The sequence below is a fragment of the Lineus longissimus genome, chromosome 2 (genome assembly GCF_910592395.1).
Source record: "Lineus longissimus chromosome 2, tnLinLong1.2, whole genome shotgun sequence".
Classification (NCBI taxonomy): domain Eukaryota; kingdom Metazoa; phylum Nemertea; class Pilidiophora; order Heteronemertea; family Lineidae; genus Lineus; species Lineus longissimus.
The window spans coordinates 14,698,622-14,770,710 of NC_088309.1; the positions used below are offsets into that span (position 1 = coordinate 14,698,622).

The 72,089-nt window shown below is 40.5% G+C and overlaps 1 protein-coding gene and 1 long non-coding RNA gene across 6 annotated transcripts; one reads left to right on the top strand and one right to left on the bottom strand.

Annotated features, from left to right (window-relative positions):
* The first annotated feature begins 9,403 nt into the window (after positions 1-9,403).
* LOC135482672 (uncharacterized) lies at positions 9,404-12,832 on the top strand. 4 transcript variants are annotated; one of them, XR_010446260.1, is made up of 5 exons: positions 9,404-9,633; positions 10,522-10,585; positions 10,937-11,012; positions 11,216-11,286; positions 11,507-12,832. It is a non-coding gene; the product is annotated as an uncharacterized LOC135482672 (long non-coding RNA). The 4 variants fall into 4 exon arrangements; XR_010446257.1 differs by lacking the exon at positions 9,404-9,633 and having other exon boundaries at positions 10,307-10,585; XR_010446259.1 differs by lacking the exon at positions 9,404-9,633 and having other exon boundaries at positions 10,307-10,585; positions 11,683-12,832.
* A 19,310-nt stretch (positions 12,833-32,142) lies between these two features.
* LOC135482670 (uncharacterized) lies at positions 32,143-51,918 on the bottom strand. Of its 2 annotated transcripts, XR_010446255.1 has the most exons (11): positions 51,846-51,901; positions 51,767-51,815; positions 50,087-50,215; positions 45,540-45,660; positions 44,873-45,123; positions 44,382-44,469; positions 43,857-44,028; positions 43,286-43,495; positions 42,766-42,943; positions 41,493-41,572; positions 32,143-41,092 (listed from the first exon to the last, which is right to left on the bottom strand). XR_010446255.1 is itself a non-coding variant. In XM_064762921.1 (10 exons), the coding sequence occupies exons 6-10, from the start codon at positions 43,962-43,964 to the stop codon at positions 40,676-40,678; spliced, it is 993 nt and encodes a 330-aa protein (XP_064618991.1). In that variant the 5' UTR covers positions 43,965-44,028; positions 44,382-44,469; positions 44,873-45,123; positions 45,540-45,660; positions 50,087-50,215; positions 51,767-51,918; the 3' UTR covers positions 32,143-40,675. The 2 variants fall into 2 exon arrangements, 1 of the variants encoding a protein (XP_064618991.1); XM_064762921.1 differs by having other exon boundaries at positions 51,767-51,918.
* Positions 51,919-72,089: the final 20,171 nt, after the last annotated feature.

Below are 72,089 nucleotides of genomic sequence, written 5' to 3' on the forward strand. Positions count from 1 at the left end.
GAACTAAGGTTAATGTTATTTTCAATCCACGATTGCATGTCACCTGATGTTCGAGATTTCGCGGGGAAAGAAATTGTAAACAAACGCATGTGTGCAGTTCAAATGTAAACAAAAATGTATTTTTGGTACTTTCGGTTGCTGGACTTGGGTTTTCCCGCAGTAAGGAGCTGGGGTCAAATTGGTGGTCTATTGTTTATGGGTGCTGTGTTAGCCAGAGCTAGCCCTTGATTATGAAGGGATTTTCAAATGAAGGTTACCATGGTCTGTTTATGTGCTCACCACAGCTTTCAATACTTGATCTGAAGAGGCGCGCTGAACCTGAAATGGCCTTATCAAGGAGCTGCTCACGGTGCTGAACGTCTAGCTTGCCTGTCGAGTAAGTGCCTTGGCCGAGACCTGGCGCATATTGCTGACTATTAAAGGAACGAGGCATTGCCTCATCATCACTATCGGACCAACTGATATACTTTTATATGCACGCATACAGCACGCCACAGCTAGGTCCGAGTCTGTGGACAAATGGTTGGTTTAATTTGTCTCTTCGGTATGGCTCCTTTGATATTGCATTAGATTTTCATTGCAATTCAATCTATTCAAGGTATAGCCCATTTGAGCCCCCATTTGAACCTGCCTGCGCCACGGGTACAATGCTAGTGAGTATATATCCCTGAAGATGACGACAGCCACTTGAGCTCAAAGTAGATGGTTTATCAACACTCCAAAGACCATTAGGACTAATACACCACGTGTATTCTAGTATACTCAGTCTGCTAAATTGGAGCTCATTGAACAGCTCATGCAATGATTATTCCGTCGTCCCCGATGTCAAAATTGTATTGCAAATATCGCACCCGACTCCGACTACGAACGACTCCGACTGGCGCACCACTCGTAAGCGGAGTCAAGAATGAGTTCTTATTCTTTAGCGCTAGATAGCGCAACGATTTTGTAAATATAGCAGACGTAAACAGTTACTTCCGGGTTCAGTTCTCAGCAACAAGACGAAAAACTGGAAAATGGGGGGAGATTTGGCTGCATTGGGTTTACTAATAGACGAGAGTTCAGAGGATGAGGAGGAAATAATACTCCTTGCATTAGCTGTCGGGATGGACCGACATCTCATTAACCACCATCTTTTTCAACAGGTGTCAGCAATGCAGAGTGAAAAGCCTTCTTCAGGTATTTCCATCTGCAAACTTGACGCACTTGTTCTACCGAACCATTATAAAGAGTTAAAACCGATTTAATGATGATACTTCATTTAGAAATATTGTTTTTTTTAAAGTCGACTCATGCAGGCGTAAGTCGTTTTCACGAGCGAGTATCATTATCTCTTTTTATTTTTATGACTAAATATTTGTTCTGGCACTTAGGAGCCACCGTAGGGTAGAGAAACTAACGCGGGGATCCCTGTTCTTATTGATGATTACCCGAAGTCGGAGTGGGAGTCAGGGCCGATCTTAACCTCCCTATTTCGACTGTAAACTATAACACCTAAAGAAACTGAGTTATACAGCGATACACCGGCATCCTATCCATAAGAGCGATGACACTCTGACTCCTACTATAATCTTACAGCCCACTTAAATAACCCCTACAGAAACACCCATTATTATATGATTCATCAACCCCCTACCATACCCTTTTTGAAAATCAATTAACCCACCCCACTCGACAACTTCAACAAGGGAATAAGCCCTAGAGCTAACGTCACAGGATATTTATTTCATTCTTACTCTCAGGAGACATATCCTTTTAAAGAGACCAAACCCCACAGGCACATGGGGTCATCCATCTAAAAAAACTACTATCTAAAAAGCTGGTATCCTCCGGGCCCCCGGCCAACATCGATCATTATCGCCGAAGTCGACGTGCGCGCACATTCGCTTTTCCCGCGAATTCGCCGAGGATGGTCACATGACAGACAAAAATAGATTCATTCGGGAAACTTGCATAAAATAACCGCCCCCCCCCCCCCCCCCGCTTAGTGTTTTGAACCATAGTAAACTTACGTTTTAGCAAAGTCGCAGAAATTTTTTCAAAAACGGAGAATCTAAATCCTGACCTCGGGGCAATTTGTGCAAGTCCAGATTCCGAATCATCTGGTATTTTTGAGTTCTGAGTCCCTCGGTATATTCCTAGCAAAAATGGCTCTCTCATTGCATACCTAAATACAGTAGTATTTAACTGATGCCTACATTCAGATCTAGAGATACTTGGCCTGCTATGGACTGATTTCAAGTACCTTCTTATCTCTGCTAAGACGGCGTGACGAAGCAAACGATCAATAAGCAAGCAAGAAAAACAAAAGCTTTTCCCTTATTGCAGCCTAACAGATGCAACCTATATGAAACTTCAACTATCGTGTTTCCCAAGATCCCAAGATCCGAATTCACAAGTTGAATTAGAAGGGAGCGCTGTTTTCCAAGACTCCAAGACGACCAGTCGTGGGACTCGGAACTCAGGAATACCAGATGACTCGGAATCTGGACTTGGCACGAATTGCCCGGAGTTAAGGATTTTTATTCTCCGGGATGAAATAACAAAACAACTTTTTTCATAAAATAATTTCTCTGCATCTGTAGACTTGCCACACCACCCACATCTAAATTGTAGGTTTGGATCCTCCAACCTTTGATTGCTTAGTGTTCGATGGTCGTCTTGTCTCAATGAAGGTAGACATTTTAGGGGATTGAGATTTTGAGAATTTGTTAAAACTTGATTTACATAATGTACATGTACAAGTCATTCAATAAATCTCCTACAAAGGATAGTGATATATGGACATTAATTACTGTATCCACTCACCAATAAGATCCCAAGCCCCACAATACCCGATTTCTACTCCCGCCTCGATGGGTAGAGTCGAACACAATAGTAGGCCTTTCGCAGCCATAAAAGGACTTGGATAATCTATTCAATGGTTAACAACGTAATCGTCATGAATAGTCATGACTCTACAGCGGAACTTTTCATGTTACAATTAAGACCAATTTGACGAAACGAAGACAAAATATCCCACTCCTGTTATGGCTGCGAAAGGCCTACCATTATGCCCGTTTGTTTAGGCAAAGCCCATCGAGGCGGTAGTAGAAATCGGGTATTGTCGGGCTTGGGATCTTATTGGTGAGTGGTTCCAGTATTAATACTTATTGGGCTACTGATTTGGGGCCTGCAACTCAAACAAAGAACATCGAATTTCACGGGTTCAAATGCTGGAGGAAAAGAAAAAAATAAATTGCATTACTATTTATATTCACAACACAGTTTACAAAAAACAACAATACAAATCATAAAGCGCAGAAACAAAATCAACAAGCCTACCGGCGTCAAGTTCACTAGGAATTTGTCAGGCATGGGGGCAGCGGTAGCGCAGTGGAAGAGAGTCGGCCTCATGATCAGGAGGTCGTGGGTTCGACTCCCGGCCGAGTCACTGCTTAGTTCCCCTACTGGTCGAGTTCAAGTGAGCACCTTCTGGTTGCTCCTTGAAACCCCTGATTGATTTCTGTGGAGACCGGGGTAATAATATGATATCCCAAAGCGCTTTGAGCGAGAACTATAGTGTCACGGAATTGCGCTATATAAAAAGACTCATTATTATTATTATCATTATTATTATCAAATTATTATTATTATTATTAGTATTATTATTATTCACATGGTCATTCCACAGCCAGTTCCGTGTAGGAAATCATTCCATTGTTTTAGTGTCAACGCAAGTAAGTATTCAGCAGCCTCAGAGCCGCAATAAAATGGTATAAAATAACTACAATACAATTATTGTAAGAAAGTCTATTCCATTTGCTTCCTTGTCTGCCTATTTTCATTATGTAATATTATTAACATGTCGTTGATTGAGTCTCCAGGCTAAACTTGATAATAATTATGTCGCTAAACTGAATATTACTTTCAACATTGTGCTGTGGCAATTACAGCACTCTGTCTGCGGTCATCAAATTTATGAAATTCCGTACTGGTCATTCTAGTTTTATTGTCCTGTCCAAGATCAGGGACCTGTAGTAGTATATGGGCTACTTGGGGAAAATTATGAACTTTTGACCTAGTGACCTACTGACCTACTGACCTACTTTGTGTATGAGAAGTTTGAAAGTTGACCTGACCTAGTGACCTAGTTTGGATATGGTGTAAAATCTCCAGAGTGGGTCATGGCTTAGTAACCTACTTTGGATATAGTGAAATATCCAAAGTGGGTTATGACCATGGCCCATATTGGAGTAACGTTAAAATATCCAAAATAGGGTATGTAGAGGTCATGGTCACATCATCAAAGTAGAGTTTGAAGATCAGTGTTGCAACTAGTTCAATCGTTCACAATTCTTCCCCAAGTAGCCCATGCTACTGTTTTTTATTTTTTGTTAAAGCATTGTACATGATATAAAATAATAAAAATGGCATTAGTAAAAACAAATAACCATAGCACAGCATGCATATTTGAAACATATTATACAAACCAAAAAGAGGAAAAGTATATTCCAACTTGCTTCTCTTTTCCTATCATGCACAAAAGTGATATTAATAATATTCCGATACTAGTCCATATATGATCAAGAGCTAAATAGTCTGCCAAATGCATTGTGTAGGCATTGTCCACAGGTAAATATTTACATGATAGTCTAAGTAATCCCATGCAAGTCTGTATGAAGTGCTAACAAATTTCACTCTGCAATCCTTTATGTTGAAAAAACAGTACTGTACACCTTTTTGAATGTTTCATACGCACATATCCATATATAGTCTTACTGAATGTGGTCCGTTTTAAATCCTCCCGATGCAACAATGGCATTCTCTTTGTCTTCTTCTCCTTCCTCCTCCTCCTCATCAGCAACAATACCATCATCGTCATCGTCAGCCTTTTCAATCGACTTAATTTCAGCGATAAGTTCATCAGTCCAATCGTTAAAAGCTCTATTCAACAGATATCTTGGCGTGCGGTTTATTTCAATGCCCAACCCCAGTGCGGTTTCTGCCAGGCGAAGGGTGAAATAAAGAATACTGGTGCTCTTTTTCAGGTTGTCTAGATGATTCCTTCGAATCTGTTTCTGACATTCAGCAAAGTCTTCCTGCATGCAGCAAACATGATCTGTTTGACTAGGCCAATCATTCAGGCATCCATCACACTCAAGATCCACGAAACCTTGACCGATCTTTGAAAGGTACAGCCCTAGTACCTGAATAGTGAGTTGACCGAGTGGAGTTATGTTCAATGAATCCTCACATGTGTGTTCTTTAAACTTGCTCGACATTTCCCTCCATTGAGGGACGCTCAGGAACACACCACATTTAGTCGGCCTGAAAAGAGTTGCTTGCGATTTTTCGGTATCTTTCTCAGGTTCGTTGTCATTGCTGATGAAAAAACGGCGAATGTCAACATTCATTTTATTGTTAAAGAATCTCGTTTGAACAAATATGTGGTCCTCCAGAGTCCAACGTTCCTCATGACTTTCGACGATCCTTTTATCGATGGTATCCACGAGATTCTTCAGATCCAGGAAACCCGTTTTACTGAGACGGATCCATTTTGTACCAGGAGAATGTAACACCTCTTTCATCGGATCGGATCCGAAATTCAGTCTCTTGTTCTGCACGACTCGAGCATTGTGGCAGCATTTCTTTTTCCCTCTCATTGAACGGAGTACGCGCTGCAGCTTTCCTTGCCTTCTTTGGTGCACTAGGAGCGTTTGAGAGATCGAGGACTGTAGACCGTACCCCTCTTCGCCTGGTTACTTTCGGAGTTTCCATGATTGTTTCATTCTTCGCAGGTGACTTGGTCTGGGTGGAGGTTACTTTATCCATTTCAGCGTTGTTTTTGTGGTTTTTGTTGGTAGTTTCGTTCTCCATTCTCTTGCACTTGCAGGTTTTGAAGTGAATGTGAGCACTCATGGCGTTTTGTCCTTATATATTGCACGTGACTGATGAAAGAGTGATTGTGATTGGTCGACGTCATTCGGGTAACGAATTGTGATTGGTTGCTGTTAATGAGGTCAGTAGAACAAAGATTGACCTCATTCATATATGTCCTTGACCTTGAAACTATTTCACACTAGTTGCAATCGATAACTGATTCCTAAGTTCTGAGGAGATTTTATGATCAGGGTTTTGTCCTTGTTGACATGTCCTGTAATACGAATCATAATATTCAGCAATTCCACCTTGTCCTTCTACAAAACTTAGAAGCAATGTTATGGCTTCTGCCGATAAATGAAGAATCCTCCAAACTTCAGGTGGTGTGTTTATCTTTTTTTCACCATCATCGATCTGAATCCTTATTTGCTCCTTTTCCTTCCAAATTGCGAGGATGATCTTCGGTGTTAAGTACAAAACCATACTTGCGGACTTCTGTTTAGACCTGGCCTCAGCTTTCTGTTTCTTTTTCCCATCATTATGTTGTTCTTCCTCCATCATCACTTCAACTGAGCGTTTATCGTTCCAAGTTAACTGAGCTTGTGCCATGACCTAGTGCCTAATATCCAACTATCAACAGACATATTCATTTTATATAATTTTCATAAGCATTTCTTTGCTTTGATTGGTTGTTGATAACAGAATTATGCAAATGTTCTCTTTAGAAACCTTACAACCTTTTTATCATTAATTTCAAGATCATTTCGAAATCCGGATAAGATGTTCTTTAGAGAGTAACCTAGTGATTTTTTCACCAAGAAGTACAGACAGTATTGACCGCAAAGCAATGAGAAAGGATATTGTAAAACTTTGCTGGAGTATGTCCACCAGGAAGTATTTCTCTTTAAAAATTTAACGATGAGTTTACTTCTTGGCGGTAAACCATACGAATCAAAGAATGTTGCCTTGCACTTACCATCGAACCATATAGCTAACCAGTGTTCACCTTCTTTTCTCATTGGATGTGTATTAATTATGTATGCTGAAGGATAACTATCAACAAATGTAGGTATCTGATCTAGGGCATACACACCTTTGAAATATTTTCGCAATTTCGGGTGTAATTTTGCTACTTTAATCAATTCTAAAGTATTCATTGGAAATCCTTGATGATATTTCTTGCACGATCAATTTCTATTACGTTATCGAATTCGGCATAGACATAAACGGATGTAGTTTCTGTCAAAGCCTCCTCAAATTTCAGATCTAGTCGAAGGTTTCCCTCTTTTACTAGATGAACATGATCACCATCCTCTTTATCTGGTGACAAGTCAAAAACCCAAAGACTGTACCCTTTTCTGAAACTTTCTCTTGTAATATCGTTGCCAATATCGTCGTGAACCTTTCCAGTATCTGTAAACAATGTCATGTATGATCTGATGTATCTATTATTTGTTCCAAAAGATGGTGTCAATGGTTGTGCAGGATATGTGCGACTATTTGCTTCAACGCTTATGAAATTAAGATTATTGTGTTTAAGATTGAATGGATTTTTATTCTTTGCACCCACCAATGCAGCATTATCTGTCATGAAAACAATTACTCGCCTTGGTACTTGACCTAAATATACGTTATCTCGAGTCACAGTTTGCGTGCCTGCATTAACTGAGAATGTTTTCACCTCAACTCTTCTAATGGGGTACTTAGCATTACTGGTATTAAGAGCTTTTGCATGGGCGGTTAATACAGCAGGGTTAGGCTTGACTTGTTGAACAAGAAGAACAGCTTTCTTTATTTTTGTCACTTCAGTGCCTACATCAGACATGAGGTTGAAATTATTCTTTGTACGATTCAATCTTAATTTCAAATCCACACCATTCAGCAAGTAACGACTCTGATGACATAAATCAAGGTGTAACCTTCCAAACATGTCTAACTGTCTGCTTTTCGCTATAAATTTTGCTCTTGTTTTGAAACCGCCATTAGTGTCTGCTCCGGCTGGGTCGTTTTTCTCAAATTTGCCAGGGTCATCGGCAAACCAAAGTGCCGATTGTAGCTGACTCCTCTTTGCCTCTAGACCGTACGATAATAAGGTTTCTATGTAGGCTCTGTATGGGTAAGTGTTGTTAGAGGACGTGACTAATTGACCATTTAATGACAGGTCAATCTGACTAAATAAGGAATGAAAAAAATAGTTGACTGGTCCAACCTTTTCATTTTCATCCAAGTTAGTGCCATCGCTTTTGGTGACTTTCACCTCCAGATAAAGGTACGTTTTAGCCAAATCGATGTACTCATCACCACGATTAGAGATGAAAAATTCTATTGGCGTATCATCATCTAATGACCCCAAAGGTAGATATTCAACATGCTGCGCTTTTTCAATGCTAGTCAGCGTTGGTGGGAGGGAAAATAGTTCCAGTTCGGATTTTGTGCACTCACAGGATCCAACACTGATCATTTTGACAGTCTTATTCAAATATGTCTGCCGACGATTTTGTTGATCTTCTCCGTCGCTTCGCCTGTCTCAGACTGGATGCAGAAGTCTTTGCTTTCATCTTTTTATTAGAAGCCTTTGTATTACCCTGAGACATTTCCTGAACCGAGGAAAGTACATTTCGACCTATATTCTTCCCAGCTTCAATTGCTCTCTGTTTTGCAGCCTGTTTTAGGTTTCGACCCTTTAGCAGATCTCCGGCAAACTGTGCACCTGACTGAAGGAGAGATTTTCCTGCCGATTTGGCAGCTGATTTAAGCATTGGTATGGCCATTTTTGCCAGACCTGAGAATAAACCCCCTATGCCATGTCCTCGCTGTACAGGGGCACCCATAAACACAGGGAATCCACCACTACCTTTTTGGGTGTAATGTGCATCATAACAATGAGGGTCACAAATATAAACCTTTCTCATATTTTTTGTTTGCGCCTGAAGTGAAGTAGAACATCAACTCTGCCTTTCTCAAATGGTATGGAGTCACCTGTGTCACTCCTTATATCTATTTCGATTGTCTCAAATGTAGACTTGCTGACAGAGAAATAATGAATATTATTCACAATGTGATCTTATTTCTGTTCCTGAAAAGTTGTTTTCAGTGTATTTTCTCCTTGAAATCGATCACTTCAGGTACTATTACTGTGCATACCTAGCTAAATTAGTGTCTAGTTTCGTCTCTGATGACATTTATTTCGTAAAAATCGCTGTTTTTTTCTAAAAAGGTGTTTTTGTGGTCATTTTGGCTGTTTATTTCGAGGGTACGGTAGGAGGTCATCGTTCACTCGATAACTCTTTTTAAAATGAAATAAAAGCGTTTTAAGATACATGATATGAATTGATATTAATATTCGTTAAGCGGGATTGTCGGTGGACGTTCATTGGTGAACAGTTGTGCTGGAATTACGAAAATATATCGATATCGTTGAGAGTTCATTCATTAGGGGCCTGCTCTCAATTTTCCTTACAACACCTCTAGCACTGGGCAATTGCCACCATCTTGAAAAGCAGTGCCGCGGATGGCTATCGCATGAGAACACGATGGCTGCCCTGCGCTGCATTGATAGTTCGTAATAAATTCACATAAAAACACACCAGAAGATCTCCGATTTTATTTACAAAGATCATATTTTGTTATTTATTGATAAAACAAGCCATTTTACCACAGCAGGTGACACATATTAGGCCTGAATAAGACTTTAGAATTTGAAGTGGTGGTGACGATGCCGATATCCAAGATGGCGGAATTATACCAGTGGTCAAATCTCATCTATTTTGGGTAATTGCATCATTATTTCTTTTTGTGATTGGTGATTTGTAAAATTGAGAATGATTGAAAAATCAGTATTTTTTCACCCAAAGGCATGAGTGAACATTTGATAAGTTTATTGTGATTTAATTGGTAATTTGGTCGACATTTTGACAATTATATTTAGCAATATTTCGATAAATGCGGACCTGCTTCTTCCTCTTTTCGCAGTGACGGTGTTTCGATAACCCAGGTCAGTTTCACGGCAAAAATAAGTGGTAGTTTTGAAATTCGAATGTGCATTTATTGATGTAACGATAAAGTACATTTCCGAGAATAATTAGTGAAAGTTTCAGTAGGTGTCGATTTTTGTAAAGTAGTGTATAGGCGATGGATTGGCTCAGCCATGTGCTCGTCGTGTCAGCGGGGCGCAAGCCGTCATGGGATGGGGGATGTACACTACTACAATGCACGTGATTGATGGTTGAACATTCATTCTCGTTGACAGTGTATTATTGAAATATTTGATTGTGATGATGGTGTATTGTACTAGGCCTTGCATGCTCCCAACGTGTGGCATATTTCACATTGATACTACCAGTATCAATTACAAAAAAATAGATTGTGAGTAACAATAGGCCTACAAACAATGCTACATGTCATGAGGGTGGGAACGGGGAAGGGGGGGTAACTGTCTCGACGTCCCGTTAGGAAAAAAGGCTTATCCCGTTTCCCAATACGCAATTTTAGCCGAATCGTGACGCAAAACACGGCTTGTCTCGAATCCCGCTAAAATAAGGGTGTCTATCCCGAATCCCGACAGTTATTTTCGGCCCATCCCAGTGTCCCGAAAATACCCGTTCTCCCCCTCATACATAGTAGACCATATTGTCACATTGATGTTTTCTTTCATTACAGTTAGACTTCGAGATCTACATTTTCGACAAAGGCCTGGTGTAATATTATTACGTACTTGATGAAGGTAATATTAATATCTTCAAATTTGAAGCATGACGTTAATGGAGTACCAGCACAACTTCATTGACTGCTACGTGGCGCTGGTGGAAACTAAGGTATTGCATCGCTCATATCACTTGAAAAAAACATTTACCCTAGTTACGACCAAAGCTGCTTAGCAGAGGGCGATACCTCATCAGGAGCGCCACAATCATATCATTGGTGTGAAAGCATTTGTATGAAGTTTTTCAGTTCTCAATGTGTTCGAAACCTTAATTGTGAATTTGTGCACTTCGAATTCAAATTTACGTCACTACGTTAGTTTGACATCCATTGATGTCACGGTAATTTCACTGTTATGCTGTGCTGCTTTCAGGTTTAATGACACGAATGAGTACAAGTACATTACATTTTTCGACGAAGGCCTTCTGTAATTTCATACGCTTCTTACGGTTAGTATTGATTCATAATTTCTAGTAAAAAAGTTAATTTTGAAAGTGAAAAATATGTTACAATACAATAGACCTGCAAATACCATATACGCAAGTTTTGAACAAATATCACACATATTCCCCAGTTGACTTGTGATGATATTGATAATGGTGGTGGTGGTGTTATCATGTACATGGCTTCTAACGTAGTGTTTTCTTTTCAGCAACATTCAATAGATTTATTTACTGTATTATCATTTCGACCAAGGCGAATTCGACACTTCAATTACACAAGGTTAGTAACTTTTGTTCACAAAATCCAAATGGAGGCAAATACAGAACAATCAAACTTAGTCATTCCAGTCAGTTACTGAAGCACAGTGAAAACTGTCGGGAGCAGTGCAACTGATGGCATGTCAAACTTCCAGTGACTGTCCCTGTCCATATATTTCAAGACAGTACAAATCTTGTAATCATTTTGTTTATGCAATGTACGTTATTATGTATCATTTCAGCACAATCAAACTTAGTCATTCCAGTCAGTTACTGAAGCACAGTGAAAACTGTCGGGAGCAGTGCAACTGATGGCATGTCAAACTTCCAGTGACTGTCCCTGTCCATATATTTCAAGACAGTACAAATCTTGTAATCATTTTGTTTATGCAATGTACGTTATTATGTATCATTTCAGCACAATCAAACTTAGTCATTCCAGTCAGTTACTGAAGCACAGCGAAAACTGTCTGAATTAGTGCTGCTGATGGCATGTAATTACTCTACTACCACTACCAGTGGCAGTCAATGTCCAAATATTTTCAAGTGTGCGAAATTAGTACTCGTCTACTTCTTAGTGTTATTTGAATGCAATGTATGTTATAAAAATATTTTTTCAACACTATATCAACATTCTCATTCCTGTCAGTTTCTGAAAATCAGCTAAAGCAATCGCTACCAATGCAGCTGATAACAGCAATTCTTTTTGTTCCCAATGCCCATCCATGACAATATATTTCACGCATGTGACAATCATGTAATCATCCTGTTTTTTGTGTTCTATTCATGCAATAAATAAATTCAGTATTTTCAAATCATTGGTGCTACAAAACTATTCTCATTATAGATTATTCATATTTTATAAAATGCTGTCATGTCAAATTTTGTGTCCTATAAATCATAATGAAGTCGGCATTTTATATACAACTTTTGTACTCCTCCTAAATAAACATACAAATCTTGTTTTATGTAAACTTTGTATATGTGACCCGTCACAGCAAAACCAGGCGCATGTCGCTCTGAGCTTGGCAGGTTGAGACGGACTGTTCTAATCTTTCATTAGCGACACCATTTCTTACCAGAGTGCCTCCTTCATTCATACATCTTGTACTCTAACTCAAGATACCCATCTTTGAATATTTTTAGTATACCAAGTACTACAATGTCAATGTATTGAAGTCATGTTCTTGTAGTGTTATTGGCTTTCCATTATCTTGTCAAAATACCACTTGGTTCTCGCAAAATCTCAATAAAAACAAATGCTATTGCATGTATTGCATATTCTAACAGCTATCCACTGTATCGATTTATCCATCATCTGTACTATTTGTCACAAAAATGTTATATTATGTAAATCATATTTCATTACATAATGCACACTGCCAATTACTGCTGAACCATTCATATGTCATTTAAATAAATAATTTTCAACTTTTTAAAACCGTCTTATAGTACTGTTCTTGTCACTTAGCTGAACCAATTGCTCTATAGCATGAAATTTCCAGAAATGCCCCAGGGACTGAAAAGTGCTGTTTTAACAGAGAGGTGTCCTAAACTGAGAAGTCGAGTTGAATGGAAACAACCTATTTGGAACCAAAAACTACTGTCCTTATTAAAGAGGTTGTCCTCAATAGAAAGGTGTCCACAAAAAGTAGGTCCACTGTATATGAAAGTACAAACCCTGGTACATGTAGTGACATCATCTACTCCTCGATGTGGACACCTGCAAATGCAGCGACAATGTCACATCAGTTATTTAATTCATCATCCTTTGTGCAGATGGCACCACCCATCAAACATGTTGGTGACGAATAGTGTCGCAGCATTTCGTCACCGAGCTTTCACGAAAGTGCACTGTCATTCATTCAGCCATAAGTGTAAGACTGTAGGGTTGTTTCCAACCAAAACATGTTCGAAATGTGTCAAGCATTCGGAACACCCAAAGACTGATTAGAGAAGTCAAAATTGAATGGAAACAACCAATTTGGAACCAAAACTAGTGTCCTTATTGGAAAGGTTGTCTTTAATAGAGAGGTGTCTACTAACGGAGGTTCCACTGTATATAATGTAGGAACCCTGGTTGTGACATTGTCCACTCCTCCAGCTGCACACCACCAAATCCACAACAATGTCACACCAGTTATTTAGTTCATCATGCTTATGGTCATTGTACTTTCATCTTACACGGTTTCAATAAACGATTTGTAATTAGTACAGATGATGGATAAATCGATACAGTGGATAGCTGTTAGAATATGCAATACATGCAATAGCATTTGTACTGTTGACGACTATGACACTCCTCACAAACCACATTGTGAATCAGACGCCGATAGGCTTGTTTTTATATGACTTGCGAATACTCTCATCCTCTTTACCTTCAGCACATAGAGTTCTGAGTAAAGGTGTCAATACATCTCCCACCAGTTGATATTGTAATACATCGCTATACACGTACATATCATGAAAATGTCTGAGTATATCTGCTTGATAGGGAGCGGTTGTGTTCTCGTTAAGGGCAATATTGTCTTGATGAAAGCCTAACATATGAGACAGTGGTGATGGTAATAGTATCAGTCTACCTTCTTGGAGTACAAAACTAACTTTTTTTGCAACCCTGTCATAGTTGAGAAAAAAATGTGTATCTTGTTGAACGCTAGTGAGTGCACTTTGAATTTTGAGATTCATTTCCATTACCAATTTGTTGATGTCATTATAGTATTTGATTGGAACTGTAAATGTTTTCCATGTCATGGGTATTTTTCCAGTCTTGGGGTCAGGATCGTCACTGGAAGGGATGTAAATACGAAAATTGTTGTTGGAAAGGTTGATATTACTCCACGTGTGTGGATATTGAAACTCGGCTAATCCTACTTCCCAATTTTCAGTTGAATCTAATCGTATAGCAGTGCTCAGCTTTGTAGTGTAGTGTCCAATTGTATTATCAGGGAAATACTTTAACGAACTATTGCAGGGTAATGAAACATAGAAGTGGTCATTCGTAAAAGCTGCCATGTTATTTCAATTGGAAAAGGTATTCCTTTGCAGAGGATGATGATTATTTTCAGTAGGAAACGACGGGTTTGGTAACAGATAGCCTAGACAGCTGCATAGAAGAGATATCCACAGGTTACTCTCACCATTTGTAAATGCAATGTTAAAAAGAGCTGTGATGACAACGATATAAATGATCACAACTTGAGTAAAGAATATTATTTCTGGTTTTGGAACATTATGCCCAAAAATAATCCAGTTTTTGTGCCGTGAAGTCACCGATTGTCGATCTTCACCCTTGTCTACTTCGTCTTCTCTTTCTACTTCAGACAGAGGTGTATTTCTTTCTATATTTCCATCGGAAAGTTCAATTGACATTTTTTTAGGCAAGATATCTTCATCGACGTTCAACGTCCGAGTGACTAACCCAACTGTTGAATTTTGATGGATAACCCTCCCATTTAACAAAGTATTCCTTTCTCTTACCACGTCCTCTTTCTGCAAGTATTCTTTCTATTTTATAGGTTTTATCAGGGCTTATGCGTACTTTCTGTAATTCTGTTTCATAGAAACTCCCTTGAATGGTGTCTCCGTCATCATCTTCAATCACGTACAAAGGGGGCCTACTTTTTATTTGTTTTTTTACGGTGAATATTTCCATGGTCCAGTTGGGTAGATAAGATTTCTCAAATGTCATCTTGACTTTGCTTATTCTCACTTTTTCACCAATTTGAAATTTGAATTTGATGTTCTTCAGAGACAGGTTTTCTTTTGAGTAGAGAGTGTGCCAAACATCTGAAGCATTGTCTTCGTTCACTTCACTTGGTTTCATCTTAATACTCCGATGCCATGTGTTGTTATACGAGTGCACAAGTTTTTGGAGAACAGGCACGTATGAGAGAGTATTTCTCTCTGTGAAATATTTCCACATTTTACTTTTAAGGGTCCTATTAAATCGTTCAACTATTGCCGCTTTAACTTCATTATTCGAGGTAAAGAAGTGAATATTTTCTTTTTTCAGATAGGCTTGAAATTTTTTGTTCACAAACTCACCCCCTTTATCAGTTCTCAGATTCTTAGGCTTTCTCTTAGAGGAAGAAATTATCTTTTTAAATGCAGTCACCTGTTCGTCACCTTTTTTTGATTTTAGACCCACAACCGAGGCATATTTTGACAGGGTATCAATTACAGTGAGAAGATATTTAAAGGGTTTATTATACCTGACAATTTTCGATAAATCAACAAGATCGGCCTCCCATTGTTCGTCAATATCAGAAACCACGATACGTCTTCGTATAAAGTGGTGTCTAACTGGTTTGTGAAGTGTGTATGTGTCTTGAGACTGGAGCCATTTTTTTATGTTAGAAGTTGATATCCTCTTACCAACTGCTCTCTTTAAAGCATTTATCCCGCCAAAACTAGCACTATGATTTGGTTCATAATATATTCTTTCCAATAACTCATTCGATTTCTTACTACCAGTCTTCCCACTCGTCATTGCTTTTACCATGTCTCCTTGGTGTGGTAAAACCCGGAGAAGAGACAGGTGAATTCGAATTCCAGAAGGCCAATGGACTTCTGGTTCTTGCCCTGGGCGTTTTATTCACTGATTTTGGCATTTCACCCACCCCGAGTTCTTTTTTCCATTGCCTATTCGTTACCATATCAGCCGATATGCCACCTGTTTTGTTCAAATAGGACAGGACAGGTTCTATTCCAACCGGTGCAAAGGACTGCTTCTTGTTGGATGAGGCATTCTGGACAATAGTTCTTATATTGCTCCCTTTGATGGGCTCACCGTTTATTGAAATTTCACCTTTTCCATCCCACTGGAATTTAGGATCATTCATTAATGCATTGACTAGTTTTTTTGCCTTTGCTTTGGAGTAGTTCGGTATATTGTTGACTATTGTTTTCTGATTAAGTGGAGAGGTTGCAGGTGGTGTGGTTCCACTTGCAACAACCGCTTCTGGCTCTCTTTCTTGTACAACAGGTTGGTTTGCAGCTGTGGCTGTTGTCGCGCGAACACTAGTGGGAATAGGTTTAGTTAAATCTGAGCCTTCTGAGTGAATTGCTCCTAAATACTTTCGAAGTAACTGTGAATATGCTAAAGCTTTGTCATACTCATTCATATCCTTCCTCGATAGCACTTCCTGCATTTCTCTGTCAATACTCATTGCATGGGTTGCCACTGGTTTTGTGTCCTCTTTGTATCGTTGTTGAGACAAATATTTGTCCACCATTTCATGAGGAATTAGAGACATTTTCCTTATTTGACTCATCTTTAGAATAAGACTGTCTGTCTGCTTTTGAATATCAAACACCGAATATACTCCCTATGGCTTTTATGACTGGACCTAGCAGTGCACCAAGAAATCCACCTCGCTGTATGATTCTTTTACGTTCCTTAAACGATGTTTTCTTGTTGGCCAGCTTGCGAATAGAGTGTCTGTGTTTCCTCAAACAGCTGAACTGTTTCTTATTCAGGGCGACATTGCCTTTTAAACAGTTCTTTGCAGACTCACCAACTGCTTTGAACAGGCCATTATCAGCTGATTCTAAAATCTTTCTCCTATTTTTAGCTCGAGCAGTTTTCAGCTTTTTAAGCTGGTGGACATAATTTTTTATGTGATATTTTGCCATTTCTATGTGATGTGGCTGTGTCTGTGAATATTCAACAACTGATGTCATATTCGTATTTCATTTGTTTAAGTATACATTTGGTTTTCATCTGGAAAGATATTAGTCCTCAATCGTAAATCTTCCGAAGTTGAAGGTTTAAAATCTAAAAATAAGTAACCAAAAGGAGGCTTTGTCGCATCTTTAAATGCCTCATTTAGGGCTTTGGTGTTGCCGGGAGAAATTTGCTTTGCCAAATGTGCTATCTGAGAAACATCTCTTGGATTTTTAAGATAACAAGATAATTCGAGTTCAAGCTAATGGTGCGTTGTTCTCTGCCTTGGTGAAATAAATTCTGGATTATATAGACTACACTCATATTTTGATTATGACAACCCCTTGTGAATATTTTGGTAACCTTTTCATCTGTTTCACACATTAAGTCATCTATAATGAGTAGGGTACGTGCACCTGATGAATTATCTGTGAACTGTAGTCCAGAGATAAATTCAACATTTTGAAAATTTGCAAATGACTCCTGCCATTCGCCTCCATAACACCACACAACTCTTTGAGGGGGTGGATGGATAATATCTCTTGCATAGGAAATAAGTTTTTGTACAAAGAAAGACTTTCCACACATCGTTGGACCAGCCACAAGACATGTGAATGGATGCTTCAAAAGAAGGTCATCGCTTGAAATATCCATGTTGAAACATCAGAACACAATGATTGACACAAGAACAAAATGAGATTTTATACCGAGTTTAATAAATATCATAATGGTGATCCTTGCAATTAATTAACCAATTGATTAATCGAATATTTACAAACATATACATCAATACTCACAAACATAAACAGCAATCCTTTGAATGAATTAATTGAAAATTTACAAAATATATACATCATCTATACGCGTACACAGATTAATATACATTTATATGCAAAAATATTTAAATATCATACAATTTTTCTTTGAGAGAGCAGGTGGGATGGAATTTCTTGAGATTCGATTAGAGAAAGAAAAAGCTATTTGTCAATCAGGATGATGATGATGATGATGATGATGATGATGATGATGATGATGATGATGCTGATGATGTAATGACGAAGATTAAACTCATAAAATATCAACATCATTACAGTTGTTAATGTTATTATTCATATTCATATTCATATTCATATTCATATTCATATTATTATTATTATTATTATTATCATCAATATATTTACAGTTTCAATGCACAGAATGAAATAAATATCACATTGTTTTATCACCATAAAATATGCCAGTATAAACATTTTATCACAGATATATGCCCTTGCAAATTTTAATTCAAATCAATCTATGGTTGATATCAGTGTCGTTTTCAAGAATATAGGTACAACAAAATTTATCTTATTATTATAACAAAGAGGTGAAGAATCAATATCCAAATGGGAGGGTGTAAAAATCATCAACGAGGTAACGTTTGTCATAAACCAAGCCATATTTCTTTTCCTCTTGTACCGTTACAATTTTGAAGTCCTTTCGCCTTTTGATTTTGAAAGGATTTGTGATCGTAATCTTGTCCGAAAAGTTCAATGCTTCCACAAGTTTCTTCATGGAGTCAAAATTTATGTTTTGACTATTTGCATAGTTCAAGGTAAATCCCCGGACTTTACAGACAGTCTCTCCGCTACCTTTAATTCTGTAACCGTAGTTTTTGGGACCGCCGGATATGAATTCTTCTATAGTTTTACCCTCTAATTCATCTTTAAAGTCACCAAGGTAGTCACCCAAGGGTGGATTGTAATGTTGTTCGTTTGTTTCATCAACGACATATATAATGCTATCCGTATCAAAATATAATACCTGTCGCTCCAGCTTCTCTAATTCAGAGTACAGTTTTAAGCGTGCATGAGCGGTGGTATATGCAGCAATAACACAATTCGTGTATGGACATGGTTCGATGAAGTCATCCTTCTCTCTGAATTTCATCAGAACAAACTCTTCGTTCACAAGTTGAACATCAGTTACTTCAACACTGTCGTCAGTCAACTTTTTGACATACTCTTCTGGATTATCTGTATATAATGTCTTTGTGAAGTTAGATCTCTGCCCAAATTTTCCCCAGAGCGAATTCAAACAGATTTTAGCGATACTTCGTAGTCCTGGATTAACACCAATTAACCCCCTGTCCAATTGGATTCCCTCGTTTTTCTCATAATCGTCAATGTATTTGTTTTTATCCTCCTCTGTACGACACCATTCTGGCCACCCGCTTGCCTCCTGCTTTTGCTTCAAGAAATGATTGATGTAACCCGCAAATATACACCCCTCCTTCTCAACCTTATCATACTTGGTTGTTTTTTTCGAAATGCCAAATTTCAAAAGTCTCTAGAAGTTTATAGCCTTTTTCAATGGCCTTTTTTACTTCAAAAATAACCCAAGTATCCACAAGTGCTCGGTCTTCATCAGAATGGTTGCATATTTTGGAGGATTCAAGAACGCATTTGGCACAAAGAGAGAATTTCAATTTCTTGTCTCTACGCATAGGCAATACAGGGAAATAGAGTTTCTTTGGCGGTAATATTTTGCACTTTATGAGGCCTTCGCATTTCATTGGGTCTATTTTCCGAATATTTTCACCTCTAAAAACTTTGGGGTGATCTAGTGGATAGTGTTGGTATTTGTTGACCCAAGGATAAAGAGATGTGAAATCTACATATTTTATACTTTCGTTTTCTGTACATTTGTGATGAAGTTTGACAGCATTTGTGCGACCGCCAAAAAAAGCTTCTCTGGGATTCAAGGGCTCGCTGATGATGATGTCTTTTGTAAATTGAGCAAGTTGGGGTCGTTTTTAATGTCTTCTCTAAAAGAGCATTCACACTTCGTAATGACTGTGAAACCACAACCTTTCAGGAAATTTCGCCGAAACGTTGTGGTTTCACGAAGTTCTCCCATAGTTGTACCAATGCGGGGGTTCATAGTGTCCTTGTGCGGAAAGCATTTTTCACATCCATGCCAGAAACAACCATCAAATTCATAAATGACATTATTCTGTTCGTCGAAACCATCCACTTTGTAATTGGCAATGGATTTTTCACCCCCATTGCCGGCATGACATATGTTGATATCTTTATCTTTGAACATCAACCATTCCAACCATTTTATTCCAATGTTGGACTGCTTGTCAAATGTGTAACCATGAGGTGGCAGAACAGCAATCGAAGAGGGGGTCATGAAGTTTTGTCGAAACACTCTACTACAAGCTGATGCTATAGTTACGCTTTCTTTAAAAGGATTCACCTTTAGCAAGCATTCGAATGAGTCCACAAAGCGAACACAACACCTTCTTAAAATGGTGACGTCACTCTGACAATAGGATTCCAGTTCCTCTTGTAAATCATAGGGTTTTCCAAGTTGGCCATTATACCACAGAAGAAACTTTTTTCTCCCTTCCACGGTCATACTGTCGGGGTCGAAATATTTAATGTCGGGGATTTCTCCGATATATTTTTCATTTGCTTTTGTATTGAAATGGTGTGGAAAGTAGCCTTTTTTCATCTCATTGAAATTAAAGGTTTTGGGAAAGTTGCTAAGAGGCATGTTCAGAAAACTAAGAGAATCGAGAAATTTCACTCCAGCTGCTTCGAATGAAAGAATTTTCTGGCCAACTTGAATAACATCTGTTGGTTTGATCCCTACACTATGAAGGTATTGAATAATGAAAAAGGCATCGTAACCCCTGTTGTTGTGTGCCACTCTACCTATATTTGAACCGTTGAATAGCCACTCGCAAAAATCTACGACAGTATTTTCCCCACGGAATACTTTCTCTTCTCGTTCATCACCACACAAAATACATTTTAATTCATCATCATTCTTAGCACTTTCCTCTATTCCACAAAAGAGGCAGCAACGATGTGCAATACACAAGTTTGGAATGTGCTCTCGTTCACCATTTTCTAGAATTTTTTCTTGGGTGGATTCAAAGTCGTAAAATACAAATTTCATAAAATCTCTCATTGCACCCTTCTTCTTCTGCTTTGGTTTTTTGATGAAACATCTGTGGTCATGTGGTTTATTCATACCACAAATATGGCAATACGTTGTAAAACATTGGTGTTTGTTTCGTTTATCATATGATTTATCACATTTCAAGCATTTTATGAAAAGTTCACAAACGGAATGAGCGGCATCATTTTTTACAAGGTGTCTTTCATAGCACGCTTGACTTTTGAAAAGACGTCTACATTTGGGACAGTTTGTCCATTTAACTATATCACAACCGGTGTCTGTTTTACAACATGCACACGTAGCTTTGCAGACATGGGTTTTATCGTTTTGGTAACCTTTGAGAGGCGGACAATAATAAGACCTCTCAAAGAACCCTGTCATAGACATGATTGGAGCAAAATGCTCATCATAGTGGTACAGATTTATGCGGTGCGGTGCAGGGGGTCCTCTGTAACACATGCAGTTGAAATATAAACTAGAATATACCACGAGCTGATAATCGGGTGAAAGGTGTGCTTGAAATTTAGCGACGTCTTTGAGGGTGCATTTGGATTTTGGAACACCCGCATTTTCATGAAGCTCGGCCGCCATTTCACCTTGTTTTTTACTATTGGGATGTCTGATTGACTGGTGTTGTGGATGGTTATCTATACGAGTTTTACTAACGATGATGGCTCTGGCTAAACATAATTCGTCATCTTTGTTTTGAATTTCGATGAAGCATGACTTTTCGTGGACTTTTTGATGAAGAGAGGCAATCCCTCTTGCATACAAACCGCCAATGGGAAGAGGGGCGTGTATGAAATTGACGAAAAACTCACCCTCGAAAAGCCATGAGTCATTTGATTGAGTAACTCTCTCGATTTCACTCATGATCTTTTCGACTGTGAGTTGATCTGGTGAAATGAATGGAATACTGATATGTCTAAGTCCTTGACCAAATATGACGAAGTCGGACTCTGTCTTGGGGCTGCACATCCTGAAGGAGACGATTCAAAAGTTCTCCGAAAACATTTGATATGTGAAATAAGATATCATTGAAAGAGGTACCTCGCTCCATTCCAGTTACTTTGATTTTCAAATCTTGACCCATCGTGCCATATTTTCTTATTTTAATGTCCTTGAGCGAGATAATTTGAAAAACAGGCTGTGCATGAGGATGGTTATGTGCTTGCCCATGCATCTCATTGTCCGACTCGTCAACATTTTCATCATCATCATCATCATCATCATCATCGGAAGGAGAAGAAGAAGAAAAAGAAGAAGGGCCATTTTGGTTGATGACCTGGTGACCACCAATCTGAGTATTGGCTACGTTTTTTTTGTCGTCTTTTGACGAAGCCCTAAAAAAGACGTCGCCATCTTGGTATCATGGAAAGGGTGTACCACAGAATGTGTGCCACTTAAAATTGCCCGGATGTTGGGATTGTCTTTCTGGGGTACACCATTTCCAACATTACCACCCGGTAGAACACCAATTGCATGAGGAGGTCTCCTTTCATTGGGACTTTTCAAAAGTGATCTCAAGACAGGGTCCCTGTCCTGCCTCCTCTGTCGCTTCTTTGAATTCCCCCCATCGAGGTCAAGCTTCCGCTTAGTAGGATCAGACCTGATATAAGCGGAGGATGTCGATGCAACTTGAGAAGTATGAGGTTCATTCACCTCTTGCAACTTGTTAGTTGTAAGTGATAAACGCTCCTCAGCCTTGGTGAGGATGTTCGACTCCAGAAACTGCTGGAGTTGGACACCCTGCCCAAGTTGTGATGATTGCAACCCCTCAAGTTGCACTTTCCCATTCGTAATCTCATCAAAGAGATTATGAACTATTTGACCTCGAAGAGGAGAATCAGAATCCACGTTTACAATTGGTGTACAGAGTGGTGATTCTGATTGGTTGCCTGTTACATTTGATTCATTATCTGGAAACGATCCTGAAAGATATTTCAGGACGTCCCCATCTGACGAATTTTCTGTCATAGGCAATCCGTTTGGTAATTTGTCTCTTTTTGAATGGCACTTCCTATTTTCTTCATAATATAGCAAGTCCGAGAAGTCTAGCAAAGCAAGATCCTCTGGTGTGCATGGCACCCCCTCCAATTCTCTGTTTAGGGGAGGTATTTTTTCTTTGCTATCTTCCCGGACAGGCATCTGTTTCACTAGATCAGGAGAGTCTGGAACAAGAACAACATCCTCATCAGATGGTTGAGGCATTTCAGTTGTCAGATGTTCTTGTTCCAACGCCTCCTGATCTCCAGCAACACACTGATGAAATTCAGGAACAAAAAACACCTCATTCAGGTCTTTACCATCGGGACGATAAATTTGCGAAGGAGGTATTTTTTCTTCCTCATGATCCAAATCGATATTGCTGGATCGTTGCAGCAGATCCCTTAAATGAGGACTATCCCGTACCGTATGCGGCTGATCAGTCACCACTATGACAGATTGATGAGGTGGTGAAGGAGGCGTTTCCTGCACAACATTTTCCTGACAACCAGCATCAGATGACGATGGTAAAAAAAAGAGTGTAGGATTTAAATAAGGCATCATTACCTCAAGAAATTCCTTACGTTCCTTCCCTTCATAATATTTTGGGAGGTACATCTTCCCAACACCTGCTCTCTTCAAAACCCAATCGTTTAAAATGTCTATAAAATCACTGTACGTTCTTTCGCCCATTGTTGTTGTTGTTGACTGCGTTACAGGTGGTGGGAGTGGCGGGGATATTCTTCCAACTTTTCTTTCTTCATCATTTCCAGGGGTTGTTGTTGTTCTTGATGGTGATGGTAGTGAGGGTGTTGGTTCTTCTGGTGGCGTTTTTGTAACTTCTAAATAAAAAAAGTTTTGTTTCAATTCAGGACAATGTAAAAAAGTTTATATCAAACATCCTTCTCAGTTGTTGTTGTTGTTGTTGCTATTATCAATAGTGTATATCATGTTATTGCTGTGATTTAGATAACAAGAGAATTTTTTTTCATTTTAAGACTATGTAAAATTAGAAAAAAAATTACAAATCAGGATCTCGAACAGTTATGAACACACTTACTCGTTTTTTTTGTTGTCATTCTTGGAGTTGACAGTTGAGTTTTAAATGACCTCTTTTTTAGATAGAGCTTCAAATGGCCTGTGAAGAAAAAAAAGGTGTAATCATTAGATCATACACATTCAATAAATTAAGCATAAATATATATATATATATGATTTTTTTTGGGCATATATCAAGACATTTACAAATTTATTTATTTATTTATTTACTACACACCTTTCTTTGCCTCTTTAGGCCTCTTCCTTTCCACTTTTACCCATTCATGTGGTTTAGAAGTGAACTCCTCCTCGGAATCAGGTCCGTCTGAAAAGAAAAAAGACAGTACTCTATTATGAAATTACATTAACTTCGTAAAGTTGGGTTCTTTTTTGTTATAGCATTAAAAAATAAAGCATGAAGAAGAATAAGAAAGAAAAACTTACCAAGAATAGGAAGAGGCTTTTTTCCAGCAACCACATTGGCATATGTCAATTTTTTATTACTAACAGCAGCTGCTGCTGCACATGACCGTTCCATTGTCTTCTTTTCCATTATTATAACTGAAAATAAGTAATATACAGGAATAGAGAAGTGTTTGTTGCGAAGTTTTGTGTTTGACGAGTTCATGTCATAGAAAGAGTTGCTAAATGAATGCATGTCATTGCTGCAAACAGGTAATGATTCTGACTCATTGTATAGCAAATAGAAATACGACTCCATTTCAATGACAGGAGCCAAAAGAGTTGTGACTTTGGCAAGTTTGGCGAAAAATTATCAGATTGCGCACAACCAAAACACAAACCTTTTCATATGTGTTGAGAGCAAATGCAATGCCTATCGTGGTATCAGTAGATTGAGTCATTAAATGCTAAATAAAAACAGGGGTCATTTTCATAATAAGCTGTACGGCAGCTTTGCAAAATGAACCATTTTCCAGGAGCAGTTTCTACTTTTGTTATGTGAAATGTGTCCCTTTTTATCACTGTGATTCTCAGATCCTGTACTTGCTCTCGTGAAATTGTACTTGGAACAATTATAACACCTTCACAGTTCTTTAATTCTGGGATGTATGTTGAAAAAGTGAACTGAAATGATCTTCTCACATATTCAGGAGGATGCATGTTTGATACAATCTCGCCATTTGGACACAACTTCCAGCCATTGCTGTTTGATAACACATGAATTGATTTGTATTTAGCAAGTATCTCTAAACATTCTGGAGCAGTGAACACATTAGTTCTCTCCATCTTGAATATTTCATCCATGGTAAAAGGGCCATATTTTTGCCTCGCTGGAATAGTACGATTAAGTACAAAGAGATTATCATTTATCATGACATTTCCATGAGAAATTATTTTTCTTTCTTCATTTCCCTCAAGCAGCTCATCAAAGAGCTTCTCCCCAACTACAAAAACTCCATGAACAGGATCCTTTCCTTCAGGATAGAATGCCTGATGCAGACAGAAATTCAGAGTGGCAAGGACAGTTTTGGGGAGCGGTCCTTCCATGTTGACGATCTCGGTCCAAATGGATAACCAAAATGTGTTTGGTGTGTTTTGAGGATAAATTCAAATGAAGTTTGCTCAAGGTCAAGTTTGTCATTGTTCTTTAGCATGTGACCTCTCATAATCACACACTCATATCCAATCAGATTCACTCACAAATATCACATAGTAGATAAAGAATGGACAGCATCTATCAGAGTTCATTTGAGATTAGTGCACCACAATGTCTACATATGAACAACTGCAAGCAAGTGTGCGGAAAGCACTACAACTACCAAACGTAGTTATATTTGGCACAAGATTGGAAATTATGCATGGCAGTGTGTGTGATGACTGTATGCTGGGAGATCACCATTTCCAAAACTACCACATCAAGTGTACAAACTGTGAAGCAAAGAGATGTACACACTGCTTCATGAAAAATGTTCAAAAGGACCTAATTTTGAATAACCATATGTGTGCACATTCATGTCCATGTTTATGTACATGTGGAACAATTGATGAAGAGAGGGAATTCCTAGACTTGGAGGAAGCTTCAATCATATACCATAGAAGTTTGACACCATCATCATAAACTTTTCACCCAGGGGCATCAGGAAAAACGGTCCTTTCAGGGCCAAATATACCTCCAAAAATAAATCTCATTGTAGGCCTACAATAAGGAATAATAGATCAAAAATTCTTACCTGAGTTTAATATCCGTGAAGTTTCTGGGTATGAGATTCTCCTGATATCACCAAAGCCACAACACAATAGACATCCGTCTCAAAAGACTATGAGTAACAGAATGATTAAACAATAATATAATTCTGATCTTAAACAAGAATCACACAAGTTGTTGAAAAATATCTGTATGTAACAAAGGGAAAAAAATAATTACCAGTACTTATGGTCAAATTAGGGTCATTAGATAAAACGGTAGCAGCATTTAGGTCGATCATCACAATTATGTTGTTCCATCGTTTATGACCTGATTAGGACAAAACTTACAAAAAATTATACATAATACCCAAACTACCATTTGGTGAATTGCACCAATCATCATTTGCATAATGTCATACATGCATTTTAGTAGAGTGCTTTGTGAAAAGTTCTGGGCAGTTGACTTTAGTCTGTACAGAGTTGGTGAAACTTTGAATGTGATATTTTTCTGAATATTGTTTTAGCAGACTGTTGCATGAAATAGAAAAATATTGAATGGCATACCATGTACTAACGCTTTTTGGTCCAAAGGGAAAAAGAGTGGCCAATTGTAATATGAAGTCTTCCTCCTTGAGGTTGATGTAATATATAAATAGTTCATCTATGTCTGTCATACTGTAGTTGTTCCTTATCAAAGCTGTTGCTTGGGGTACCTTATGATAACGCTTCATGTTTCAAAGAGAACAGATTGGTCAATTGCAGTATGAAGTCTGCCCTCTTGTGGTTGGTGTAATATGTAAATACTTCATCTATGCATGTCATGCTACAGTTGTTCCTTATGAATGGTGATAGGTGTACCATGTAATAACGCTTTTTGTTCCAAAGAGAACAGAGTGGCCAATTGCCATATGAAGTCTTCCTCCTTGTGGTTAGCATAATATATAAATACTTCATCTATGTTTGTAATGCTATAGTTGTTCCTTATCAAAGCTGCTTTTGAATGCTGTACATGAACTTGACGTGGTATTCTTAGATATTTTACAACACCCTTAGTATTATATATGCTGACTCACTCTTATTCTTTTCAGTATCTTCAAGTTAGGTCTACTATGTCACCATGTCACTAGGCTATAACCCAAATTGGTTATTTTTCACAATATCCACAAACTGGTTTACCAAGTCAAGGTCGTCTAAACTTCGGATATCTCAAGTATGTCAGTAGGTCAGTGGGCCATGACCCACTCTGGAGATTTTACACCATATCAAAACTAGGTCACTAGGTCACTAGGTCAGGTCAACTTTGAAAACTTCTCACACAGAAAGTAGGTCAACAGGTCAATAGGTCACTAGGTCAAAAGTTCATAACTTTCCCACTCTGGAGATTTTACACCATATCCAAACTAGGTCACTAGGTCAGGTCCAAAGTAGGTTACTAGGCCATGACCCACTCTGGAGATTTTACACCATATCCAAACTAGGTCACTAGGTCAGGTCAACTTTCAAACTTCTCATACACAAAGTAGGTCAGTAGGTCAGTAGGTCACTAGGTCAAAAGTTCATAATTTTCCCCAAGTAGCCCATATACTACTCCTGTTTCATAAAGCCTAATAAAGTGCCTTTAGCCCTAATGCTATAGGATAAAGTCACTCCTTAAAGGAAGAACGCGTTTCATATACGTGCCTTTAAAATATCTAGGTTAATGTTACCATTAAGAGTGTTTCAGGAGGTGGTTTTATCCTGTCTTTATTTTATTCGGTTCCTTTAAACCTGAAGGTAGTCTAGAGTTCCTTTAGTCGCGAGGACTTCGTCCAGGGTAGACGTGGAATCATGTTGCGCTTGATTCAGGAACGGAATAGGCGAAATCTTCGACAAGAACTGGTATTCAGGGATCGATTCAATCCGATGGATTCCATGAGAGATGATTTATTCATCAAGAGATATCGTTTCCCGAAGAACATATGTTTCGATTTTTGTCGTCAGCTGTCGGAGGAGTTGGAGCATCCTACTCAGAGAAATGACGCCCTCCCAGTATCATTGCAAGTGTGTATAGCATTACGATATTTCGCAACCGGGCATGAACACTCTAGTACCGGTGATATTCACCATGTGAGCATAGCGACAACATCGAGGTGTATTGGCGCTGTGTCATCCGCGTTTGCAGCACGCATTGACCAACACGTTTACTTTGAGAGGGACCTCCAGAAGGTCAAAACCAAATTTTTTGATAACACGGGTTTTCCAAGAGTAATTGGATCGATCGATGCGACCCATTGTCGTATACGCAAGCCTCACATCAACGAAAACGTGTATATCAATCGGAAAGGATACCACAGCATTAATGTCATGCTAGTTTGTGATTGGGATATGATCATAAATAACTGTGTGGCACGTTTTCCAGGAGGGTCTCATGACGCCTTCGTTCCCCACAGTTCAGCCCTTGGCCAGGCATTTGAAAACAATCCACCGAATGGTTGGATGTTGGAAGACTCGGGGTATCCTTGCACCTCTTGCCAATGCTCTAACCAGACAGGAAAAGGCATTCCAGCGGATGCAAATAAGAGCCAGATGCATCATAGAATGTTGCAACGGTCTCCTAAAGCAGGGTAGTTGTAAAACAAGAAACACAGAAACGAAACAGAAACACAGAAACGCAGAAACGAAACGCAGAAACGAAAATCAAACGGGTTTTCATAAAAGTTGGAATCAAGCGGCACGCCGATACTTTCCTTGCCCAATCCGTTGTTATTGTCGTTTAAAAGTAAAATCTTAGGTTGGTGGGTTGCGGCCAGCCGGAATGCAATAGAGTTGTTGAGGGGATACATGGAGCAACTTGGGGGGGGGGGGGGGGGGGGGGGCGGCACGATATGGGTGAAGTCTTTTGAGGTGGTGGTGTAGTACTTTGGTAGGTTCGATTCGATTCCTACAGCATGTTATTTTAAATGAAGGTGCAGTGCAACATCTTGCCTTGTAGTGTTCAATTTACATGAAGTACCAGGATCATCCTACAAATCCCGTCTGATGCAGCACTAAATGCAAGGTACGGTACCAGTACATGGGTGAATCATTTCGACGTTATGTGAGACGTGAGAGACCAATTTTGGCGACTAGAATAGAGTAAAGTGGGGGGGGGGGGGGGGGGGGGGGGGGGGGGGCACTAGACTTGGACTTGGAGTAACTCAATCTTGCCTGCCCAGCTGCTGCCTTTAAATAGTCCCTTTAAATATCTGTTTATGTTAATGAGGTTGCAGTAGGGAAGTTCAGCCTAGTGTCGTGCACAGGCCATGGAATGTACAAAAGAACAGGACTCGCTATTCGAAGGACTATTTTCTATTTACGCCGTGTAGTACATACATGTAGTGTATTGGGGAGGTCAGTGTAAATAGAAAATAGTCCTTCGAATAGAGAGTCATGTTCTATTGTACATTCCTAGCAGGCCTATGGTCGTGTTCTGGTCATTGGTCATGCCGACTTACTGGCGGCTCATATTGATCATAAAGTCCTCATGCCCTACAGATGGTGGATCGGCATGGTCAGGGGCACGATCAAAATCTGCGCACACGTTGATGAGGCTAAAAGGGGTATTGGGAAATGAGCATTCCTCCTTCCATTCCGACTGAATACCAGTTTTAGTTACACCCGCGTTCGCGGCCACAACCATGGCAACAAGATGGAGTCTGCAGACCAGAATTCGCCACAAGACTGGTTTCTGCGTTTCGTTTCTGTGTTTCTGTGTTTCTGTTTCGTTTCTGTGTTTCTTGTTTTACAACTACCCCCTAAAGCAACGGTTCAGATGCCTCCGCAAAGAGATTCAATACACACCACAAAAGGCAAGGATTATTGTTCAGTCCTGCTGCCTGCTCCACAACATTGCTGTCCGGGATAGATTGACCTTAGTGGAGGATTTAGATGACGATGACGATGATGACGAGGACTCTGATGATGACGTAGGGGATGATGACTTTCCTCCTCGAGACATGGATGTGAACGGCAATCAAATTTGCCAGCTTGAAAATTGAGTTCTGAGTAGAACTCCACGAAAACATCAAATTCAGTATCAGTCCAATTGCGAGATCGCTGTCTCTCGGCCATGTTCCCAGAACAGAGTTAATGCATGGAAAGGAAGTTTCGTATGTCGACAGGGCATTCTTATAGTGTATAGGAACCAAAGACACTGACATTGACACATTTTGCCATGGCCCGATCATGTTTTACAAATCTCAACACAATAAAACACTCTGCGTTCGAGTTATTATTTTTTCACCAATGAGGTACACCATACAATCATTTATTAATGGCAGGCCTGTTAAATTTAATGTAATGGCAGAGTAAAAACGAGTTATGGAATGCTTTTAATACGCAGCTTTAAATAGACGTTATATCCTTCCTTTATGGTACCTGGAAGGAAGTCTGTAAAAAAGTTTTATGAAACAGGTCCCTGGGCTTTAGATGAATATTTTTTTCAATGGGAGGAGTACCCCCTCAGTTGTTGTGGTGAGTACAATACTCTATTGCAGAGGAAAAGAGTAATGTGCGCTTGCATACTTAACCTTGAATCAATTAAGGATGAAGTTTCTATGCAAGAAATTACATTTTCCCATTATTTTAGTTGGACACCATGGGATATCATCACATGTACGCCCAGAACTTTATCCTACTTTGAAAATTTGGGTTAGCAAATGCTTCAAAGTTAGTAGAATACTGTACTGTAAGTACTGGCCACAAACCTAAGAAACAAGCGTTTTGTTTTGTTTGGAATAGCCATCATACATGTACCATTCATAAATGTTGAAGGTATCAGCAAGTCTGCTTTGTCAAAGGACAGTGACTGTAAAATCGGCAAACCATATCTTCATGTATGAACAAAATATTCTTCAATCGGCTAACATGACTAATGGGATGCGCTTTCTGACGACTGAGATAAGTTTGATGTTATTTCTATCCTATTACGGCTCAGGTTTATAGCAGACGAAATCATGCTTCTGTGGCACACTCTAAAAGCTGAGACAAGACCACAATTGATTTTTTAAGCCTTTTAGCAGTTAAATTGTCAATGTTTGACCGCGACGCATTAAAGAATGCGTCAAGTAGTGAAACTGAAATTCGGATATGATATACGGGTTAGTCTTGCGAGTAACTGGTGCGATTTAAATTGGTGATTGACCACGGAATTTTTTTTTTAAATTGACAAGTTTGACACAAGTGGACATTTTTACCCATTTCGGCCATTTTCACTCCAAATTTAAACCCCCCCCTCCCCCCCCCTATGGCCAGGTTGTCAAAATTCAAAATTATTTTTTTTACCAAACAATTTATTTATATCTGTAGACTTGCCACAGCAAATATTTTTTCAATACCTCTCCAAATATGTACTTGAGAGTAAAAAACATGCACTCGTCTAATAGATAGGCCTCGACCCTCCAACCTATGAATATTCATTAGTGGTCTTGTCTCAACTAGGGGTGCTTCCAAGCACCCCAAAGGGTGTCATAGCCCGCCGCCCACAGGGCACCCCGCAGAGCACGCCTAAACAGGGTGCTGTTATAGCACCCTATAATAAAGGGTGCCATAAGATAGGGTGCTATAGAAAGGGGTGCTATGGATAGGGTGCCATGGAAATGGGGGTGCTATGGATAGGGTGCTATGGATAGGGTGCTATGGATAGGGTGCTATGGATAGGGTGCTATAGGAATAGGGTGCTATGACTTGGGGTGCCATAGAGGAAGGGTGCTATGGATAGGGTGCCATAGCAAATAGGGTGCTACACCTTAGGGTGCTATGTGGGAAGGGTGCCCTGTGGGCGGCGAAAGGTGCTCTGGTTAATGAAGGGTGCTATGGGTTTAGGGTGCCACACAAAGCACCTTTGGGTTCTAGAAGGCACCCTTAGTTAGGGTGCCATTGAATCACCTTAGGGTGCTAGAAGGCACCATTTTGTGCTTGAGTGACCAATTTGTTGTCAGATGAGAACCTTTATTTCAGTGATCTATGATTTCTGAAAAATATGATAAATTTGATTTAATCACTCAGAAATGCAGGTTCTACATGACAAAGCAAATAAAAAAAAAAAAGAAAATGTACATGTACATGTCCATTCATAAAAGTTTATTGGTATTCAAATACCATAACTATAACATGTATAACTTAACTTATAACACAACAATTTGAGATCTGAATAATTTCTTATGCTACAGCAGTAATTTCGCCAATAATCATTTAATTGTAGATAACAAGTTACATTAATATCTGAACTTGACCTTAACTGTTCAAGGCCAGACAATTTTTTCAATCGAATTAACCTCATTTCTTGTCATTTATGTTCACAGTGCATAAAATTATTCATAAGAGACTATGGAATACATTGCATCCCAGATAAATTCAGTTGAAATTCAGTTCATTCATTGACATTTGAGGTAATGAAACGGCCAGGGGCCATTGTGCTCACCGTAAGTATTTTTTTTGTAATTGATAATTTTATTCACCAAAAACACAACTGTTACATAAAGTTCTACAGAATAAGAGGGCATGCAAGTACATAATATTGTTACAATATAAAACGATAGATGGCGACCTTGTTGTTCAAAACGGTTCAGGGTATAGTAAATTCCTTTTGCGGCTACAGATAACAAGGCAAAAGTGGGTCAGCGTGCAATTACTCGACGAAATGTACAGTGTATGTTATGCTATATTTTCCAGGGCATCTATGAGAAGGCCCCATTTCATCATGAACTTATCGTGTTTGAGATAGATCTTTTCTATTCTCGACGTGAACCGTATCATTGATAATAAGTTTCTGAAGAATGGTTGCGATTGTCTGAGTTTACAGTGATACAAGAATTGTTTTGCAATTAAATTGATATGCTGGACCAGTTCCGATGAACGAGGATCTCCCAGAATTACTTCTCGGAGATTTGGTAGAAATTGTTCGCCATGATCCGAGAGCCACTCTGACAATCGCAACCATACTGACTTTGCGTGGGTACACTCAAAAAAGACATGTTCCAAAGTTTCCGTGTAAAAGCCACAGAAGCTGCACATTCTGGATTCGCTAATGCCATATTTATGCAAGAGGACATTGGTGGGCAAAATACGATGCAGTATTTTTAACTGGAAAAATCGCAATTTGGTCTCCCTCGTACAAATGAATGGAATTGAATAGATTGATGACCAATCAATGTCCTCTCCAAATAAGTTTTCCCATTTGCGTTGTGATTTATCCGGACATGTTGCATACATTTTGATCACCCTTTTATAATATATTTGGGTTGGTTTAGCACAGTTTTTGATAGCAGCAATATTTACCGGCATAAATTCGACCAGTTTACATCCGCCTTCCTTTATACGCTTTTTCCAATTCTTTGGTATGTCATCAACCAGAGCCTTGTGCTGCAGAAAGTGTACATTACCCGTAAATTCAGGTGAGAGCTTTTCCCAAGTGAGAAAGTTACCATCGTCATCTATAATTTGATTAATAAATTGTACACCACTTTCGTGCCAGCCTTTGTAAAATATACTCCTCCCATTGATTTTGATATATTTGTTATGAAATAATGGCTGCTTTAAAATGTCCTCAATATTTGAGTTGCGATCTATTTCACTACTGACCAGAGACACCCAAGCACCGAAAACATCCTTCCAGAAGGGGTTAAGTTTGGATAAAAACGAGGAATTGTTATCATTACTATACCAGATAAAGTGTCCACCATAATCCTCGAGAGTGGACACCAGTAAAGTATTCCAGGGGGTAACCTTGTCAAGCTTAATCAGCCGTTTGATCCAAGACAATTTAAGTGATTGACAAAAGAGAGTAACATTTGGAACATTGAAACCACCATTTTCATAGCAATTAAACATTGTTGTACGTTTGATTTTGTCTCTCTTGTTTGCCCAGATGAATTCAAAAATTCGCTTTTGGAGAGCGTCAAGAATATGTCTTGGTGGGTTAGGTAGAGCCATGAAAAGGTGTACCAGTTTAGACAAAGCAAGGGATTTGGCAATGACGATGCGACCAAATACTGTCAAGTTCCTAGCCGTCCAGGCATTTAAGGTAGCCTGGAAGTCTTTAGCTTTGTGCGATAATTCGTTTCCGTGTAATCATTGCTATCCAGGTCGAATTTGATCCCCAAGCTTCTAAATGAGCCACGTGTTTGCCATTGAAGAGGCAAATCCGGAGGGTAGATAACATCATCATTCAATCCTATTCGAACCACAACTGTTTTATCATAATTAAGATGCAGACCTGAGCAGTCTGCAAATGCCTCTAAAATATGGAGGACAGTGCAGAAAGTCTCCTGATCGTTTTCAAGGAATAAATCGGTGTCATCCGCATATTGACTGATGAGAAATTCAGAACTGTCAATATTGATACCTTTAACATCCGGGTGTTCGACGAGGGCAGCTGTCAGCAACTGTGTTGCCAAAATGAATAGGTAAGGGGACAAGGGGTCCCCTTGTCGCACCCCTCTTTGTACTGGGAAACTGGCTGACAGAAATCCGTTTTGAATTATCCGACTCTCACTGTTAGTATATAATATTGTTATCCACTTTTTAAAGGTATCACCAAAGTTAAAATAATCGAGGACTTTGTCAAGGAAAGAATGACTTAGAGTATCAAAGGCCTTTTGAAAATCGAGCAAAAGAATTAAACCTGCCGCGTTTCGCTTGTCTAGTTCCTGAATTATATCATACATGAGTCTTGTACATTCACCAATATATCGACCTTTCATAAAGCCTTTTTGATGCGGAGATATTAATTTGTCTAAATCAAGTTTCATTCTATTCGCCATGACTCCAGATAAAAGTTTGTAGTCCACATTCAGAAGCGAGATAGGGCGCCAGTTCTTTAGGTAATCTTTAGATTTCCCTGGTTTGGGAATGCAAGTTATCACACCTTGTCGTTGTGTGAGTTGGAGAGTGAATTGTTGTCTAATGCCGCATCAAAAGATCTGACTAAAAATGGGTTAATGTCCGTCCAAAAAAATTTATAAAACTCAACTGTAAAACCGGATGATCCTGGACTTTTTCCGTTTTTCATATTTTTCAACACCTCTAAACATTCCGCACTAGTTACATCACCTTCACATTGTTCCTTTTCGTCATTGTTCAGTTTGATTAAAAAGTCGCTCTCCTTTGGAAAGAATATACTATCATACTCTGGTTTCGAAGTTACAGAACGGGCCCTATATAGGTCAGCATAAAAGTTCCGTTGCTCGAGTAAAATGTTTTCATTACCAACTATTTCCGCACCATTCGAGTCAATGAGAAGATTCATTGTTTTTTTCCGATAATGTCGTTTTTCTAGATTACAGAAATATTTTGAATTCCGTTCGCCATGTAGATTCCATCTTGCCTTTGCGCGCAACATAGTGCCTTCCACCATCGGTTCTCTGAGTAGTTTTAAGTCATTTTGAACATCCTGAAGGCACTGATAATTGATTTCGTCAGGATTATCCGAAAGATGAGCAAAACATTGATCAATTGTCTTATTGATATCGTTTTCTTTCTTGTCCAGTTCCTTCTTTTTCGCTGATGAGTATGCAATAGTTTTGCCTCGAATTTGGAGCTTCAACGTTTCAAAGAAAAGTGAATCCTCAATTTTTAAGGGGAGCTCAGATAACGGAATGTCCGACGGGTAGGGTACAGCTGAGTATTGCGCAATAGTGTCACTTATACATTGTTTTACTTCCCGAACAAATTGTTTATCCCTCAGAAGGGAGTTATTAAATTTCGATAGACCACGGCCCTTTTCATCATTGGGCAGAAACAGTCACTGTCTTTCAACCAAAAAAAACTGGTGACAGTCAATGAGAAGATTCATTGTTTTTTTCCGATAATGTCGTTTTTCTAGATTACAGAAATATTTTGAATTCCGTTCGCCATGTAGATTCCATCTTGCCTTTGCGCGCAACATAGTGCCTTCCACCATCGGTTCTCTGAGTAGTTTTAAGTCATTTTGAACATCCTGAAGGCACTGATAATTGATTTCGTCAGGATTATCCGAAAGATAAGCAAAACATTGATCAATTGTCTTATTGATATCGTTTTCTTTCTTGTCCAGTTCCTTCTTTTTCGCTGATGAGTATGCAATAGTTTTGCCTCGAATTTGGAGCTTCAACGTTTCAAAGAAAAGTGAATCCTCAATTTTTAAGGGGAGCTCAGATAACGGAATGTCCGACGGGTAGGGTACAGCTGAGTATTGCGCAATAGTGTCACTTATACATTGTTTTACTTCCCGAACAAATTGTTTATCCCTCAGAAGGGAGTTATTAAATTTCCATAGACCACGGCCCTTTTCATCATTGGGCAGAAACAGCCCTAGTTCCATAACACTATGGTCACTTCTATAACCAGCCTTAATTTCACAATGCTTAATAACATCTGTCAGATCAGAGGAACTAGAAAGTAATCTATACGACTGTGCTTCCGCCTTGAGTGCCAAGTATATATCCTGGAAGATGGGTTAGTAGCACCGTAAGTATTTTTAGTAGACAGTTACAGAAAGTGCTACAGTATGTAGGCCTCTCATAATTTATACATGCATCTGTGACCAGTTCAGAGCCGGCCCTGGCCAAGTGGTGAATCCGAGACTTGTGGTTCCAAGCTTGTAGAGTCTAGGTGAAAATGATAGTGAAGAAACGTGCCACTCCATGACAATGGTGAATATATTTTTAACTTTGACCTCAGTGACCCTGACAGGTAGGTCAAATAACAAACCAGGGTGATATGTGATGTAGACACATCCACCCGACCATAACAATTTCATCACTCGTTACACTACAGCAATCGGAAAAAAACGATTTCCAAGATGGCCGCCTAATTAAATCTATGGCACCAAATAAATCAAAAAATGAAGAAAATGTAAGATAGAACTCAGAAAAGAAAAAAGGAAAAGATGAAAAATAAAAATATTTTTGGCTGTTCTTGACCGGGGTTTGAACTCACGACCTTTGGATTGCCACAATACGAGGAAAAACCCACAAAACATGCAATTTCGGCCATATTTGAATTCCGATCTGGCTGAAACTTGGCATACAAATAGTGGCTTCTTAGATGCATCATTACACAAAATTAAAACTCTTTACATTGAACAACGACAAAACGTACCAAGAACGGTAAAGTTTTCAACTTTGACCTCTGTGAACTTGAAAGGTGGGTCAAATCAAAAACCCGTAAGATATGTGATGTATCCTTGCTAGGAGTACCTACCATGAAACTTTTATCAAAAACAAATCAGTAATAAGCGAGAAATCACACTTTTTGAGTTTTGAGTTTGGGCCCCCTGGTGGCCAAGTCAATAATCAGACCGAACCAAAATTCAGTGTAAAAGGTCAACTGACCTAGGGGGTCATTTGTTCAAAGTTTCAAGTTCATAACTGTTGCGGTTGAGAAACGTGCCATAGTTACACTCAAACGGCAAATTTACGCCATTTGACCTCTGCGACCTTAAAAAGTAGGTCAAATCCGAAAAATCATGCAACATCTGAGGTAACCTTGCTAGGGGTCCCTGCCATAAAAGTTTCATCAAAAACAATTTGCTAATAAGCAGGCTATTGCACTTCTTACTTTTTCTGTTTTGGCCCCCTGGTGGCAAAGTCAAGAATCAGATCAGGCTGAAACTCAGCACCAGAGGTCATCTGATATAGGGGGTTATATGTACCAAGTTTCAAGCTCATAGCTTTGGTGGTTGAGAAACGTGCCATCGTTACACTCAAACGGCCAATTCACGCCATTTGACCTCTGCGACCTTGAAAAGTAGATCAAATTAAAAACCCGTAAGATATATGATGTATCCTTGCTATGAGTACCTACCACAAAAGTTTTATCGAAAACAAGTCACTAATAAGCGAGATATCACACTTTTTAGATATCCACATTTGGTCCCCTGGTGGCCAAGTAGAGAATCAGATCGGACAGAAATTTAGTGTCACGGGTCATCTGACCTAGGGGGTCATGTGTACAAAGTTTTAAGTTCATAGGCCTAGCGGTTAAAAAACGTGCCACTGTTTTTGAACTAGGATACGACGGACAACGACGACGACGACGACGACGACGACGACGGACGACGACGGACGACGGACACTGCAGTATTGCATAGACTCCCCTACGGTGAGCCAAAAACAGCAAGGTCGCCAAAATTAATAGACTATGTACATATGAACACATTTTTAAATTTCACCTTGATCCCTGACAATCCAAAGGCCAGACAGGTCATTTAAGGACCAAACAATTAGATTACCATTTGCATTGATCGTAGACTATTTACACAGGTACACAATGCATGAGATGAATATTTCAATTTTACCTTAATTCAGAGACTTGTCGAAAGGCAAGACAAATTCAACTGAAATTCATTAATTGTCATTTTAGTTCTTAACAGTTAGATAACCAAAAGCCATTTATCTTAGTCTATGTACACAGGAACACATTGCATGAACATTTCAATTTTAGCTCAATGCATATATTTGCCAAAAGGCCAGAAAAATTCATTTGAAATTCATTGAGGTCGAAACAGTGAGATAACAAAAACAACAACACATTTATCTTAGTCTATGTACACAGAACACATTGCACGATATTACAATTTTGCCTCTATTCCCAAACTTGCGGAAAGTCGAATTCAACTGAAATTCATTCATTGTCAACACATTTACCGTAGACTTTGTACACAGGGACACATTTCATGAATATTTAAATTTTATCTCAAAGCCCTGGACATGCCGCCCAAAGGCTAGACAAATTCAATTAAAATTTACTTCATTCCTGTCATTCATTGTCATTAAATGTAACAACAGTCAGCTCATTTGAATTATAATTTCACCATCGATACCAGACATGCCATTAGCCAGACAATTAACTCATTTGAAACCGACTTCATTTGTGTCACTCATATTCCTTCTTGGGCAAAACAGTTAGATAACCAAAAATCATTCATATAGACTATGTACACTGGAACACATTCCATGAACATCAGTATTTCACCTCAATTCCTGTACATGCCCAAGGCGATACAATTACAAGTACATAGCTAAAAGTAGTTTATTAGGACTTGATACCTATTTGGCTGATAAGCCTGAAGGCAAACAGCAACTATTTAGTAAAGAGCGAAGATGATGAGAACATAGGAGGAAGGTTCTTTGAATATACAGTCCTCGAAAGATTTTCTCATGCCGACTAACCGGCCACTCATATCAATCCTAAATTCTTCTCATTACACCGCCGACATCAAGGGACGGGAAAGCGGTCAGGTGCACATTCATAAACGAATGGCCAATCGAATTGCTCGAAACAAAGTACATTGTAATTGAACAAGGCCCTGAATTGGTATTGCCATCCTCGCTTGATGATCAGGTTACTCTACTTCTATACAACACGCACTACGACGGTGGATCGGCATGGATTTTCTGGGCTAGGCATTTGAATTGATTTCCTTATTGTCTCACCGTACCACCATAGCACTACATCAGCTACAGTTCTCACTTCACATGGGTGCATGTGACCCTTAAGCACAAGTGGCTGTGTGAAATGAGGACTATAGCTGACGTAGTTCAGCAACAGGCAGTGCTGGTGAGATAAAAAGGAAGTTGATGCAAATGCGTGGCCCTGTAACTTATTTCCAGGGCTGGTTTAGTAAATTCATATTCAGTAAATCAACTAACAACTTCCACTAAAGTATTCAATATTAACTCCAACTATTATCGCCTATATTTGTGTGAAACATAATCAGATTGGCGGTTATCCCACCCATAAGCCTGTGTAATCACATTGTCTGGTACCAAGCCGAGAATCAGATTGGACCGAAATTTGGTGTATGAGATTATCTGACCTTGAGGGCCCTGTTTACCCAGCTTAAGGTTCATAGCTTCAGCCATTAAGAAAGGTGTCACAGTAACACTCTGAAAAGTCTAACAGCCAATTTTTGCCATTTGACCTTGAAAAGAAGGTCAGATCCCCAAATCGTAAAACAAGTGATGCATCCTTGCTGGGGGTCCCTGCCATAAAAATTTTATTGAAAAAACTTCACTCATTAGCGAGATATTGCACTTTTTCAGTTTTGGCCCCCTAGTGGCCAAGTCGAGAATTAGATCAGGCCAAAATTCGGCGTCAAAGGTTATCTGATGTAGGAAGTTATATGTACCAAGTTTCAAGTTCATAGCCCCAGCGGTTAAGAAACGTGCCACTGTAGGATACGACAACGGACGACAGGCGACGACGACGGACGTCAGATGACGACGACGGACACTGCGGTATTGTATAGACTCCCCTACGGTGAGCCAAAAACAATAATTTTTTTCCTTTTGACCTCTGTGACCTTGAAAAGTAGGTCAAATTATATAGCTGAAAGTAGTAGGTAAGAAAACGAGGCGTATCTGGCTGATGAGCAAAATTGCCAAAGTACACCACTGGACTGGAATAACATACGTATTATGTTATGTTCCGTAATCTTCAAAGTAGATCAAAGACTACTAGTATCCACAGTGAGGTAGTCATACTCATTACCCAGGGTTTTACACATGTAGTTAGCAGCATTCATGCGAGTGATATAGCTAAAAGTACATTTTTCACATAGTGCCCCCGCTGTGGCCGAGCATAAGTCATAGTTTCTCAATGGCGAGCAAACATACCATCATAGTTGACGGACAATGGACAAGACCAGACGACATAAGCTCACCAGTTTAGCTGAAAGACAGCGTTTAAATGGTGCCATAGAGATTTTAAAGAACCTCCCTCCTACGTGATTTCCTAATGAAGTTATTTGTGATGAAAGCATCATTTGAGCCCTCTTCACTGAAGTCGGCACCTTTTCGTTCGATTTCCTTGGTATCTCACAGATATAAAACTGAATAAACTTGAGGGTGCTGCATTTCATTGGATATTGAATGTCAAAAAGGTAATACAGTGCCATGAGGCATGGTAGACCTTTCACGATATCTAGGTCCTCACAGTCCTCTGTGACTTCCAAGCTATCCATTCTTATGCAAGCCCTCATTGGCTTGAAAACACCACCCTCAAACACAATCACCGGATGCGGCTTCTTTGGATCCTAAAAATAGAAGTCAGAAAATGGGGAGTTTTTTGAATAAAACATGCATGAGTCTGAACAACATTTGTGAAAATCTTTGCCACTAATGTCTCATATCCTTGAAATGAGAAAGTTGAGAAATTATAAAATTATTTGGAAGCCATGTGTCATCCCCGTATGTGTCATCCAAGTATAGTTTATTGATGTTTTTTACCGCCGATTTTTCATGGAGATTGCAGCGCACATAAAAATAATTGGGAAACAGTATGTTGTTGTTCATTTCTCTTGCTACATGTAATTAAATGCGGCAAACTTTTAGACTACTAAGGAATCAAGATGGTGGGCACATTTTTTCTCATGATACCACTTAGTAGTCCTTGGTTGCTATGATGCTGAGGTGTAAAATAAAGTAAAATCTCACCTTATCCTGAACCATCGAAATTTCCCTACTTTCATGAAATAATGATGGCAGCATCATCAATGCAGCATTGATCTTCATTGCTGAAAAAATGAGATACAACCAGTTAAGAAAATGTCACCGATACATTCACAGCCAAATATTATGCAACCAAATGTCCTTGGCCAATGAGCTGTTTCCATTCAGGTCATGTGATCAACATGATAAAACTTGTATCAGATTTTTCCAACAATGGAAAAGTCGTATCGGATCCTTAAAAAACTTGTGTTACGGACAAAATCAATGCAGGCCTACACCACACTTCTTCTTACTTGTTGACGTAAAATTCTAGCATCTTTCTATGGGATGGTCGTCAACCACGTTGTCAACAGGAACTTTCTGACAAAGTTAATTAACGTTATTCTCTTTGAAACTCTGGTAACTGGTACAGCTAGGACAAAAAATGACCATTTTATATGTTAAACAGGATGTAGTCTCCTTTTAAGTAGGACATGCGTCCACGGTGTGGTCCCGCTCGGCAGTGAGGTATCAGAAGCCAAGAAAGCAACATCACAATAATTATAAGAACTCAAAGTCAAACTATTTTCAATATGATTTTCAATACTATTTCAGAGACATTTTAGAGTCCCCAGCTTTGTAAGTTTGATTCTGGTTGCCAATTTATATCAATTTCTCATGTCTTATATCTTTAGGTAAAATTAGCATTAGGCTTATTTCAATGATTATTAATTACAGATTGAACCGCCGCCGCCGCAGCTGCTGACACCAGCTCAGATGAACTACCTTTCACCATCATGAATGCTAAAGCTACATGTATCACGAAAGATCTTAAGAATTACAATGAATAAAGGCGTGTTTCGTACAAAGGGACATTTCTTCTTAAATTTGATCATAGTTTGGAATATCTCGCTCGAAATTACAACTTGTATCGGATAGTTCTAGATTTTTCAACCAATCAGATGTTGAAGTAACCCTGGTTGCTATGGATCACCATGGCATCTACAAGAAACAAGCCATCCAACAATGGAAAAGTCGTATCGGATCCTAATAAAACTCGTATTGGATGGTTCTAGACTTTTCAATGCTGATTCTAATACACATAATTGCATTTGGTTCGTTTGTTTACCAAGACATTTGGCTGCATATAGCAAATGATGGCTGGTTAAAGTCGTCCAATACAAATTTTAAATGGTGCCGCCTGGACCATGTTGACCTAGCCTCCTACGTTATGTCCTCTTGACGCCCATGATAGAAGAAACCTGTTTCATTTACTTACATGCCCGAGACTCTGCGGATGTCTCCTTATCAAGCTGCTCCTCCAATTGGTTTAGCACCTCTCTATTGGAGTCCTTTTTTTTGCCCTCCTCCAGAATTCGCCGCCAATATTTTGTTAGATTGCGGCAAGTATTGCGCTCAATAGTTAAGCCATTGATCACATTCATGGTTGCAGTCAGCTGTAAGAAATAATGAGCACATTTGATACATGTAAAGACCCACCATTCTCTTCTATGCTACAAAGAATTTCTAATATGCCAAATTTGTAGATAAGATACGTGATACATGATATGTACATGACGTATGTCGGACATCGAGATCATCCATCCTACAATTAGTAAATAATTATAGTATAGAATCAATTCTCTAATGTTGCCAACTACACAAAGGAAAATAGTCAAAGAAGGGACTTCTGTTGGCAGTGATTTTACTCACTTGGCGACAATTGCAACGTGGGTCCGACCTCGATGAAGACCGTAAAAGGTGAATCCTTGTCAGCTTTTACTCCCAAAAATACTTACAAATCTTGGATGTTTAATCCAGGGGTAGCCTCTCATTATTTCGGCAGTTGTCTTCGTAGAAAATGTTAATGTGAAAAACTCCTTGTGCTCTGTGATGACATCTATAACTTTCTCCATGTTAGGATTCAGACGATTAGCTTCTATCGCTAAAAGAGACTGGGCGTCCCCAGAGCTCAGACAAGTGTCTGTCGCTTCATCACCAGATGGGCACTGCAATCAAATATGTGTTTGCATCAGTGAGTAAGCAAAACAACACGAGGTCATATTTAGGAAATTTATAATCATACGTCTATCCATGATTCTTCTTCTCAAAAGTTAACATTTGGAGAAAAGCACGCTCTCATTTCTGATGTGGCATCCTAAGCTTCTACCTCGGCCTAGCTCTAGGTTTAATCCTCTTCTACAGACAATATCAGAAAACAGATGTCACATTTGTGCCTGGATGCTGCAAGTTTTTGAGCATGGTCAAAAGGTAATTTTGGAGTGAGATGACCACACATCGACATAAAAAGACAGAGCGTCTTCGATACCATCACTAGTCTATGACTAAACAATTATTTCTTGAACTTACAGGTCCTTTCTTTGGTGTCACCTCAAGGTCTTCATCTGGCTGGTGGGGTTTTCTCCCCCCCCCCCCCACCAACTCGCCCAAACTTTCGTTTTGCTGCCTGCACAGCATCTAAATGAGTCAATGGCCGCCAGTCCTTCCGATATTTGTTGCACAGATTTGCTATGAGAGTATCCTGAAAAAAAGTGCTCTCTGTTACTACATGTATTTTTGACCAAGCTGAATTTGAGAGGGAATTAAATTCTGGACAAACTTCAGCATAACCGTTGTGTAGACTGATCTGCAAACACCATTAATACCAACTTTCAGCAAATTCGTATGCATAATAACTGCGCTACGGCGTTGTGTATTAGTGGATTTCTATTTAATCGGACCACGATTAAATCGAACGGCCTACCCCTTTAAAGCACAAATACACTTAGTTAGTACAATACTTCAACCAACCTTTGCCAGCTTTTGTTCCAGGACGCAGATGTACTGATACATGTCATATGCCCCAACAACTGAAGGAAAACCAGATACACTTACCTCTCCGTTTCCATTGATACCACGAAGGAATGGGTGTCGACCAACAAGACTCTTAACGCCTTGCCTGTATTGGCAGGAACTGGGGTATCTGAAAATTTGAATAACTGTACTGTTCAGAATCGTGCAACCGAGTGTTAGTGCACCGTTTTTGCAAGTGCCTGACTGAAGGTAACTCCATGACACGTTCCTCGGGTTTTTACATCATTTTCACTAATGTTTTTAATGCTAAGTTCCTTGAATGAAAATGCCTAATCTATTTCATCATAGGCATGGTAGGTGGAGATATTTTCTGCACAGAAATTTGCATAGTTTTGATAATTTATGTCATTGGTGTCTCATACTCATAGGTGAACTACATTTAAAATGATTCTGGTTGATAGGGTGAACCAAACATTAGTCAGCCAGCCTGCTATAAGACATACACACTGAGTGAATACATATTTAAAGGTTTTGTGCAACTGTACTGTATTTATCAATATGTAGTAACTCACAGAGTATACCGCATCATAAGGTCAACGAGATAACTAATCAACTTTGTCCTAAGTCCCGACTGCTCTTTGCGTAAAAATATAGGATCCTCCTCTTTTAAATGTTTTCAATGACTGGTGGTAATGAGGGCAATTGAAATACCAATGGCCAAGGCTGCAACGCTGGACCATTGACTTCGGCTGGATTGCCAGCAGGGACAGCTGCTGGTATGGCCAAAGGGCCAGGATTTCCAGTAACGTGAGGAACAGAGTCTCTGAAAAGAAAATTTGGTTCGATAATACTGGTGTAACCTTGACCATAGAAGGGAAAGTTTGGTTTTTTAAAGAAAACTCATCACTCAGTCACTATCGCTACCACTTCCATTTCCAAGGGGCGTAGCTAGCTTTTTGGTCTTGGGGCAAAAGGCTCTCTTGGCGGGCAAAATGACCCTTTTCGACATCTTTCGGCCAATATCACGGTCAAAAACACATATTTTGGTGACGCCTGGAAATAGGGTGCTGGTCAAGGACATTGTCAGGCACCAAATTGTGATATTAGAGGCTTTGACAGGTACACATTTTGCCAAAACACCTCTACGGGGTGCATATTTGTGTTGGCCGAAAAACCTTTTTTTTAGAAGCCCAAAAACCTTTCCAAGGAGTGTATTATATTCACCAAAAATGTACTCACGTCTCATTTAGTAAGACTCTCCTTTTTTCAATGAAAATTATTCTCCTCCTCATGTTCGGGATGAGCTCCTTGAACATATCTGCAGTCATCCCCACCAAAGTTGGACCATCAACATCATTACCTGTAATTGAGAATTAGGATAGATTTATACCAGTTCTTGTTTGGATCAGATTAAATATCAGCACGTGCTCCAAACCAGTTTTGTCTTGCAACAATTTTTAAACACCAGTGTCGAGTCCTTCACCAACCTCCTGAGGTCGACAGGCAGCATCACGAAAACGTAATTTTTCATTTGGTTTATCTTGTGATCAGATCAGAATACTAACCAACCTGTTTTATCTACATTAGCCTATACCGCAAGGTAACACACTCATCATCAACGGAGTTCTTATATACATCAAGCCCATGGCAGTCTCTTTCTTGGCCCGGACAGATCGCAAGCCAAGACTTGCAGTCCTGGATGCGAAAACCATGGACATGCTCGTCAAAAGAATCTGCCATGTAGAGTTTGCCACAAATGATCCATTGCCCACGACAATGCAATATATAAACAACTTTCATGAACAGTGGAATATTTTCCTCACGGAGCAGATCCACGACAATAAATTTCCCCGATGAATAAGTGTTGTGATCCATGGTAATCTGTTTGACACGCATGATTGATTCCTTCAAATCCGCTGATGGTAAAAGTGGCAAAATTTCCCTCCGCACTACAGGGGGGAGTTGTCCCAACTCAGTGTTCGAAACTCCAGCAGTTGATAAATAGTTCTTTCCAAAAAATCTCTCGAGTGAAGCTGCCACGATTGGTAGAGCTGGTGCCTCATGGCAAGGGTTTTGCATGGGTTCCTATAATTGCACATTACACCAGCAATTCTCTTGAAGTACCGGTGCTTCCCTACAGTGAAATAGAATGATTTAGTACTACTAGTTAGTACCCATTTGTGAATATTTTTCAAAAATGTCCACATCATTTGGGACTCTGGAGGGCTAACTATTGATTTTGGACATTTTCTGCTCGCACGGCATAGTGTATTTCTCCTAGATGAAATATGGCCAGGTTATTACTGTTTTGTGTCCATCTACTCATGTGCCAAGAATGAATGAGCAGTATTCAGAATCTAGGACTTACATGTATCAACAAGGGGACGAAAAAATGAACGAGAAAAAAATTCGTGCAGTGCCTATATTATTGTTAGTCTTTACTGCACCCCCTGACTGGACTCTAAGCAACTTTCACAAATTTCTCAAAATACACTCTGTAAGTGTAACGTTATCAAATCATACATATGTAGACTTATTATCTGAACAGATTTTCTACAGCCTCCAGAGTCACAAACGATGTGGATGTCTGATAGGTGTAAGGAATAAAATATTCTCCATACTACAGACATTACTTCACGTGTATTGCTAATACTATTTTCAAAATATTTGAGAAAAGTCTTTAAATTTTCACTTTTGAACAAACTGATGTAGTATTGTTAGTATTAGTAAGGGCATTTGGATTGAGTACGGTACCATTACCATACCAGTATGATGTGAAATATATGAAACACTATGAACTTAAAACTAAACCACATTTTAAATTGGATTCATTTGACTCACCCTCAAAACGCATCACCCAGAGTGAACGAAGGTTTCAAAACAGTGTAATCAACCGCGGGTAGTGCATCAGGAAATGCACCTTTGGGGTGAAGTTTCTTGGGTAAAGCTTCCTATACCCTTTAAGAAATCCATCTATAAGTACCTTGAAGTAACCAAGCAAACTCTTTCGGAGAGCTGGGGCAATCACTATCTCCACAATCTCTCGGCGCTCAAGATACAGCAGCCAATGTGGGTTCTTTGTAGGCGGCAGACCAATCGTGGAAGCGAGAAAATATGGAAACAGCCTGAAAAGGCACCACTTCTGAGAGGCCGTCCCAGGGATGGTCCCGTCCTTCAGAACAGTCTTTGGTATTTGAACTGGCTTGCATGGTTTATCTGAAGGCCCATATTGGAATGTATCAATGCAGTAATTAAGTTCATCCAGTCTCAGAATTTTGGAGGACACAAGTTCCTGCAAAAGTAGCTTCAATAATAATGGTACTACTCCTTCCAGTAGGTCATGCATAATGTCTGGGGGAAACGACATTAGAGTGTCAAAGTAGCCCAGCTTTCGGAAAGGACACTTGCCTTTCACTCCATACAACTTTGAATTCTTAGGATCCTTCAAGACCTCCTTCTTCTGCCGCAAGAGACTTTCAGAGGTTCTCAACCATACCTTCTCCTCACAATGGAACTTATTTAACTGGCCATGTAAAACCATACAGAATCGACAAATTCGTCCAGTTGAAAACGAACAGCTGAAGCCTCCTGAGGCATGGGCAGACAAATTATCACAAGATATGGTAGCCACCCCACCATGAAGTCGATGAATGACGCTGCCTTGTTCAACAGTAATGCCTTCCACTTCAAGAATTTTCAAATCATCAATCAGAACCTTTAATACGTCTCCATAACTGTAACGCCGACTTTGAATGAGGTCATGAGGCACAAATATTAGTAAGTTAATATGCCTTAGCTGGGTCCTACACTTGGAGTTCAGATTACCCAAGACAAAGTAAAATCAAATAATTTTGTGGATTTTTTTCTGTGATCCAAGAGGATTTACAATTTGGAATTCATCGTTATACAAATGGAGTCTGATTGAATCCTTCTCCTTGAATAGAATGTGATCCTTGCACAACTCACCATCCACATAATCAAGCAATTTGTCTTGATCAGTATTAACAGAATTAGCACCACTCCAGAAGTCACTCCAAACGTCTTCTTCGTTAAGAAGATTCTTAAGAACATCGAGGATAGGAACATACTGATAAGTTTGGGGTTTACCATTGTCATCAGAGCCAAGTGTGATCTCAACAGGTTTTACAAGGTTAAAGTGATCCGTGAAATATTTAATAACTTCATAGTCTGAAGTGACCCACTCCAATGACTTGAGGAAGACATTGTCATCTGACAGTAGGTCAAGGAGTTCATCATCCTCCTCAAAGTTGTAACCTTTATTTATCAGGTGAGACTTAATCATCTTACTATAATTTCTAGAGAAGAATTTTAACAAAAATTTGAACTCCTCCATAACAGTTCTATGGGTGTTCCGAGGAAGAGCATGCTTTTCTTGAAGCTTTATGATGAACAAACATACGTGCTCCTTGAATCCTTCAAGAGCGGCATGAAGATCAAAAGTATCCTCTCGAACAACTGGAAAATCGTCATCATCAATATCCATAACACTATCAATATCATCAGTATCACTAGCAGGAACCATATTTTGTTCAACAGGCCTTTGGAATGAGTCTTGTTTGAATAAGTCAATGTGTTTTTTATATAGGTGCGTAACATAAGACCAATAGTTCTGGAATGGGAGATGGCATTTTCCAAATCTACATATTATGGTGAAATTTGCCTCGTGCTGATGTGCTATACCAATGTGTTGAACTAATTTCAAGAGGGTAAACTTCTGTATACCACACCCTGGGCATGTGTACAAATGATGAAGTCGTCGCTGTTGTTCATCAGCCATGATGATCTACTAATCAGTTGAGTACTATTCAATTAACCAGTCTCGAAGTCAGACAAGAAACACGTCAGCATGCAGGCAGTTCAGGAAAGTCTGAAATGAGTAATGCAAGGGCACCTAAGTCTATTTTCAAAGGCCCACACCAAAAATGCGTTGCAGGCCACGATGACAAAAGACAACACACATTCACCTACGATAAATTAGTTCAATGGATTTTCAACAAAACAAAAGGGCCACACAACACAAGAGACTGATGTGTGGTTGCCGCCCAAAATCATGTGGAAAGATTTCGACACCTAACCACCTTTTCCTAAGAAAGATGATCGATGGGGGTACAAGATATGCATTAATACTTGCATTAGGGGATATACAAATGACCAACATTCTGACCCCCCATTTATCTCTTCTTGCTTCAGAAACAGCGTGGAAAGAGGGGGAAAGAGCGGGAACTTGGCTGGTGTAGCCAGAGCAGGAAGGATCTTGACCACATGCCTGCACATTGATAAAAAAACATGAAAACATGAGAAAATATACCCATATTTTCAGTTACATGTAGTAAGGGAAATAGCAGTAATAACACTGCATTTTTTATCGATTTTAGGAGATTTTTTCCCGAAACAAGAGTGAAAATTGAACCCCTTTTCGGTTTACCCGGAAAATCGTGAACGCCCCTGATCTATCAGAGTGGTGGGGGGGGGGGGGGGGGGGGGGGGGGGGTTACAGTGAAACCAAGATTTTAGGGTGTGCTACCAAAAAGCAATTTTCAGAAAACTGAACTTTGATCCCTGACCTACATGTTACATGTGTTATGTAACAAGAGCCATTTTCTGTACAATTCACCCCGAGGTGATTATTATATCATCGTCCAATATTCCAATTTTTTTGTGGGAACTGACAAAAATCTAAATCCGAGGAACCACTCCAGTTGAAAAATACAGCTGACCTGAGGGAAAAAAGCAAGATGATGGATTAGAAAATCAAATTCACTTACCCAAGAAGGCAGAAATGTCATCGTCTGTAAGACTGTCCATTTCATGTAGCCAATGGTTGACCTCCTCCTTCGTCCAATGGACAACATTTGTTCTTGTATCCGTAGACGTAGGCAGATCAGATTCAACAGCTGAAAACACGAAACATGAAATATGAAATAGTTCATTCAATGCACCCATGAACAAATTAGGGCAATGTGGTACATGCCCCAAACTGAGTGTTGTCAATAGGACCGTAGAGATGAACATTCCTTTTTCATCGACATGGTAGACATCCAGCGAAGAAAATTGATGGAGAAAATTTATTCAGACACTCAGATTACGCCAGAACGTTCAGGTAACGACAAACTTGATGTGCAGTACCGGAAAGGCTGGAGGTATGTTTTGAGATACCCATAATTTTTTAGGGTCCAGTCCCGTGCGTACTGAATATAACCACTAAACCTCCTTCAGAGAAAAACTGTGTTGCGCTCAGTCAACTACAATACAAATCATGTACAGTAGAACCTCTCTAATACGGACAACTGTGGGACTGACATATGATGTCCTTTTTGGAGAGGTGTCCTGATTAGAGAGGTTGAATTGAACAACCAATTTGGGACCAAAACTAGTGTCCTTTATAATTTATAGACAGGTTGTCCTTAATAGAGAGGTGTCCGCTAAGGGAGGTTCCACTGTATTAAATCAGGTTGTTGATACGTAGGCCATGGGACGAGTGTGAAAAATGTGAAGTTCCTTTTGACAAATTAGCGGGCAAATTGAAAACAGTCGTTTTTGGGTAATATGGGGGTGCTGATTTCAAAAATCAATTTTTCTCCCGCGTAAAGTTGCACATTAAGTCAGAAATGAGACCCTTTAATGGGCCTAATGGTCCCAAAGTAGGGGTCAAAAAGTTGATGTCATCGAAACATGTCAACATGGGTATCAAAATGAAGGTCTATGGGGGTACTTTAACATTGCATAGTTTTTGGCCCCCTTAACGAACCGTGGGACCACCCAGGAAGGGTCAAACAGGGCAAAAGTGGAAACTTTGACCGCCTCCCATGAGCTTCATGGGCACCGCATGTGGATAAAAACTGTTTTATTCGACAGTACTCACATATACCTTTTCATAGATACCCATGACGACACCCTTGGGCAAAAGGTTTTCGAGATCTTAAATTTGGAGCCTAAAAAGGGGTCAAAATTACTATCTCGGCAACCCTTACCCCGAGAGTGTTGTCATGGGTATCATTTTGAAGGTCTATACGATTACTGTCAAATAAAACAGTTTTTATCCATTTATAGTCCCTATGAAGATCGTGGGACAGGGTCAAAGTAACCACTTTTGCCCTTTTTTGACCATCCCTGGGGGGTTCCACGGTTCGTTAAGGGGGCCAAAAACTATGCCATGTTAAAGTACCCCCATAGACCTTCATTTTGATACCTATGTTGACTTGTTTCGATGACATCAACTTTTTGACCCCTATACTTTGGGACCATTAGGCCCTATTAAGGGTCTCATTTCTGACTTAATGTGCAACTTTACGCGGGAGAAAAATTGATTTTTGAAATCAGCACCCCCATATTACCCAAAAACGACTGTTTTCAATTTGCCCGCTAATTTGTCAAACGGAATCCTTTTTCTAGACACATTTTTGCCACTCTTCCCATGGCCTAACGTGGCCTTGGAATGAGCATACCGGTAATCAATCTGGTTCTGGTTCCATCATCCATGATTTCATGATTCCATAATCCATCATCCATGATTCCATGATTCCTTAATCCATCATCATTCCATCCATGTGATTTGAGCAAGGACACTACTGCTCCTCTAGTCCTAGTAACTGGTACGTGATGTAAGTCCTCATCAACAACATGACATCTTCTGGACTATACATCAACGCGACCAACAGAAACCCAAATATAGAAGAAAGCGGCTTAGTAAGTGCTGTTTAATAGAACTACTGCTCCTCCAGCCACCCAGGCCAGAGACCACGAAAATCCCACATACCAATGCTTCAGACACCCTAAGAAATAAATTCTTAGGAGCACTATGTTCTCTTGGGTGTCTATTATATTGCTGGTATAGCTGGGATTTTTTGGTCTCTGGCCTCCTCAGGCAGCTGCTCAGCCTTCCTCAGATCCAAGAAGTACTAAAAAATAACTAGGCCTGCCTAGTATTGATGCCTCCTGTCATAGGCCCCTGAATGCTAATGAGCGGCCTATGCTCCTCCTGTATTGATATCCCAACATGTCCAATTGACCAATGTTTATGCAGTGGTGGTTTCAATGATTATTAATGACATCAATGAAGATTAACGCATGCGCACCATACATTTTAAGGAAGCGCGGAATTTGAATGCCTTGCATATTTTGCGCTTTTGTGCCGAAGAATTGGATATAATTTTTTGGAAAGGTCTACATTATTGCAAAGCCTAGAGCTTCAAGATCAATTCGAATCGAAAACAATTTGATTTCAGACATCAACAGATGGGGATATCAACTTCTTAGAGCGGTCAAACTGCGCTCAATATATGAAAATTGGAAACGCTAAAATTCTAAGTAAACTGTCTTCTTTATTCATCATAATATTCATATTGTGGGGAAAATGAATAGTCACCGACAATAAGTGGGGGATTACTAACCGCTGGGTTGTTTTTAGGAAAATGGATGTACTTACATGAAGCCATTTTGAAGAGATTCCTTTACACCAGCAGGGACAAACGGACGACGCAAAAATGGCGAAAACTGGAAAACTGGCGGGCAGACAACATGATGTGCGCGCGCGACAAAATATCTAGCGTCACATCCGGAAAAGGGTGCTATGCATGGCACCCTAGCACCCTATAGGTAGGGTGCCATGCATAGCACCCTAAAGGTAGGGTACCATGCATAGCACCCTATTCATACCGTTTATGGCACCCCCAGAGACGTGCTCTGCTTCCGACAAACGGCAGCCACTTGACAAGTTTGCGATGTAAGGCCTCGGTGAAGATGCGTTGTATTTAAACGTCACTAATTTTAAAACAGTGACAAGCTATAATCTTGGTGTTTTGTCAACAGGCATGGTAGAGGCAAGCCCCGCACCCACGAAGGACAGGCCGGGCAGGAATTGGCCCATCACAATTTTACATGTGTTTTTAGCAGATTCATGGCTGTCACGCGACATGTGAAACGCGGCTCGAGATTCCACTAACCGGCGGCGCCGGAGGGACGTAGGCTGGGGCAGTCTATTTCATGTTTCAATTGGTAGATCTACTAGTAATCGTCGTGTCTTACAGGGTGAGGGATAGGGACCACTCGGTGAAGGACTAGGCCGCGGCCGGTCCACTGCGTCCGGACCGCCGTCAGGGGGTAGACTTCTGGGCTTTGACGACGAAGGCGCGTTCTATTCATCATCAAAAAGCCGGCGTCCCCCGGTGCCGTATTGGTAGAAAATACTTAACTGCATAACACTTAGCTAGTTCCTTTTCATTATACATTTATTTAAAGAGGGTCACTACACGGTGTGTATCGTGCAACGCTATGTGCTTGGATACTCCAAGCTAAACACTGCACACAGAGCACGGGACACAGCACCCCATGCACCTTTGGCCACAGCACCCCAATTTTGTCCATAGCACCCCATTTTTAACCAGAAATAAAAAGAAATAATAAATATAAATCAAAGCTCAAGTAAGTTACCCACCAGCATGGATGGGCTCACTGGTAAGGAAGCTATCGGAAATCATCTGTCCCAAAATTATGAGCGCCTTTATCAGTCTGTCTCATATGATAACCATGACATGGTCACGGTATTTAACGAAATAAGAGATCTCATTTCATCCCGGTGTGCTTGTATGCATTCTACCTGTCGGCATAACCACAGTACGTCTGTTGAAGACATAAGAAAAGCTGTCAGTTTATTAAATAAGCATAAAAATGATGGTCTTTTGGGGCTCTCTACAAATCATCTTAAGTTTGGCACACAGAGGCTCTTCACAATAATTTCGATCTTGTTCACTAGTATGCTGAAACATGGTTACTTACCTGATGATATGTTAAAAAGCACTATTATTCCAATCGTAAAAAATGGTAAGAAATCGTTATGTGACTCGGCAAATTACAGGGCTATAGCTCTAAATAGCCCTCTTTGTAAATTACTAGAAACAATCATTCTTGAGAAAGGCAAGGAGCAACTGATGTCGTCTGATATGCAATTTGGTTACAAAGCAGGTGTTTCTACTAAAACTGCACAAATGCGGTTAATGAGATTATACAGTACTAGCATATACCCATGGAGCGGGCAAAGTTGAAATGTAATATACATTAGTTAAATGGGCACGATGATTGAACTACATTAAATTTCTAACGTTACTGAAGTTTTATTGAAGGTTAAACACGAAATGAACTGCATTTAGGGACTTATTGCTGCTATCTACATGCAACCCCCAATAGATTGATTGGAGTACGCTATTTTGTACAATGCATTGAGACCAGTGACAGCAGGTCCTGTTCCAAATAAGGCCCTCACATATTAGGCATATCACCTACCCACTCCCGTACCCAATGCCACTGTCGGACCAAAGCCAGGCGCATGGAGAGATGCAGAACGCAATTCAAACTGACAACATCAATCAGTAAAGAATAAATCAAAGAGCAAGCGCTGGCCACTGTACATATTTTGTCCATCCTGGCATAACTGTTTATTGATACCCTGACTGCATGTTCCGGTAGGCCACCCTGCAGAATTTGCCTTATCACTCCGGTCAGTGTTTCTCGAATAGAACTAAAATAGAATAGGCTAATCATTAATCTCCCTGCTAATACCCTGCACCATGGACCAGGTTGTATAGCACTACATACGTGCTGGAAGCTAATATTGATGTGGTAGGGAGATGCGTGAAGTTTGTGTATGCTTTTGAGAATGAGCGGAGCTCTCCAGTCGACGTGCTCTCTGAAAAATTGTTATTTATTCCAAAACCACCAAGATATTCGACGTATGACACCCTCAGTGACACTCTTACTTATGATCCACACCTACGAAGCCAAATGTTGCAAGAATTCGACGCATTTCCGAGGCCCAATTTTGAAACAAAAATCGCCTCCTATTTAGCGGCCACAACGCGCATTATAGTATAGACTAGCATATACCCATGGAGCGGGTATATGGGAAGTTGAAATGTAATATACATTAGGTAAATGGGCACGATGATTGAGCTACATTAAATTTCTAACGTTACTGAAGTTTTATTAAAGGTTAAACACGAAATTAACTGCATTTAGGGACTTATTGCTGATGCTATCTACATGCAACCCCCAATAGATTGATTGGAGTACGCTATTTTGCACAATGCATTGAGACCAGTGACAGCAGGTCCTGTTCCAAATAAGACCCTCACATATTAGGCATATCACCTACCCACTCTCGTACCCAATGCCACTGTCGGACCAAAGCCAGGCGCATGGAGAGATGCAGAACGCAATTCAAACTGACAACATCAGTCAGTAAAGAATAAACAAAGAGCAAGCGCTGGCCACTGTACATATTTTGTCCATCCTGGCATAACTGTTTATTGATACCCTGACTGCATGTTCCGGTAGGCCACTCTGCAGAATTTGCCTCATCACTCAGGTCAGTGTTTCTCGAATAGAACTAAAATAGAACAGGTTAATCATTAATCTCCCTGCTAATACCCTGCACCATGGACCAGGTTGTATAGCACTACATACGTGCTGGAAGCTAATACTGATGTGGCAGGGAGAATATGCGTGAAGTTTGTGTATGCTCTTGAGAATGAGCGGAGCTCTCCAGTCGACGTGCTCTCTGAAAAGTTGTTATTTATTCCAAAACCACCAAGATATTCGACGTATGACACCCTCAGTGACACTCTTACTTATGATCCACACCTACGAAACCAAAAGTTGCAAGAATTCGACGCATTTTCGAGGCCCAATTTTGAAACAAAAATCGCCTCCTATTAAGCGGCCACAACGCGCATTATAGTATAGATTATCTAAATGGCGGTGGACACGTTTATGCTGTGTTGCTTGTCGCGTCGCAAGCTTTTGACAGGGTAGAATACACCAGGCTCTTTCGACTGCTAATCAAGAAAAATATCTGTCCTGTGTTGGCGAGGGTAATAGCTGTAATATACAAGACAGAGAATGCGAGTTCGATGGGGAGACTACGACTCGAACTATTTTGCTGTTTCTAATGGAGTAAAACAGGGTGGAATATTGTCGCCTGCTCTCTTTTCTGTTCATATAGATGTACATGCTTCCGTTACACACGAGGGACTTTTCACCAACTTAGTTGGAATTTTAATTCATAACAGGAATCCAGACTAGGTCACTGATACTTTGCCCGATTGGTTGGAGTTGCTGGCTGCACTACCGACTTGTTCTATTTCTCGACGACATCTTTTGTTTATATCAGGATGGGGTAGAAATTTCCCCGTGTGATTCAGTCAACAACATAGTTGGGCCATATTTTGACTCTTTATCTTTATAGACTAAATATAGTGCAGGACCTAAATATTGCTGGGATTATGTCTTTCGTGTGAGTGTGTGAACGACTCTCAACTTCCAGTCACCTGTGCACCTGTTCTTAATTTTAAAACCAACTAAGTAGGTGAGAAATCCCTCGTGTGTAGCGGGCTTGATTCAAAACACGGTTGTTATGTTGGTCATGTATTTGCGGGGGCTTTTGGTTATGCTGATGATATAATCATCCTGTGCCCAACAAAGACGTCACTGAAAACTCAACCAGGTGTTGCTTCGACTTACAGTGAGGAGTACCTTATTTTATTCAATGTTTCCAAAGTGGGGTGACGTCATGTGCACGTGAGCTGAGCGGAAATGTCATTATTGTTTGGAACACCGCCCGTACAGGTCACAATCGGTTCTCCAATCGTACATCAGTTTCACAGTTCCTACATGGCGTTGGGGTAGTAGGCCTATACCTTTGGGTGAGTATATACCGATTCCGTGGTTTTACCCGCATTTAGACGACGGTAATCTCAAGACATTTTGTTTTCGAGATAGACCGTAGGCTTAGACCTTGCTACGTGCTCTGGGTCATTCCCCTGCTATGTGTCTGGGGAAGGAAACTAGACAGTAATCTTAGGGCAGTTCCTGCTTCTGTAGATAGGCTGTGAGACCTTGCTATGTGCTCTAGGTCGTCCCCCTGCTATGTGTCTGGGGAAGGAAGCTAGACAGTAATCTTAGGGCAGTGTTTCTGCTTCTAAAGATAGGCTGTGAGATCCTGCTATGTGCTCTGGGTAATCTTAGGGCAGTTTTCTGCTTCTGAAGATTATAAACTGTGTGAGACCTGACTTTGTGCTCGAGCTTATCCCTTGATATATGACTGGGAATTTAGTTGGTAATCTTGCGGCAGCAGCTGACTTAGTCGTAGGAGAGACTTTTCTGTGTGGTTTATTAGGCTGTTCGTGACAGATTCATTTAAGACAACGTTTTATGTCAGTTACTACGGCGAAGGATAGACTTTGAGTGTGAGACTCGATCGGACTCTTAGAGAAGTCTATATATCGTATGTTGAATCATGGACCTATAATATATAGGTCCATGGTTGAATTCACCATTGGCAGTGTGCCAGGGTTATCTCGAGCAGCATTTACGCGGTTTTTCTTCCTGTGAGGAGTACCATGTAGGTCCATGGTAGTACGGGGGGACAACGCTTGGGCTTGCAAAATCCAGACGATGGCCTTGCTATGCGTTACATTGTTCCACTAGTGGAGATTGAATAAGCGCCCAATTAATCCTTCGGGTAGATCGTTATCGATTGTTCAAATGACCAGTAATGGACAGAGTACTTTTATTCAGTCGGCATGTGCCAACAATTCATCGTGTAACCATGTTGTAATCAAGCTTGCCTCAGGCATGTCAGGTGTGAAAAGCTTAATAGAATTGATCAGCCAAAATGACAAAGGCCCAGGGCCAGACAATACCCGCCAGCACTAAATGGTTCCGATGCTTGTCCGAAATTACATGAATGTATCACGTGACCCGAACACGAGGTAATTTATACAACTTGGAGGCCCTCACATTCATAGCTCATTTTCACTCTGGGGTTCATTCCGCGAGATGCAGTCCTCAGGCTCGGATCGTACTGCTTCGGCCCACCCCTCTACACCGGCGGTATGGTTGAAGGAGGGACACTCCCTACGTGGCAGAGACATGTTCCCGGTCGCCGCGCGCTTAGTTCATCCGGACGAGGTGGATCCAGAGAATTTCGCCAGTCTGTCAAGAAGATACCCTCTTACATCGTATTCTTTCGACGACCTGGGCAGTGAATTCAAAAAGCTTACTGGGTATGACATTACGGTAAGTTGTGCTTGCCGGTTTCTAGTAAGTGGAGGACAGCTCGGGCATGGGTCATCCCCCCACCTGTAGGTATTCTGCCCACGGCCTTTAAAGCCCGACTTTTACTAGAATAAAAGTTTATGAGTAGGTCTCCAGCATAGCATATAATGTGTCTCTAGACTACCATGTAGAATATACCTCCACGGGGTATCTAGCCGGACTTCTGATTCTATGTTTCTTAAAATTTAAACGATTCAGTAAATTGATTTGCAGGCGGTCCTGGGCATGGCACAGATGGATGACAACATTTGCAACCGAAGCCTAACAGTCCACCATGCAGTGCTACAGGCAAACTTGACAGGAGCCCCTGCGGGCCAAACCCTTCAGGCATGTCAGGCTAAGGAGAAAGGCCAGAAGAGGGTAAGCAACGTTTTCCTGCTTGGACGTTTGATTTTCGGGTTATATTTTGCATAGTTGAGAGGGGATTCCCTATAACTGCAAATTTGCTCGTTATTCCAATGATGTCCCAACCGAATCTTCATGCACTCTTTCCCCGGGGAGTATAAATTTGCTGTCACGTTCACTAAGGCATAATGAGGTCAGCTCCAAGCAGCGGGGAAGAAGAAAAAAAAAAAAAAAAAAAAAAAAAAGGCAGATTTATGGTAATATATGCCGTGGTAAAACACCTTTTCCTGGGGATATATTATTCTCCCAATCTATGAAGGACATGTCGGGCAGGGCCCCGAGCAGGATTCCTACTTATAATGTAATGTCAATACAAAACATCATTAGTAACTGATCTTTCTCTCGTTCCTTTAGAAAGCCCCAGAAGCCGCTGCAGGGGCACCCCCTAACGTGGAGCAGGGAGCTGACAATAACAATGTCCCGGCCCCTCACGCTGATAATGAGGATCCAGCAGTACGTCTAAAACTCCTAGAAGGGGAGGTCAAGCACATAAGACAGACGCAAGAAGGCACATCAGTCCAAACAGCCCTCTCTCAGGTGAGAACCTTGGCTTTGCGGACCACAACCCCAAATGGCGTCCTCCTAGCCTCCCTCGAAAGCCTTTATGACACGGCTGTAGCCTCTGATCATACTGACAAGGAGCTGTACAAGATGGCTCTGAAGGTCAGTAGGGAGAACGATAAATCTGGTAACTTACATGGGCTTGTAACACGGCTTTTGGGTACTGAGGGTGCTAAGAAAGCCCAATCTGCAGTTGACGCCTGGAAGAAGTCTGTTAAAAAAGGGCCAGAAAGATGCCAAGGAGAAGCCTCAAGACAAAGATATTGATAAGGATAACGATCCCAAGAATAGTAAGGACAAGCCAAAAGAAAGCAGTGACGTTCTTATGCAACTTATACCTTTGTTGCTTCAAAATAATGGTGGTTCATCCTTTAGAGGTCGTGGCAGGGGCAGGGGCAGGGGATTCTCTAGGCTGTGTTACCTCTGTAGGTCATCTGAGCATTTTCTGGCCTCTTGCCCCCTAAATCTCCAATCGAAAGTCAAATCTGAGCATAAATAATTGGTTTCAATTCTGTCAAAAGAAGAAGTAATGTTGAAACAAATTTTGTAGTAAGCGCCTCTGGTTGTTGACTTCAAACGTCATCACTTCAAGTAAAACTATATAGTGCCTAATGTCTTGATACCACTGTGCCTCAGTTGGGAAAATTTTCAGTAAACTTTAAGGTAGTGTTTCGGTTGGATTTCTTTTTCCTGTTCTATGGGGTCACACTGAACCCCGGTGAGCGGGAGAGAGAGGTCGGACCCTGGCACTCGCTTTGGTGACCTTTCCTGGTTCTGAATTTCAGTCGAGGTTCCAACCCGACAGATGGGAACTCAACACCGGATTCGATCCTCTAAAAGCTACTTCCGAACGTAGGTCACCAAGGCGGACCGAGTGTCGGGGTTCGGTGCCCTCTCTCTCTCTTCGCCCACTGTGCTGTTACTAAAAGTTTGGGATGTCAAAGGTAAAAACTGGCAAGACTGTCTTGACTCACTCTCCCTAAGAGACCCTAATTCGTTCGTAGCGGGGCAGCTACACACAGAAAAGCAAAACTGGTCCATACTGCTCGATCAGGTTAATGATAAAGATTCTAAGTTGGTGGAAAAGTGGATTTTCAACGAAGTTGAAATAGTGGATTTCTTTCAACCTTTTAAGGGTTACTTCAAAGGGGAATTCTATGACTCAAAGCTTCCCCCGGCAATGGTCTTTCATAACGCGCCAAATTGTGCCCAACACAAAGAGGATATCGTGAGTCATCTAGAGGAAGGTTTGCGTAATGGTTCGCTTGAGCTAGTAGGAAAGGTTGGAGAAGTAGACCCCCCTCATCTTGTGATGCCTCTCCTGATGGTTGATGGCAAAAGGAAAAAGAGGCTCTGCCATAATGAGCAGTTTTTGAACTTATGGATGCGTCACATTCCGTTCTCTCTTGAGGGTCTCTCTCTCCTTCCTTCCCTACTGGATCAAGGGGATTTTATGGCGTCGTCTGACGAAAAATCAGCCTACTAAGGAGTTCGCTTATCTCCAGCTTCGCGAACCTAATTTGGGGTACAGTTTGCTGGATGGTACCTAGGTACACGGTTCTGCCATTTGGCTGGTCGGAATCGCCATACATCTACCAGACCATTGGGATGCAGGTTCCGTCATTCCTGCGTCTCCGTGGAATGATTACAACTCAGTACCTCGACGATAGATTCCTTGGCCCGTTGAAATCCATCATTGCATCTAAATTGAATCAGACCGGATGGTCCATTTATTTCAATGCAGCCATCCTTGACCTCTTGGGTTTCTTCATAGAACAGAATAAGTCCCTCTGGTTCCCTGTCTTAGCAATGATCCACCTTGGCCTTTGTATTCACTCTGATTTGAGACAGTTTAGCATCCCAGAGGCTAAACGGGAGAATTTCAAGATCTTACGGGAAACCATTTTAGAGTCGGAAGCTGTGCATGTCAAAACTATGGAAAAATTCATGGGCAAATGTATGTCTTTTAAGTTGTGTATCCCAGTCGCAAGGCTATACATCCGGATCATGGCTGCCAGCATTTCAAAGGCTTTGAAGTCAGGGTCCCCCATCAAAATTTGAGGGCGATCTTAGGGAAGAAATTCTCTTCTGGGGCTGCATCGATAACTTTGAACAGGGATCAACATTTTCCTGGCGGCATGTGATTCCCAGGGTAAAACTCCGGTTCATCACGTTGACTGTGAATTTATGACGGACCTGAAACCTCTTTGCGCATGCCCTCTACGTTTGGCTTATAACACAGTTGTAAGTAAAATCTCCCAGATGAAATCCATCTTCATAGCTTTGGGTAGATGCCGCCCCTGGGGTCAGATCCTTGGTAACCCGGCTATCTCCGAGGATATATCCATTTATCAGAAACAAGTCAAAGTGGAACAGAGCAAGGCTCATGTGACCTCCAAACAGGCCAAACCCATTTTCATATCGAAGCTAAGGTTGTTGGCGCTCTACTAAGAGCGTCACTTGGAATCAGAATCGGAATCTCCCGAATCATTTATCTTTGCTAGAGACCAGGCCCTATTCAAGCTTTTATTTTTTGGGGGCGACCGGTCCCACGATCTTGGACTGATGCTCTGTCAAGAACTGAAGGAACTCCCAAACCATGAGGGCTTCCTTATCAGGCACACCTGGGGTAAACAGCCAGAATTGATAGGCCCAAGGTTTTCTCGGTTCTAAGGTGTCAGGACAAATCTTTATGCCTAGTGGAGGCTATAGAAAGGTATTTTTCTGTGGCAAAGTCCATTGGTATCAATCTTGGGTGTGGTTTCCTGTTCCGTCCAGTGTGGAAAGGCCAAGTGTTAAACAAGCCACTCTCATACGAAGCGATATACGCTAGACTTAAATTCTACTTGCGCTCCCTTGGTATTGACGAGGGGGAAACCCCTCACAGCTTCAGAGGAGGTTGCGCAATATCTCTTCACGCAGCCACAGGTGATGGGAGGGACCTAGGCGCCGTGATGCAACATATTGGCTGGGCTTCAGAGGCATCAGCTAAGCATTATACCAGGGCAGATTGCTCTAACCAGACCCGTTTGAATGCCAGGCTTATGCACAATCTAAATATTGTTTCTCAGGCTGAACAGGATTTTGTCAATGAGAGAAGTCTACCAAATGCCTTACCACGTTTGTAATTTCTCGAGTACAGGCCTGGGTATCCGGTGTCATGCAGTTATACAGGCTACCCACAGTCAAGATTAATACGGTCTCTGGAGCAGTAATTGCATGCAGTCTTCCCAGGCAGTCCAGTACATATATATATAGAGCAGTTGTAATTCTATTTTGTGTTAAAACCTATTTCGTAATAAAGCCAAAATATAGTTGATTTACTTGTTTCCTGTTTTTCTATGCTTTGTTTATATGTATGAGTTTGGGGATGAGTTTGGGATAAAACTCTGTATAAAACACGCATACCTGCTGGGCAGGGGTTAGCGTAGTCAGTCTGTGTGGGTGGAGATTCGCAACATCCCCCAATCTTATCAGCATAACATGCATGTGATGGCGCACCACTTGGAATAGGTATATCCCAAAGTGGGGTGACGTCATGTGCACGTGAGCTGAGCGGAAATGTCATTATTGTTTGGAACACGACAGGGACAGATGTGACGAACGGATGTCGGAGAGGAACAAACTGTGCTCCAGATGAGGGATTCTATTCCAAGGACAGTGTGATCTTACCCAACCCGCCCTCCCTTGTCTGCTTGGGACTCAAGTGCGCTCTCTCTGCATGTTGTGCAAGTTGCGATTCGCAACATCCCCCAATCTTATCAGCATAACATGCATGTGATGGCGCACCACTTGGAATAGGTATACTTCCAAATGTCATTTGTTGTACTTTCAATCGGGTGGCCGGGATTGGCGCGCTAATCCTCCATCCATTGTATTCCAAGGCTCACTGATTGTGGCCGAGCGCTTCACCTGGGTCACCTGATTGGAGTTACAGCCAGAGCTGATAGCATTGTGCGTGTGGTTGGAGATTTTAATCGGAGAGTTAATGTTCTTATGTCCAGATTTCACTATTGTAATATTGAAACAAGGCTTCGGTTATTCCAAAGTTACTGTATGTCACTCTACGGAACTTCACTGTGGGATTTAAGCAACGGGCAAGCAAATGGGCTTGATACCGCTTGGAGAAAGGCTGCAAGGAGACTGCTGGGTTTGCATCCTTGGCCTCATGGCAATCTCTTACCTCTCATTATGGACTCCTCACCTATAGACATCACTCTAAAAAAACGCTTTGTCAGTTACTACAGTAGGGTCATGAACCATTCAAACATTCTTATCAAACTCTCAGGAAACCTCGCGGTCAGAGGCAGCGGTTCTTCAGTTTCAAATAATATTACCTTTTTATCTCAAGCTCTCAATATACCCAGGGACACACTTCATCTCAATCCTTGTGCCATTCATAATATATACATGCCTGACGAAGACCTTCGTCGGCGGGCGCGTGCCATACGTGAGTTCGCCGAGTACAGGGATGCTAACCCAGCAGAAAGAGAACAAGTCAATAATATACTTCACTTCTTGTGCAAGATGCATTAAAATTTTCTCACAGTTTAGTTTAGAGAGATCCCCTTATCAAAGCTATTTATATTTACTGACCAGGAGACAAGTCAGTGTTATGTATTATGTTGTATAACCATTGGTAACAGCAGCTAGAATAGGTTAAAAGGCATTATGTAATCATAATCGGTGAATTCAAGGGTAACTCTAATCAAAAGATAACGAAATCGAACGCTAACTAGAAACGTAATTATTCTAAATCCTGACGATTCTGTTCGACAGGCACATCATCCAATTGAGAGTTTGAGAACCGCAACTTACAGCAAAACTTATACGTATACTTACATACGTATAGAAAAATGACTTGAGAAAACACCAACTCATGTTATGACGTATTCGCACAATAATGTAACATGAATGCGGGTTCGATTCCACTAGTGTCTTGTGACCAATTGCAGCTCGCCTTACAAACGCGCGATAATTTTGGAGAACAATAACGCAAGAAGTATGAATTATCAAACGCATTGTCGTTCGATACCATTCACTGTATTCAAACTCAATATGAATGGACAATGTGTTGGCGCCACAAGTTGTCCGATGGTGATTACGTTACCGGCTGTGCCGTCTTCGCCTTTGTGTCGATTTTGAAAAATCAACGAATATACGGGTCCATGTATACGCCAGCCCTTCAGGCCTGAACTCACTGTCGCGTTTTTTACGCGGCGTTCGACGTTGCGTTAAAACGCCGCGATTAGCGCCACAAATGGTATCCATTGAATTCCATAGATGTGTTCCCACTTGGGCGAAGCGACAAAATACCTTGTTTTTGACGCGGCGTTCAACGCGCTCGGGCAAAAGTACGTTGCAAAATTAGCAACCGAAGCGTATAATCGCCGCGAATTATAACACTTCGTGGGGTCTCGTGATATAAATTGTAAGGTTGACAGAGGTTTAAATTGTGGTATTAAGATAGGCATTTGTCACTGCAGTGCAGGTACATGTGTGCAGTTAGGAATTGTCTCCCAAACCCATTGGCACCATGTCTTCAGACCTGATAGAGAGATTGATAATTCAAATCGAAAAACATCTTTAGATTTATGACAAATCTTTGTCAGAATATAAAGATGTTGACAAGAAGGAAGGTATCTGAAGAAAAAAATTGCCTGCGCTTTCTTTTTCTCTTCGCATACAGGTACGACACCATGATTTCGGCAAAATCCGAATCCGAGTCAGACATTGTTGCAACACGTCTGTGCCAGCTGTTTGGTATGGAAAGTCTATAGCCTTGTCTGCACCCTTTCACCGCCAGCGATTATACGCTTCAGTGAGTACAGGTTACGAAATCTCTGTCGCAACGTTTTCCCGTCGCGTGAAATCGCAGCGTTTTTTCCAAGGCGTCAAAACGCGATAGTGAGTTCAGGCCTTGACTTATCCGGTCACCACGACCAACTTGCCTAACACACAAAATATTGAATATACACAATCCAGGCCAAGTTATAAAATACCTTTCACTAGTGAGTTTCTTTTCCACGCCAGGCCACAGTTTAAATCCACAGTACAGGCCTGGCTGAAATTGACACCATTTTCAAATCGTGCTGGTCAGGACATCTCAGGCATGTTAGATATTTACAAAGACAGGCACATTCTGTCACAGTGTATGCTCTGTGGTCAAGATGAAGATTTTACCCGAAATGTTGTCATTTAGTCTCCTCACATCTGTGCTCATGATGGAAAATGCCGATGATGTTGATGATGATGATGTCTACCCTCGACGTTACAGATCTTATTCTTTATCTGAAAGAATCCGTCTGTTTGATGATTTTCATGCTACTCACATTTTAAGACAGCCTCGTTGGATTTCAGCCACGGAATTTGCAAGGGAGCACAACATCCCACGAAGGACGATGCGACGATGGCTCAATGAAGAAGAAGAAGTTAGAGAGAGGCAGCGTGGGGCCACCAATCGCCAAGCTAGAATGCATCGGCAAATACAAAGAGGCGTACGTAGGTCTCAGCAGAAATTAACGAAATGGCTATGGGATGCGGCAGGCGGAAAATTTTCAGCAGCATCTTTTTTAGCTTAATCCCAAAACCGAATGATAATCAACAATGTAATTGCTTAGTGTGGTTCTTGAGTTTCAAGAGGATGGTAACATGGATTTTTAAACAGAAATGACATAAGTTACCGAAAATCTTGCAAGGATTCAACAACTTTACCGGCAAATGCTGATGAACATGACGTGGGAAACTTTCGCCAGGATGTCGTTGCAACTGTGGAAGAAAATGGAATTGATCTCATCGTTATTGTGAATGAGACTTTTGCTCTATGGGACATGGCTCCCAGACACACATACACTGACGAGTCCTGGGGTCAGATAATCGCTGAAGCGATCCACACCGCGTGGAGAGCCTCTGGGCTACTACAGAATGAAGAGCCTGTAGCGGAGCATGTAGACCATGATGTAATACATTTTGGTGGGTCAGACGATGAATGTAGTGAAGATGGTGTGATCCTTGAAGATGTGTATGACGATATTGAGTGATTTCAGGTTTTTGTACCCCTTGCATAAGATCCGTGCATTTTGATTTGTAGTTTGGCCCAAGAGGCATTAAAAAATTTTTTGTTGAAATCATGAGCTTTTACTATTTAAGTCCGTTAGTCGCAGGGGAGGGTTAATGAATGTCATGTCATTTCTATAAACTGACATCACCACGGGATAATCATTACAATGTACGCCTAGAACGATTTCCATGAGCATGTAACCCTAATCAAGCCTTTCATAACTTGTCCTGGAATGTGTATACATGTATTAGATAATTTGCTTGTTAGACAAGTTGGTCGTGATGGCCGGATAAGTCATACTATACACTACTTATCAGCTAGACTTTTAAGGCACACTGTTGATCAAACTCATTTTGCTACCAGAACCCTGCTCTAGACGTAAAATGTAACACCCTCAAGGTGTACATTTAAATCCCGCATAAAATCTGATGTGAATGATTTTGAAATCAGAGTGGAATATACAAAAACAAAAAAAACATATTTTGGTAACAATTCGTTTCATTTCCTTTAAAATCCACTTGCGTCGTATTTTTCGGTTTCCGCGTATAGAAACATGATTATGTAATAGACTCGGCGCCGATGGTTGACTATGACAGTATAGAAGCATGAATAAGTCTTGTAATCGGTTATGTATTCAGTTTCCTTGACTAATGAAGCTGTGTTATCTCAGTCTCGAGTCTACAGCCAGAGCATTTTATCAAGGCTGGAAGATTCGACTTATGTACAACTTATGTACAACTTATGATGAGAAAAATTAGTCCTATATTTGATGACGTATTTGGCAAAAAACTATGGGTATACACATAAGTTTTGCTATAAGTTGCCGATCTCAAACTCTCTATTCATTCCATTTTTGCCATGTGTTTGAAATGTGTAATTAAGCAGAATCCTAAAGGTATTTTCCAGCAAGTTTGTCACACAACTTCATTTTTGTAATGTCAACCTGTTGCGACCTCTTGATTTTTGTGATGTCAAACTGTTGAACAGTGTCATGTATATATCTATCTATTCATCAATATGACTGAACTAGTTCAGTTAGGTTTCGTCCAATCAAACCACAAAACAACTGCCGAGATATCCTAAATCTATTGACTCTTGAGAAAATCCCCGGTCTGCAGACCGAGATGAGCATGCATTTTCTGCCTGCCGACAAGAAAGATATGCAGGCGATGCTGGAGAATGTTGACAGTCACGTTGCAATGACTGGCAGCTGTTCCGTGATGTACAATCTCGGTCCGAAATTATTAACCACCGGATATTTGTAAATTACTCCGTGATCCCTCAATATTTTTTTTACCAACTTTTGATGCAGGATAGTTAGATCACTTGTCCATTATTTGGCATAATGATTTATTTCTGATCAGTAGGCTGACTTTGATTTTACCGTTGTTCGAAGTTTGCTGGTCCCGATTAAGATTTTCTGAAACTCTGCAATTCCTGAAAATGTTCACCTGTAAAATCGTCAAGTGTCTGCATAGATGGATATCAAAGTTTTCAAAATATTAGATTTATTAACTTAAAAATGGCAAACCTGTTGGTATTTTTGCACTCTGCTTTCGTGTCCAGTGAACAGCACTCTGAGGTGAACCATTCCTTTTGACAAAAGTTCAATCTGGCCTTTCCTGTAGTCAGGCCTTTCATCAATACCAGAAATCCCCGACCTCGAACTTGCGCATGCGCACTAATTACCATCTCGGCCGATCAACGCAGTAGTGCGCTTAGCTTAGGGCAATCTCCAAAAGCTGAGTTAATCAGGCGGTGGGGAGCATTACGCACTTTGCCGATAGCCCATTGGTTTCCTCTAATGTCTAGCTAATACTGTGCAAAATTTCAGTGAATTTCGTCAAAAAAATCCTTTGTCCACCTTTGTACCGCCGCTTTGCATGCATTGATGAAGTTCAAACAGGGAAAATCAGGAAAATAAGCCTTTGAGGCGTTTTTACGGCTCAAAAACTGGCATTTCTAGAGATAATATTTTAGTTGCCGATAGATCCGCGAGAGGGCAATACCATCTAGAGTCATAATAACACTGCTTCTGGTGTTTTGGAACATTTTTTTCTTTGTCCACTTGCATGCCGAAATTGGAGGTTTTAATGATGTGACAGCAAAAAATTGAATTGGTCATTGCGAGGGGGTCACTAGGGAGCTTGGGGGGTTGATCTATGCAATATACCTAGTTTTAAATCGTGCTTGTTTCATGCTAATGTGAAACACCATCATTCTGATACTACTGAGATTTAAATTTTTCACTCTAGATTTTAAATGAAGTTTGAAAATTCATTTTTCACTTGATGATCATGCTAATCATGACTGCATGAGTCCAGTTTCCCTGCACCCAAAGTTTATTACTGATGGTAGCTTTCCTATATCTAATTGTCTAATGTAAAAAAGTTGGGCATTTTGTGGGGGGTGTACTGTGGTCTTGGCCTCTCCTACCTTGGGGGTGGGGCTGGGGTGGGGGTGGGGTGGGGGTGGGGTGGGGTGGAGGTTGGTCTTGTTGGCATCCAGGTTTGAGATATCATAAAACTCTTGACTGGTGTTATTATGGACTACTCGTTTTTCTCTCTTGTAATTCGGCAATTTTATATCAGATAACAAAGCGTAATTCAAACGGATACCGCATCTCGTTGAGGCTGCCATTGTGATTGATTGCTGCGAGCTGATTCGTCAATGGCGGCACGTGACTGATTACTCTGGCGGCCTCTATCGGACGGCGTTGGTCGGGTTTTTCTGGTGCAATACCAGAAATCCCCGACCTCGAACTTGCGCATGCGCACTAATTACCATCTCGGCCGATCAACGCAGTAGTGCGCTTAGCTTAGGGCAATCTCCAAAAGCTGAGTTAATCAGGCGGTGGGGAGCATTACGCACTTTGCCGATAGCCCATTGGTTTCCTCTAATGTCTAGCTAATACTGTGCAAAATTTCAGTGAATTTCGTCAAAAAAATCCTTTGTCCACCTTTGTACCGCCGCTTTGCATGCATTGATGAAGTTCAAACAGGGAAAATCAGGAAAATAAGCCTTTGAGGCGTTTTTACGGCTCAAAAACTGGCATTTCTAGAGATAATATTTTAGTTGCCGATAGATCCGCGAGAGGGCAATACCATCTAGAGTCATAATAACACTGCTTCTGGTGTTTTGGAACATTTTTTTCTTTGTCCACTTGCATGCCGAAATTGGAGGTTTTAATGATGTGACAGCAAAAAATTGAATTGGTCATTGCGAGGGGGTCACTAGGGAGCTTGGGGGGTTGATCTATGCAATATACCTAGTTTTAAATCGTGCTTGTTTCATGCTAATGTGAAACACCATCATTCTGATACTACTGAGATTTAAATTTTTCACTCTAGATTTTAAATGAAGTTTGAAAATTCATTTTTCACTTGATGATCATGCTAATCATGACTGCATGAGTCCAGTTTCCCTGCACCCAAAGTTTATTACTGATGGTAGCTTTCCTATATCTAATTGTCTAATGTAAAAAAGTTGGGCATTTTGTGGGGGGTGTACTGTGGTCTTGGCCTCTCCTACCTTGGGGGTGGGGCTGGGGTGGGGGTGGGGTGGGGGTGGGGTGGGGTGGAGGTTGGTCTTGTTGGCATCCAGGTTTGAGATATCATAAAACTCTTGACTGGTGTTATTATGGACTACTCGTTTTTCTCTCTTGTAATTCGGCAATTTTATATCAGATAACAAAGCGTAATTCAAACGGATACCGCATCTCGTTGAGGCTGCCATTGTGATTGATTGCTGCGAGCTGATTCGTCAATGGCGGCACGTGACTGATTACTCTGGCGGCCTCTATCGGACGGCGTTGGTCGGGTTTTTCTGGTGTTGTGGGGCAATTTGTTTTCATTGAACATGTCGAATAGAGGCTGATCAGATTCGGGTCTATCAAATAACAACAACTGCTGAAGGCAAAGGAAAATAGACTTCGAAATTCAAAACTCGCTTTCGATATTCAAAACTTGAAATTAACCAATGACCATACCATGTGCACTTTGTGCAGTCCTACCAGAAAGTAAATGTTCATAGGGTTTCTTAATACCGCTGATATAATTGAATGCGGTTTTCATCAGCAGAGAATGGTATATTTTTACAAAATTGGAGTTAAACCAATATTGCCCCGAGGGGCTCAATTAAGTTGGTCATGGTTAATGGTAAGCATTCGCCAGACTCTTTCGGATCTTATAAGGATATTTCATCGTTGCATCTATACGTATAGCCTTATTCCGTGACTAAAGGATAAACATGTCTGCTTCGTGAACTCTTGTTGCACCTCTACCATGCAGTCCCAAGTGTGTGTCTATTTTAGATGAACTGTGCATCGATACAGTGGAATAGTTATCTGTCAACACTGGCCTCCGGACCCGGGTTTCCGGAGTCAGGTTTCTTACTTACTACAGTGGCACATTTGAGGTCACACTCACAGAGTTTTCTCATCAATGAACATTTTTTACCGTAAGCCATTCTTAGTAATTGCTCAGTGACTGTTTCGGATGAACATTCTATTATTATGCATGTGATTTTATAAGCCCCCCCCCCCCCCCCTCTTAGGAGGGGCTCTTAAGATACACGTGTGTGCGGGAGTATATAATGAATGATTAGAAATAAAGAGAGTAACTATTGTATATCCTACAAACAATTTTTTTTGGTATTTTTCTGAATTAACTCCGTTGAGTTTACCGATTTCTCCGCGATCTTCCGGTGGTGGTTGCTATCCCATTGGTTGAAAGTAAGTTAAATTAAATTTAAATCTTCATGATTCGCTACATCATATGCCTAAGAAATTGGCCAATTATATTATTATTTTTATTAGAGAAATATCCGTCCTGAATAATGACAGAAAAGGGTGGTTTATTTCAATTTTGTGTCGACATGGTCGAGGTCACGTGACATAAAAACAAAACAATCGCACACACCCGTCCAAAAAAGGCACTTTAAGAAAAACAAATACGTTTTTCCTGCTTAAAACCACACTGACGACTAAGTTATTTTAGTCTACTACCCAAATCTGAAGTATCAAAATGAATTACAAACTAGAACTAGCTCTATTTAGCAAAGGTTGCGTGAAAAATTCGGGTGAGCGACATTCTGAACCCTAGCGGCCAATAATTAAACTACTGTAGTGCCGGCCACTTTTGGCGAGGGGCCGGACGGGGTGACCTACGGGCTGATTTAGGTGTGCACTACCGCGACAATTTAGGTGCGAGCATGATACGGTGCATTATGCATGAAATGTGCACGAAACCGGACAAGATACGGGATAAACTTACTCTGTAGACTTCTGTTGTTTTTCTGCCCCGAGACTGGGCCTGCGAGGGCTTTTATGCGGTCCGGGAGTGACGTCACTGGGTCCTCCACCTGCTGACGTCACGGGATACCGGCTGTTGGTGACGCGCTCGATATCCCTCCGCACCACATTCCTCCCCCTTAGGTCGTCTCGGGATTCGGGAAGATGAGGGTGGTCACCGTCTTTTGGGAGCTGCATGATCTTGTCGATGTACTGTACAATATAATTCCCTGCACGAGCCTCCTCAGCCTTTTTATATCCGAAGAGACACGCCGGCTTTTTTACCAAAAAAAAACTTAACCCCACTCGGGCCTATAATATGCATGAACAAACTGGACTTTAT

What these genes read in the sequence shown, in the direction of transcription:
- LOC135482670 (XM_064762921.1), bottom strand. Translation starts at nt 43,964, where the DNA reads ATGCTGTGCAGGCAGCAAAACGAAAGTTTGGGCGAGTTGGTGGGGGGG. An exon ending in TGACACCAAAGAAAGGACCT is followed by an intron (nt 43,496 to 43,856) that starts GTAAGTTCAAGA and finishes ATTTGATTGCAG; the next exon opens with TGCCCATCTGGTGATGAAGC. An exon ending in GGATTAAACATCCAAGATTT is followed by an intron (nt 42,944 to 43,285) that starts GTAAGTATTTTT and finishes TATTTCTTACAG; the next exon opens with CTGACTGCAACCATGAATGT.